Here is a 72089-nt window from a genome sequence, read left to right as displayed (position 1 = left end):
TCTTGTGGTACAGGTAGAGCCATCATCACAGGAGTAAGCTCAGCAGAGCAAGGAATCCTGTTGGAGGAGGAGAGGTCCAGATTCTGGTCCTTGTTCTGGCCCCTATATCACACTCCAGTAGCTCTCAACACTACACCTATTCCAGGCTGTGGAGCAGCCCAGATGCAGCTGTGGGGAGGCTGTCCTAAATGTAAAGCACCCCCAAAGCTACTGTAATTTAGGTTGGGGCCATACTAGATCCCAGAGCAGCCCAGATGAAAGCCACCTTTACCCCCCATGCTGCACCTTCTGAGAGGCACAGTGCAAACCTGAGCCCAGAGAATGCAACAGGCTTGTGGAGAAAAGAGCACCATCCCACTGCCTGAATACAGATGGGGATGAGAGCTGAGAGAGGAAGGATGGCCCATGGTTAGGGTGCTAGCTGCACACTTGGGTTCAAGGTCCTTCGCCACCAAAGACTGCCCGGGTGACCCGTGCCTCAGTTCCCCATCTGTACAATGGGATAATAGCACTGCCCTCCCTCACAGGGGTGCTGTGAGGATAAATACAGTAAAGATTACCAGAGGCTCACATACTACAGTGATGACCTGAGAGAGAGGCTTGCTTGTCATTTTATCGCTGCTCCCACATTTAAATCCCTAGGAACTCCATTGCATTCAGCTGTCAAACTCTGCCCAGGCACTTCTGGCAGGGAGAAGAGGAATATGACTCATTGAAGCTAGCAATGCATTTAGACTAGAACACTAGCTCTTCTTCATACACCACACAGCCACTTCAATGCAGCACCACACAAGCCAATGCATCACATCCCAAGATACATCACATCCCCTCAGGAAGCCCGTTTGAAAACAGACTTGGCTGCCGAGTGTTCAGTCCCTTTGTTTTTGAGAGGGCAAAGCTCAGAGGAGATGGAGTACTACAACTATATTTTTGGTGGGGGCAGGGAATGGACACATTGCATGTTGCACCTGGTCATGCAAACTGGTCAGCTAGACCAAAGCTGCTGGCACTTGAAATTTAGCTGAGTCACTGAGGATTTTCAGAGCCCAGTCAAACTCAGGAAAACTTCCCAGCCCTGGGCTTAAAGTGAAGGCCAATGTTTTCAAATGTGGCCATTGGCTTTGGGTGCCCAGTACATAACAGCAGTAGCCTCCTGTCCACTGAGCACAGTGCACTGGAGAATTCCTGAATTCACCACCCCTGGCTTGCCCTGCTGTTGAAAATCCCTGAGCCTACGGCATTGAGCTGGGGTCATTTTTTTTTCACCTCTTCCTCCACTCCCTGCAGAGGGGCTACACACTGAAGGCAGCGTTAAGATCCAAAAAAACCTAACAACAGAGGAAAGATGGGAAGTCCGAATGGCGACTGCCACCCGCAGTGGAGATTATGAGATAAAGTGCCTGGATAAATGTCTCTAGCAACTGGTGAGGTGGAATGAGACATCTAACAGGACTCTCCAAGATCAGAGAAAAGGGTGCAGGGTTGGGATCATCACGGATGTCCATTCATGAGGCAGTGTAAGGTAAATCTATGAAGCATTTTGAAGTGAGCCTCCCAGCCCAGGTCAACAGACTTGGGCTAATGGGGCTTGTGCTAGCGCTTTAAAAATAGCTGTATAGACAACATGGTGAAGTTGCATCTCAGACTCCAAAGACTAAGGAGCGGGGTGGGATTCAGAGCCGGAGCTCCTGCCCGAGCCACAACTATACAGCTGTTTTTAGAGCACTAGCATGAACCTGGCTAGCCCAAATCTGTTGACCCGGGCTGGGAGGCTTGTTCCAAAATGCTGTGTTGACATATCTGTGGTGGCCAATTCTGAAGCAAGAGCCTCAGTACTAGAGCTACCCCCATGTGAACCTCAGCAAACCCACCTCACGGCACTTTGTGGAAACACTTTCTTCAGTGGAATTGCTGGGGGGTGCTGAGAGGAAGGAAGTTCTTGTGTGAAAGTCAGTGGATTGGGAACTGGTTAAAAAAGGGTAAATATGTTCTGAGTTTTTCAAAAAACAAAACAAAAACTTGTTTTCTTTGAAAGCTTTTGTGGAAATTTCAAGTCTTTTTTAATTAAACAAAAATTGTCATTTTGATTTTTGAAAAACCAAAACAATGTTAGTTTCAAAGGGTGGGTTTTTCCTTACCCCCCTCTGTTCTCTTCCTCTTTTCTGTGGGGGAAGGGAGAGGAGAGAGAAGGGAGGGACCCTAATTAAAACCCTAGCAGGTTTTCATTTTTGATAAATGAGATGCCATTTTTCGGTACAAAGTTCAAAATGTTCATTTTGTTTCATCTCATTTAAATATTGGGAAAATTTTGACAGAAACACAAATTTTTCAGGAAAATTTGTTTCTTCGAAAAGCTGCTCCCCCCTCCTTTAAACTTTTTTTATTACAAAATTTTGACTGGCTCTGTTCAAGAGATCTGGGCTCAGATTCCTGTGTGGGCCACAAGCTTCCTCTATGTGAACTTTGCCAAGTCACTCAATCTCTCTGGGCCTCATTTTCCTGTCTGTACAGTGGGGTAATAATTCTTTGTCTATTTCAGCTGCATTTTTTTTGAGGCAAGGACTGCATCTCATTACCATTTCCACAACAACAGGTGGTGTAAATCGCCTTGGCTCAGTTGAAGTCAGTGGAGCTGGGTCCGTTCACGCCCTCCATGTCCCTGTGTATTTCTCAGTTACCTCTACACTGCAATCGCTGGGTGTGGTTACATACACTGGGTGGGGTAGACATACCTAAGCGAACTTTAATGTAGCTAGGTTAAATAGTTGTAGCAGTGTGGCAACACGGGCTTTCATGTTGGCTAGCTCTGCAAGTTATTACCAAGGTTCTGGGCGGACTTCAGTGTGGACATACCCTAAAGCCTGCAAGTCTCACCTGGTACCAAGTGTGATTCCCAGGCCTGCCTGACTGGAAATTCATTCACAGGCAAAGCACCTTTTGGAACAGATGCTGAGGTCGGAGGCGTGGGCAGAGGGGACCCATCCCTATGGCAGTGCACTGTGGGGCTGGTGTAGTAGAGGAGAACTGCTTGCCAGGCTGAAGCAGCTGTTTCCCAAGTAGCCAAATGCTGCATGGGCTGGCAGATTGAGCAGGCTGGCCACCTTCTGCTTCCAGGCCCCGCCAACTCCGCTGCTTAGCTGCTCATGCGACAGCCCTGCCTTCCCCGTGTACACATGCCACCTCCTCTAAAAATAGCCCAGCAGGAGACAGAGCACAAAGCCACCGCAGATGGCTCAGAGTTCCACGCGCAGCCGAGTGTGAGACTCAAGACAGAGACTGTCAGTTCCTTGCCTAAAGCCAGCCATGAAACCTCATTAAAAACAGTCTCCTCTTCCTCTCCCCCCACACCCGGCTTGCCTGTGCTCAAGCGCCCTGATTAAACATGCACTTTTAAGCAAGGAGCACTGACTTTCCCTTAATTGAGGCATAATAATTAGAGCATTAACACATTAGGAGGGTGAGACAGCATGTTTAGCTTTTGTGATTAATTATCTGAGGATTGTAATAAGTTGTTAAGACGTTAATTACTCTGGCATGTTTATTGCTCTAGATTGCAGAACAGACACTTTGTAGCGGCAAGTTGGTGCCTGTCAGAAAATGGGGCGGAGGGGGAGTGTGAGGGGCCATCTCTCCTCCTACAAAAGTTTTAGCTGATATTTAGTAAGGCCCCAGAGGTGCTGCGGTTCCTTTGTGCTGTATTTGAATGTGGCCTTTAATGACCACAGATTCCCATTTTCATTGTCTGGATTAAAAATCGCCTCGGAGGAAAGATACTGAGGAGCGGCTGGTGTTTGATTCCCTGGAGCAGGGCTGGTGGTGATACTTCGTACAGTGACTGGCAAGTTTGGCTTGTTCTTCATCCAGTCTCTTGTTCCCACAGTGCGAGAGTTGATGGCTCTCATTCTGGTTTCTACCAGGCAGGTGTCCACATCAGAAAGGCACCACCACATGAGGAAATGATGTCCCGCTAACCCTACCCCCTTCTTGGAAGTCTCAGCAGAGATCAAGGACTGACTGGGTATAGGAGCCTGTCCACCTCTGGAGGGGCATCACAGATGTCCAGGTCTTAGCTATGCCTTGGCGTTTAAATGCTGTCCTGGGAGTGATCCCTCTTGTCTGCCAGAGCCCAAGGTCCACACTTTTCCCAGGCTGGGTGTCACAACTCCGGCCCTGAGCTTTTCAGCTCCAGCAGTCCGTTTCTCACTGGCGCTCTCAGGAGCCAGTCCAGCTCAACTCAGACATAAGTGCTTTTCAAAACAAGGTTTTATTTATTAGTCAACTGGAATTCAGCTTCAGAAAGTCCTTAGGTTAATATGGCACAGCCAAGCATAAGTCAGAATCCATATTGTCAGGGTGCGTTCACTGTTAAGAACCAGGAGCCTCACAAATGAGTCGACTTGCATTGACTTATATTTCTACACCAGGATTACGCAGGACTCAGCACTCAGTTTGCTTCCGCTCTGTGGACAGTAGTGTGATTTGGCACAATGCAGGGGCCTGTTTCTGTGGTAGCCGGTGGTCCGATGGGGCTTAGCATGTAGTCCAAGTTTCCCTGCAATGACAGATGAAAGAATGGAAGACACTCAACATGGTTTTAAAAGAAGAAAGTGAGTATGTTGCTTGAGACATTTAAGTTAATGGGATAGTGTAACATGATGGCAGACTATTTAGTAACGCAGCCCTACTCTGTTTAGTCACCCTGGTTTAGGGGCTGAAACTCTGCATTGAGAATCAGTGCTGTTGCCAGTGGTGGATTTAGAGTTAGTGGGGCCCTGTGCTCAGCTTCATTTTTGGGGCCTCTCCTTGTGACCCAGCCAAGAAAAAGAACATTCTCCTATCTCCCACCCTCCACCCCCATTTTCATTCTTTTTTTCTTCATCCTCCTCCTATAAGTAATAGCAAGTAAATGGAAAATAAAGTGAGGTACCTTGATTGTTCTTGTAGTCTAACTTACTTTTCCACAGAGCACTTGAAAATCGCTGAGGGTCAAGGACACTTAATGATCTTTCCAAATATTGTTTGTACCATTAGCTAACTACAGTTAAGCGTATTGGATAAGAGCACTTTATAAAAAAATGTAAAAAAAAGTTGGGGTGCAGGGTCTGGCCAGACGTTAGGGTGCAGGAGGGGGCTCAGGGCTGGGGGTGCAGGGTCTGGGAGGGAGTCAGGGTGCAGGAGCAGGCTGGGGGTGGGGTGCAGGGTCTGGCCAGGAGGTGGGGTGTGGGAGGGGACTTAGGGCTGGGTCAGGGGGTTGGGGTGTGGAGCACTTATTTTGGGCAGCTCCCGTTTGGTGCAAGGGCTGCAGATGGGGATGTGGGGTGTGTGTGCAGGAGTCAGGGTGGGCAGAGGGCTGGGGAAAAACCCAAAATTTAAAATTTTGACAGAAACCCAGAAAATTTTGCTTTTTTGGGGGAAAAGGCAATTTTCATTCTTCCCCCCTTCCCCCACTTTCCTCTCCCACAAATGGTTTGAATGCAAAATGTCAGCCAGCAGTACCTAGGAGCCAGCCCCGAGAAGATCTTGTAGGGGAAACCTAAGAAGAGCCAAATGTAAGGCAGAAGCTTAGTTGTGTCATGTGGTGTGACTGTCTTTGATTGGTCAGGACAGATAGGTTTGTACACACACTCAGGGCCTATGTACTTTGTTGAGGCCTTGGCAGAGACTCACAACCAGTTGCCCTCTTGGATACATTACTGAGGGAAGAAAAGGAGAGCTAAAAAGAAGCCAAAACACCCACAAAAGCAGTGGAAGGGAAAAGTGGGGGCACATTCCCAACCCTTCCTCTTTGAATCTTGACTTATCTCTGCACAAGCATAGTGCACGGCCGGGCTGACTGCCACGAGTTTGGGGTAAAGCCAGGGAGAAACTTCTGTCTAGGTCACGCTCATCTCGAGCTGGGGCAGAGTTTCAAGTAGAAACATGGTGATTAGTGCTGCTAGACGGAGCAATAACTTTCCTCTCTAGCTCCTCTGAGCAGGAGGGGGGAGAGCTAGTAGCAGTCTCTTCCTGCGGGGAGAAGATGGGTGCTCTGGGACTTGTAGACTCAGGTTCCCCTCGTCCTCCTCCAACTCTGTCAGATTGATTTCTAGACTGCAGCCTCTCCTGGGAGCAGGCAGCCCCTCGCTCTGAGGGCAACCCGAGCCCAGACTCCACTAGATGCTTTTGTCCCCTGTCACAGCTCATTCTGTTGGAAGGAGGCAGTCGGGATTGTGTGAAGGGCACATTCAAAATGCTCAGTGCCCTCCCCTTTCCCATAATACAAAGGCACAGAGGTACTATGGGAAATAAATGGTAGGTAAATTAGAGTCAATCAAAGGAGGACATGTATCATCCAGCCTGCAGACAGCTGGTGAAGCTCACAGGGGAAGGTCACAGAATTGTTACTTGGTCTGGTGTTAAAAAGGGATAGACAATTGGGGTCAAATTTTTATAAAAGTAACACCCCCCGCACATCCCCTTTACAGGGGTGGTCACTTGGGGGTGCAGATCAGAGAGTGAGAAACACGAGCACTGAGATTTGCACCTGCAGGTCAGATTGCAGGCACGAAGATGTGTGCTCCAGTCTTGCAGAAGACAGTTACAACCCCAGAAAGGGAGGCTGGGTTTCTAAAAATGTACCCTTTCCTGATCAGTGTTTGTAATGAGGTGTGTGCCCAGATCGGGATAAGCTGACTGAGAAGGGATGGGGTCTGGTGGAGAGAGCTCTGCACCGGGGTCTAGTCCTGGCTCTGCAACTGAGCTGCTGAGTGACCTTGGGCAAGTCACCTTGCCTCAGTTTCCCCTTCTACTCTTTGCCTAGTAAGACTGCAAGTTTTTTGAGACAGGGACTGTCTTTCATGTACAGCACCAAGCACAATCTCAGTTGGGACCACTAAGGCCCTATTACGATGCAACTAATGATGAAAAGGTCTCATGCTTCAGGGCAACTACTGACAAATCCAGTGGACAGGAAGAAATGTTCTGCTTCAAGGAATGGCACTGCATCTTTAGCCATGTACATTATGCAGGAGCGGTCATCTTCCTCTGCAATATTGGTTATTGGCCACTGCAGGAAGCATGGTACTAGATCTGACACATCTGATCCACTATGCTAGTTCCTACGTACCTAATCCTTGTTCTTCATTACCCTGATTTCAAATGTAACCCATTTAAACTATTTTATGTATTGTTTAATTGTTCCAACAAACACAAGGTGGAAGGTGCTGTTATAAAATGAGGGTTAACTCTTCCACATGCATACTGAGGAATCTGATTGTGTCAGCGGAAAGGAATCTGCTTACATTAGCAAAACGGGGCCCACAGCTTGCATCTTACTAACCCAGATTTAATTCACCATTCACAATCATAGGTATGATTTGTGATTCTGAATATGGAAACTGTCAGCCTTGCATCCCTGCTAGACTCCTAAGAACTGAGGGGTCATGATTTGTGCGTTTTATCAATAAAAATATAATTTTCCCTAGATGTGCAATAAGGTTTTGGGTCTGACCTGTGCTCTCAGCATGATGCAGCATTAATGATCCTCCTGGCAGGTAATAAGCAGGCAAATATACACATTTTTTTTGATAGCTCTGTTAGATTTTTGAGGATTTCTGACTTTCTGGGCTACACTTAATTAGCAGAACTCATTTTCTCAAATTTAACGGACTTACATTGAACTAGTGCTGCACTATTCACACTGATGTGATTGTTCCATTAACATTTCATGCATTGCTAGGCATATTCTCAGGTGCAACCCTTTAGCTCAAGGTGATGCTGCAATAACCAGATTAGATTGGTAGTGACGGGACGCCTGGAAAATACCACTTTTTTTTTAAATCCTAGGCCTTAATTCACTCGTTCACCCAGATCTGTAAAGCAGGGACTTCAGCAGGTGCTTAAGAGCATCCCTGAATAAAGATTGACTTAAACACGTGCTTACATGTTTTGCTGACTTGAGGCCCTAATAGCAACATCAGATTGGCCATACTTGATCCATCTGGGTTACAGGAATGGCCACAAAGAAACAAAATAAAAGTGGCTTTGGGAATGTCTCTAGTTTAGTGGCAGGAGAGTCTATTGACGAAGACCACATTTTGCATGTTCTTTGTTAAAAATACTGTACATTGCTCATGGGGTGTGTGATGTGAGAACACCACTCCCAACCCAGTCTTCACATTCTATCAGAGCTGAGATGCTACATGAGATGCTACTAGATGTAGCCGTCTCCAACGTTTAAGCACTAGAAAGGATCAGTGCACACTCTTATCCACAACAATTGAACCAAACACTGGTGAGCAGCTTGAGGTATCCATATAGTAGGCATCCTTCAGTTTTGTGAGACCATGGGTGTGCGCCCCTGAGAGGTAACTGATTTACTCAGTTGGTTTTATGGCAGCCGTGGCTGTGGCTGAAGAGACCCACTCGAGAGAGACAATCTCTGCCACATCTGTCACATTTAAAGGTGGTGTCTCGACCCCTTTCTCCTCTGCTACGCTGGAGTGCTTCCCCTTGGAACTCCGGAGACCTTTGTTAAGATTTTGTTTCCAGAGGCTGCGGTCCTGAGTGTGATCTTCCCAGTAGCCCACATCCATGTCCATTTCTTTGAGGTCTTGCTTGCACACATCCTTGAAACACAATGTTGGGCATTCTTTGGGTCTTTTTCCAGATGCCAATTCACTGAGGAGGATGTCCTTTGGGATGTGCCCATCATTCACTCAGCACATATGCCCTAGCCAGCAGAGGGATCTCCGTTTGAGGAGTGTTTGTATGCTGGCCCGCTTGATCACTTCTGTGTTGGTGACTCTGTCTCTCCAGGAGATTTGATGAAGTCTACGCATATGAAAGCTGTTGAGCCTCTTTTCCTGATGAGAATATAAGGTATATGTCTCACTCCTGTACAAAAGTGTGCGGTATCCACAATAACACTGCAACCATCACCCCACCGATGCCTGTCTCCTCCTTGGTATTTTCACTTCCTCCTTTCTCTTTCCCTGCTGCAACCTGGCAACAATACAATTCACAGGGAGCAGACACTGTTGTCCATGCTCCTTGAGTGAAATGGATTGGGGTAGGAAGGTTCCCAGAACTCTTTACCCTTCAGCACTTCTCCTTCTTCTTAGGGTGTCTATGTGAAATTACCCAGAGAACAGAGATTGTAACAGAAACCAGGTGTATTAAAAAGAGGGAGAAAATGGAGTGAAAGCAAAACATGTAGCATGTTTAAAATCTCTAGATTTACCTTTCTCATGAGCCAAACTAGATGAGGTTGCAGGTAGGCAGAGGGGACAAACTGGGAAGTGAATAGTCTGTTCTTGGGAAATGTAATCTCCTCTCTGGTCCTTTTGGTCAAACTGGCACTGCTGCTTGCAGTTTAGGTACCAACCTCTCTACTGTGTCCAGAGATCTCACTTGTCAAGCCCCTGCAACAGGGTAAGCTTGCATGTCTAGATATGCCACTGCTGATCCAAGGCAGCTATTCCCACTTTCCAAAGCAGGTATCTCCAGTTACCTATAAACCCAGTTGGGTGTATCTAATTTGCCAGACCTCTTGTTTAAAATTCCCTGCACAGTTTTTCTTTGGCCAGGCAAAAAGAATTAGGGTCAGGTCCCCAGACCCACCATTACAATCACATTTAGAAAAAAATTGTTGAAAAAATGTGTTTTGGTGTTTCTTCCCCCAATTCTATGTTCTTCTTGCTGCCCCATTGCTGCAGACTAGCAAAAGAAGGACTTTGCCCTTGTGCACTGCCACTGTGACTCAGGAGATCTGCTTATACCTGTTTGTTCTCTTTCACCAGCCACCTTAAGTAGCGCTGCAGTGCCACGTGTTAGGAATATGGGATTGTACTCAGCTCAGTGGTCCATCCAATTCCGTCTCCTGACTCCAACAATGGCCCCACTGCCTAATGCCTCAGAGGATGGCAACAAGCTAGATAAGTGAGAAGGCCCAGAATGTAGGACTGGTGTGAAGAATTGACAGAAGGGACAACATATGCGACTACTGGAGACTGAATGTTTCTCTGATGCTATCCATCCCCTTTACAGCCCTGCTAACAAGTCTCCCTGTGACCTGCGAGAGACATTTCTTTAGCAGCAGTATCTATCACATCCACACTTATCTGTGGACACCACCATCTCTGTGATAGATGGTTGCTCCATATGAGAGCAGAGCCCATAACGCCACTGGCTGCCCATCTGAACTAAGGCCCCTACCACTCCTTGAGCAATTTGCACACAACCCTCTTTGACCTCAATAGCAATTGCACGTAAAGATCTTGTTTAGAGTATAAGCGTTTTGGTGCAGGGATCACATCCTCCTTCAGCTCCTGGATAGCACCAAGCAGACTATCAGAACTGTCAATGTGGTGTGTGTGTGTGTGTGTGTGTGTGCGGGTGTTGCCTTCCCACTTATTGTTTCCTGCTCCTTGAACTCAGTGTTGCTGTTTGTGTGTGTATACATAGCGTTGGGTGTATGCCAGTACTCAGGGCCTGTTGCTACATACCTGCCATTTGGACTGGTGTTATGTTTTGTTCAGACTGTTGCTGACTTAACTGGTTCATGGCTAATAGATGTTTTGATTAACCACCTACCTGCGTGCCTTGCCTCGATTTCCTTGTGTTTTGGAATTCCAGGTGCAACGGAGCAGAACAAGTGCTTGAGTTATTCTCACCCAACAGTTATAGTACAATAGTGCCCAGAGTTTCTGGTTAGGATCTGAGCCCCAAAAACCTGGTGCCTGCCCCAAAGAGCTTACAATCTCTATGGGTCATGTTGTGGGCCAATCTACAGAGCACAGAGGGGCATAAAGGGGAGTAAGACCCACCCTCCGTACCCTTATGTGGATACCCTACATCTCTACTTCAAGCTCTGGGGGACCATGAGGGCTATGCGCAGGTGGGTGGGGAGTGAATGCAGAGGGGCAAAAAATGGCAGGAACCTTGGTTCTGGTCCCCTAATGCACTGGCTAGCCCAAGGAATTCAGTGAACTGTTATTTGTCGGGGCCAGTGGCAGAGTGTTACTGTCTGGGAATAAGGGGAAGAAATTGCACTGTTCTGAGCCCCTTCTTGGCTGGTTTCCTGCTGGGACGGTGCAGCTGTGTGCTGCCCCTCCCCCGGGGCTAGCGGTAAAGCCCATGATGCAAGTCTCAAGTTTTTGCGAGGGAGGGGGGTGTGAAGCATGTTTCTGAAGGGGTGTGGGAAGCAGGGCCGGGTGAAGAGCAGTAAGCATGCAGCTGCCTGCGGTGCCATCGCCCCCGCATCAGCCAGCAAGGAGTTTGGTGAAGAACCCACATGATTGTGAAAAGGGCTCGTGCGACAGGCGTGAAAAGACACGTTCACCGCTAGACCAAACCCAGCTCCACCAGAGCATTCTAGGGGCTAGATCCAAGCCTCTTGAAATCAATGGGAGTCAATCGGGTTGTAGAGGAGGGCCAGAGAGGGCTTTATTTGTTGGCTCTGAATTACCCATGCTGTTTCCTTTTCTCTAGATTAACGCTTCCTAGTTACCAGACAGTGCATACTGCATAAACCCAGGTTGTTTAACTAGAAGGCTGTGGTGTCCCAGGGCTGCATTCTCTTCACCTACTGAAATGATTGCATTTGGACTGCCGTGCACAGTAGGTGAGCATTAATTAGCACTAATTGCCTGTAATTGGAAGGCTTTTTTTCCTCTGCCTCCTTAATTTCTCCCTCTCCACCAGGCTTAGGCTGGAAGATGCATTTCCATTGGCTCACAGTAATGCCCCCAAAGTCCAGTGTGAAAGGCAGACAAGGCTGTGAAATAGAAATAGTTACTAATTCAATGGGAGCAGGGGGAGAAAATGAAATAAGAGGCTCAGTTAAGGGAGGGTGACCTCTAGAAAGCACATGTTTAGGAAAAAAAGATGCAGAGCATCATGGGTAGACATGTCAATTACTCTGAAAGGCAATTAGGTTGATTTCCCTGCCATCCTCAAAAGTGCTAATAAGGGAAAGAGCAGAAACAGAACACGCAGTATGGTCCAGTGGGTAGAGCACTGGCCTGGGACTGAGATGTGGGTTTTAGTCCTGCCTCTGGCACTGACTGGCTGGGTGAGGTTTGGCAAGGTGTATCACTTTTCTGCCTCAGTTTCACCAGCTGTAGAATGGCAGTACTGATCCTGATGACCCTGTGGAATCTAGGGACGGGAAGTGCTATGTATGCGCTAGGAATTGTTCTTCTTCACTTGGACTGTCTCTTCCCCTTCCACCACCTTCCTCATCTGCCCACTTCAACCGCTGACTTCTTCCAAATGGAGAGGATGTGTAAAGAGACAATTTTACAGAAAACATCAGGAAAAGGAAATTAATGTTTCTTTCCATTTAGCAGTTCTTACCTAGCCAGCTACTTTTATAGTCTTCATCCTATTTCACCCCCTACAGCCCCCACTCTTCTATCTCCTTACACAGTAATGAACTACAAACCACCTGCGCTCCATCTCGAAGGAAGACCGGGTTTCACATCCCTTCCAGCAGGTGGTCTGAAGCAGTGTGCGCACATGCAGAGCTATTTGTTCTCTCTAATTGGTTACTAAGCAGATGGGAGTGTGGCGCGGTATGTGACCCATCCATATCCTTAAGCATCAACAGCCCAACGCAAGAGCAGCTTTGTGGGGGACCAGAAAGGGTCGAATTCTGGGAGATTGGTCTCTAGTTACAGACGGCATGAGTTTAAGTGGATTTTCAGGACACACATTTCAGCTTCATCTTTAGTTGCAAAAGACATTCATTTATAATCTGAAAACATCTGGAGGTGTCTTACCAGAGCCATTAAAGGACTGACTCTAGGGAAGGCTCCATACATCACCCTTGTCACGAGCGCCATTTCACCAAGAGTTGGAAGGAGATTAGCCTTCAATCACACCTAGGCTGGGATTGAAGGAACGGGTCCTGGGGACACGCAGGAGAAATATTTTCATTTGCTGGAAGAACCTGACATAGATGAAGCACACTTGAGACCCATAGGGTCAGCAACAGCCTGGCCAGCTCCCAGTGACTGATGTGAGGGCATGTATGAAACAGCTAAGGAAGGAGTCACTGCCAGATACTGCTTCTTGAGTGCTTGGCACATCCAGATGCAAGAAACAGCTGCAGCTCAGCTAAGTAGCACGTTTATAGCCCAAAGCGATTGATTGGATTGGATTTTGTCTGCCAGCTAGCACTCATGCCTTCTTCACTGTTACATCGATCACTTGGGAGCTGGAGAAATGATGCCCTGGGAGTGCGTCATAGTCAGGAAGCTGTGTGGTCCGAAAGGGTTCCCCTGGGGCAGCAGGGAGAACGTAGCCAAGACACGTTTTTTACATAGGCGATTCTCAGGCCCTCTGATTCTCACTGTTCTGTCAATGGGTTCAACACATGGATTTCCGGTGACAAGACATGGAGTTCCAGGATGAAACTTTCAGTCTCCTAGGGGATTCAGGGGCCCAAAACCCATTAACTTTAATCCATACCATGTTAGCAGCCACAGTAAACATGTCAAACCATCTCCCAAGCTTTCCAGCTCCTCCGACTCCTGCAGAATTGGGTAACACCCTTACTACTGCCAGCACACGCTGTCACTGGGAGGCAGACAATGGTGTAGGTCACAAGGGACGAGGTATAGAGAAATGTGTCCTGGGGAGGCTGCCCATAGTAATGACACTTTGTGCTCCTCTAGCACCTTCAAAACATTTGACAGGCTGTTATGAATTATGCCACGCATCACCCCTTTGAGGCAGGGACGTATTGTATCCATTGTACAGAGGGGGTAAACTGAGGCACAGGAAGGTTAGATAACCCACCCAAGGTCCCAGAGACAATCAGGAGCAGAGCTACACTCCTGATTCCTAGCACGCTGCCCCAATCTCTACGCTATCTGCCTATCACATGGCCGTAACGAGGCTCTGCTGTGAAGTCCTGTGTTCAATCCCAGAGAGAGGAGATGATGATGATTATTTATAGTATGGTAGCTCCTAGAGGCCTCCGCTGTGATCAGGGTCTTCTCAGGCAAGGCGGTGTACGATTATGCAGTGAGGAGGAGTCCTTGCTCACCGGAGCTTGCAATCTAGCAGGCAAGACAGACACAGGATGAGATGCAGAAAGAGAGGCCAGGTGACTTGCTCCAGCTCTCACAGCAGAGCTAGGTATATAACACAGGTCTCCTAGGTCCCTGCCCTACCCACCAGCCCAAAGAAGCACTGGCTTCCCCAGACACAGGAATGGGTATGGTAGCAGATGAGCTCTTTATACTGAGCTGCTGCAGTTAGCGTTCCCCCTTCACTGCTAGGACAGGAGGCAGTCTTCTCTATCTGGCCCAGCACGCAAGGAGATGGGGCCCAGGGATGGCTTCCCGTGGCAATGATGGACTTCTTAGGCAGGTTGACTTTGCTTCTGACACAGCATGGCCTTTCCCGGTTGCTGCTGTAAATGCTCTGATGTTCTGGGTTTCCCTGACTCCCTGGGGTTGGAGGATTGGGATGATGGCACAGTCTGGTCTCTGTCATTGGAGGTTGAAGGACGCCTTGTCCAATTCTGCCCAGGCAGAGGGCAAGCCTTTAATTTGCATGACACATTCCTTTGCAAAAGGCTAGCCCACCCTGGAGATTTTTAACTCCTTGCGAATGGCTATTAGCATCTCTGCCTTTCCCCCAGCCCTCTTCTGCTGGGGTGGCCTGCAGTACTGCACTCACACCAGCATGTTTCCCTGGTGAGGGGGGCTGTGAAGGTGGGCCTGTGCCCTTTCAAAGGCTGTGTCACTGTGACTCTTCTGTATCCCTCCTCTGTCCTTTCTCCCCTTTCCTTGTGATTCTCATTCTCCTTCTTACCTGCATATCGTTCCCATTACCTCCGCTCTGTCACATTTATACAGCAGCTTCCATCCAGGTGGATCCCTAAGCACTTGAGGGGCTAGGCTGTAGAGTAGCATACGGGGGTATAAGGGGCATAATGCACCCTTCCACCCAAGCACTATCACAGTTCTTGGGCCTCCTCGGCGCAACGACTGTGTGACCAAGATTCTCACAAGTGATTTTGGGTTCCTCCGTCTTTGGATGCCCAAGGGAGGCAGTGTGGCTGAGTGGATCTCGCATTGGATTGGCACTAAGGAAATAGGTTCCAGTTGGCCTGCTGGGTGATCTTGGGCCAATCATGTTGCAGCTCTGTGCCTCAGTTTCCCATTCTGTAGAATGGGAATAATGATACAGGATTCCTTTGTAAAACACTGTTGAGCTCCGTGGATGAAAGGTGCTAGATCAGAGCTGTATATTAATGTCATTAAAGGTAGAGAAGGTTTATTTTAAGAGTGGGGGTGCTCCGCATTGTCTGAAAAATCAGGCCCCTTTAAGGCATCTCAAGCTGGGTCTCCAAGAACTGAGCCAGCCAGAATCACTGGGAAATCTAGCCCACCCCACCCCCGAGTCCAGCACTGCAGGTGGCTTTTGCATGTCCCGCCAGCAGTACGTCTGTTTCTGCTCTATGATCTCAGGCAGCTGCGCTCAGAGGCGAGGAATTCACCATAAAGGAACTGTTGGGTTATTAAAGGAAAGGAAGCCAATAAAAGGACAGACGTAACGGGGGGAGCCAAGTTGGCTGCTGTGACAGTTTTATTATGGAGCAAAGATTCTCTTCCAGGCAGTTTTCTTGAAATGTTTCTTGTTGGGTGACATTTCTACGAGGTCCCAACGGTAACCTTAGTTGCGCTTTGCTGCTCGTTCCTGTGTCTGTTCCTTGAGGGAGGCTTATGTCAGAGGAAGCTTCAGACACCGCAATGCCCCTGGGTCCCTGCTACCTTCTCCCTGCATCTGATTCGGCATTTCTCTTCCCTTCAGGGAGCTGTATGGTGGGTAGTAACAGGGCCTGGGGGAAGGGTAGATGAGCATGTGTGGTTTGTTAGCATTGATGCATCTCGCAGTGAGGTCAAAGACAAATTGGTTTCCATAATAAATGGAGTAGCCCGCAGAAGGGAATAGAGGGAGGCATGAATTAGTGTGTGTGTGTGTGCATGCCTGGACTGTGACACCAGGAGCCATGCAGACAATACATAGCAGTAAGTAAGTTTCATGCACTTCTTATAGGTTAGTTGGAGTGGGACTGACCTCTTCTTGAAAGGCTACTACTGAGAACTAAATATTCATAGCAAACAGCTGGCAGTCAAGCCACAGACTAAAATAAAACTCACAGAACAGACCAGTTGGAATTTGGAATAGTGAATACATTCAAGGAAAGAGGACTCCCAGGTCAGAAAAAGGATGAAATCCAGCCACTGAATTATTTGCTATGAATTATCCACTACACTTTGGGCCAGAAACTGACCGAGATCTCACTATGTATGCCCCATATTCACCAAGAGGATTGAGCAGAGTCTGTGGCTTTCTGTGCTTCTTCACAGTATCATTGTCAACTTGCGTTTTACACCATGATGAGGATACTAAGGCTGATGTCAACTGTGACTCTTGAAGGGGTGAGATCTGTGCCTCTCTTTAGTCAATAAGGGCTGCCCCTGCTTCTTTCTCTTTCTGGGATGACACATAGCTCTTGTGTTTGGTTGGATTATACCAGAAACCACAATGCCAGTAAAAGCCAAGAAAGCATCTATTATGAGCAAGGTTTATACTCATGCTAGCCCCAGGCCAAGGGAAACTACAGACTGTATTGGATTCAACACCCATTTCTCACCATGTCTGTTAGAAGCAGGTCTGCACTGTGCCATTGACTATTCCCACAAGCACGGCACAGATCCAGTAACCACCCCAAACACACCAACAAATCTGTTAGCTACAGCTAGCTACTACAGAATATGCTCTGAGGAGAAAGTCCGGGATGTAAACCTTAATTCACTTACAACTGCTTTCACCAAACAAGGACACTCAACCAGAGAAGAAGATCACATTATGGAACAGGGCATTAAAATCCCCCAAGAGAACCTGCTTCAATATGGAAATAAAACTCCCTTTGACTGCACATCCCTAGTTGTCACCTACCACCCTATGCTGGAACCCATACAAGGTCTCATCAAACAACTACAATCCATACCCAATGGGGACCCCATTCTGAAAGAAAGCTTTCCTGAATCCCCACTTCTGGCCTTCAAATAACCCTCCAACCAATCCAAACTTATCAGCAGAAGCAAGCTCCTCACAGACCATCTCAAAGCGGCACCAGACCCTGCCAGAACAACAGATGTAAAACCTGTAGGCATATCTCCACTGCAGAATTTTAAAATATTTTTGGTGCAGAATTTTAGATTTCCTCAGGAGTAAATGATCAACACTCTCCACAGCACACCTTTCAAGATCCATGGGTCCTACACATTCCTATCACAACATAAGGAAGAAAGGAGAGCAGCAGAATACGGACCCTGGACTTCAAAAAAGCAGACTTTGACTCCCTCAGGGAACTGATGGGCAGGATCCCGTGGGAGAATAACATGAGGGGGAAAGGAGTCCAGGAGACCTGAACTAGAAAGTGGATAGAAAGCTGGCTAGATTGTCAGGCTCAACGGGTAGCGATCAATGGCTCCATGTCTAGTTGGAAGCTGGTATCAAGTGGAGTGCCCCAGGGGTTGTCCTGGGGCGAGTTTTGTTCAATATCTTCATTAATGATCTGGAGGACGGCGTGGATTGCATCCTCAGCAAGTTTGCAGATGACACTAAACTGGGAGGAGTGGTAGATACACTGAAGGGTAGGGATAGGATACAGAGGTCCCTAGACAAATTAGAGGATTGGGCCAAAAGAAATCTGATGAGGTTCAACAAAGACAAGTACAGAGTCCTGCACTTACGATGGAAGAATCCCATGGATTGCTACAGACTAGGGACCAAATGGCTAGGCAGCAGTTCTGCAGAAAAGGATGTAGGGGTTACAGTGGACGAGAAGCTGGATATGAGTCAACAGTGTGCCCTTGTTGCCAAGAAGGTCAATGGCATTTGGGCTGTATAAGTAGGGGCATTGCCAGCAGATCGAGGGACGTGATCGTTCCTCTCTATTAGACATTGGTGAGGCCTCATCTGGAGTACTGTGTCCAGTTTTGGGCCCCACACTACAAGGCGATGTAAAAAAATTGGAAAGAGTCCAGCGGAGGGCAACAAAATGATTTAGGGGACTGGAACACATGACTTATGAGGAGAGGCTGAGGGAACTGGGATTGTTAGTCTGCGGAAAGAGAAGAATGGGGGGGGATTTGATAGCTGCTTTCAACTACCTGAAAGGGGGTTCCAAAGAGGATGGATCTAGACTGTTCTTAGTGGTAGCAGATGACAGAACGAGGAGTAATGGTCTCAAGTTGCAGTGGGGGAGGTTTACGGTTGGATATTAGGAAAAACTTTTTCACTAGGAGGGTGGTGAAGCACTGGAATGCGCATTACCTAGAGAGGTGGTGGAATCTCCTTCCTTTGAGGTTTTTAAGGTCAGGCTTGACAAAGCCCTGGCTGGATGATTTAGTTGGGGATTGGTCCTGCTTTGAGCAAGGGGTTGGACTAGATGACGTCCTGAGGTCCCTTCCAACCCTGATATTCTATGATTCTAAGAGGTGTACCTCATCTAGTGCACTAATTGCCCCAATAACAACTATGTGGGTGAAACCTGACAACCACTATGCTCTTGAATGAACTCACACAGGAAATGATAATGCGACAATGATAAAATGATAAAAGACAAAAACCCCATAGTCACCTGTGGGTGAACCCTTTTTACAAAGCGATCACTCTATACCAGGTCTCTCAGTCCTCATACTCAGCACCTTCAAAAGATGAGTCTGGGAACTTAAATTCATAACTTTGCCAGACACTAAAAATCATGGACTGAATAGAGATGCTGGATTTATGGCTTTTACAACAGCTTTTTTTTTCTCCTTTCCTCCTATGACTGAAGAGGTATAAACTGGCCACTTCACCTTGAATATATGTTAACTACTTTAAATATGTGTTCACTATTTATGCTAAATAATCTGTTCCACGTTGCATTTAGCTGTGACAGTCTGCGTACCTTTCCCAGACCTGAAGAAGAGCTCTGTGTAAGCTCAAAAGCTTGTCTCTCTTACCAACAGAAGTTGGTCCAGTACCAGATATTACCTCACCCACTTTGTGTCTCTAATAGACGTTAGAAGCAGATATGGCATGTCCTTCCAGCTTCCTCTCACTGTGGGTCTGTTTCCCACAGTCCATTATGTAAGAAGTGATGGGTCTTCCCATGTCGCTCTCCTGCCATACCCTCAGGTAAATACATTGCACCGCTCCTTGCTTTATCTCAGAGGCAAGATGGCTAGGGGCTAGGGCACTTATCTGGTATTTTGGAGTCCTGGCCTGGATTCCCTGCACTGCCACAGATATCCTGTGTAACCTTGGGCAAGTCACTTAGCCCTGTGGTTCTCAGCCGGGGTATGCATACCCCTGGTGGTACACAGGTCTTCCAGGGGGTACATTGACTCTAGTTTTACATAAAGAGCACTGTCCAAGTCAGTACAAACTAAAATTTCATACAGACAATGTCTTTTTATATTGCTCTATATACTATACACTGAAATGTAAGTACAATATTTATATTCCAAATGATTATTTTATAATTATGTGGTAAAAAGGAGAAAGTCAGTGATTTTTCAGTAACTGTGTGCTGTGACACTTCTGTATTTTTATGTCTGGTTTTTGTAAGCAAGTGGTGACCCTATGTGCCTACGGCAGCCCTCACTGGAAATGCCAAGGTCAGGACAAGCTGCAAAAGGGAGAGCAGATGCTCCCAAGACTGGTGAGTAACACTGAAGTTAAACTCCCCAACCAGTCGCAAACTGTGCTTCTGATCCCCACACTGGTTATCAAGAAGCAAAAAAGGAATCACACAGGCCCCCTTCATTGCATTCCAGTTCTCTGGCTCCCAGACAGCACCTAGGTCCAATGCAGTGAGAAGTTATTTAAAAAACTCTGCTCACATATACAAAATGTTCTTCTGACCCCAAAGGGTCAGCCATGTTACCAGGTCAGTATAGGTTTGGATCTTACCCAAAATACCATGATGCCACCCAATCCTTTAGTGTCTAAAACTAAAGGTTTATTATAAAGAAAAAGGAAAGAACAAGGAGAGAGTTGTTAAATGGTAAAGCAATACATACATACAGAGACTTCAAAGCCCATATGTCAGATCCTTAGCAGTACTGGTGAGTTTGCTGGCTTGAAAGTCCCTCTGGAACACATCCACAGATTGTATGAGTCATTCAGTCCTTTGTTCAGAGCTTTGTTTGTAGAAAAGTTACTCCAGAGGCAAGAAGCAGAACTGAAGACAGGAAGCAGGACTGAAGACAAGTCAAGAAGCAGGACTGAAGACAAAATGGAGATGATATAGTTACCCTTTATAGTCCTTTTGTCATGTCTGGTCTGGTACTTCCTTTGTTTCAAACACAAGCTACCCAGCACATGGCTTTGAAGGGCCTTAGAGTTCTCTCCATAGGCATGCCCCTGCATGCCTTGCTGAGTCGTAAGGTGTAGCCCTTGGCTTCTTCAATGAGTTCATTGTACAGCTGATGTCCCTTCATGGGCCATCAAGCAGCCTAGTGCTGATGCCATTCCCTCTGCCAGTGTCACCCAGAAACACAGCACAAGTTTGGAAATACAGTTATACCCTACACATCCATAACTCATAATACAAAGGTAATACAAACATATAAAGAAGACGATCATATTTGGCAAATTACAACATTTTCACAGATACCTTACGTGGCATATCTGGCACAACTCATTGCCATTTTACAATATTGGTATTCATAATATCCTAAAGTGTCCCCCAGATTCCATACAGCGTCACAAGTAGTTTTTAGGTGAGGTGAAACTTGGGGGTACACAAGACAAATCAGACTCCGGAAAGGGGTACAGAAGTCTGGAAAGGTTGAGAGCCATTAACAGTCTACGTCTGCACTACGAGCAAGGGGTGTGATGCCCAGCATGAGTATAAATAGCTGTGTAGCTGGGTAGCCTGGGCAATGGTGGAATGGCTTAGCCATACTGCAGTGATGGGGGGCCACCATAGATAGATAGACTATGGTTCTATCCTGATCCTGTTGCCCCCTACAGTCTGATTCATTGGCTGCTCCCCTTGCCCTCACCTACCAAGAAGCATCACGTGGCGTGGGGGCAGGATAGCTGAATGAATGTCCCTTTGCCCACACAGATGCAGCTGGAGCATAGCTGGAAGTTGGTGGAGGGGTGGGTCAATCGTTTAATGGTGGGGGAGAAGCTGCCAGGCAGAACTAGCTGGGCAGAGGTTTTGAGAAGCGTTTCAACAATCAGCAGAGACCAGGCTGAGACCCACCAAACTCGCGTCACTTCTGATCTGAACTGTGCACGAGGCCTCCAAATAACAGGTTGATCCTGAAGGATAAAGAGCCTGATCCTCAGCTGGCAATAACAATTGTCGCTCCACTGAAGTCCATGCTGAATTACACAAGCTGAAGACCTGGTTCAATATTTTATGACTGTATTACCACAGCCCATGAGTTCCAGCCCATTGTGCTGTACAAACCCAGAACAGCCAGCGCCTGCCCCAGACAGCTCGCCCACCATGCCCATCTGGGGAAGAGGCAGTCGCTGTTGTTTCTGCTGCACCTTGGCCTTGTCAAGCCTTGACGAGACCCCCAATGGCTGTGAGAGGGGCTACCTGATTCTTAGCCATCCAAGCACCATTGTGCTCTCAGCATGGGAACATCGGCCCGCTTTGCATGTTCTCAGTGCTCCCGCGGGTAGGGGCCACTGTCTGTATTTTCCCAAACAGATGCAACCTGGTGCATGGTGGACAGAGGGTGAGCTTGTGTGTGTGATGGGGGAGCAGAGGTGGGTATAAAACTCGCCGAGTAACCAGTATAACCTCAGCATGTCTAATGCTCTCCTGCTCTCTGCCCTGTACCACATGGGGGGAAATCACAGCCTATCACTTGCTGTGCTGGGAGCCTGATAGGCCAACATGTCATTAATAGCAAGCTATCATTTCGATGCTAATTTCCAGCTATTAGCTGGTGCAGGAGGAGGTGGCCCAGAGAGACATTAGCAATGGGAGAGAAGGGAGGTGGCAGGGGGCGGGGAGGACCCAGCATCCCTAGTGGGGATCCCCTGGGGATAGGAGAATTGGCCACCACCATTTAGAAAGGAGCATTGGCAGCAGCCGGTGTGTGTGTTTGTTTTCAAAGCCTTACTGCTTGTGATGGTTTGCATTTACTTTAACTGCTCTGGCTACAGTTTAATTTTCTTCGTTCACTATTTATTATTGTCCTTCCTGTGTGAGGAAGGCCCTGGAAGCTTGCCTAGCATCCCCTTCGCTTTTGTAACACAGAGGCCAAGATTTCCACAGTGATGATTTTGGGGGGGCGGGAGAGTTGGATTTTTGGATTTTTTTCCATTTTTGGCTCCCAATCTGAGATGCCTTAAAGGGGCCTGGTCTTTGGGAAATGCTGAGCACTCACCCAGTCTAAATCAGCAAGCCCCAAATAGGGCCCCACTCGCCAAATGGAAAATCTTGGCTGGAGTGACTAAAGCTAAATACTGAAATAATTACTTATTTTGTCCCAGGACTGCCTACAAAACCTGAGACTTTGCATTTATCCAGCACCCCCATATTCCAGGACCACATGGGTGCTTTGAAAATATTGATGAATTAAGCCCCAGGTGTATCCCCATTTCACAGCCTGGGAAAGTGAGGTACAGGGAAGCTGAAGCCAAATGGAAGGCCAATGGAGCTGAGGGTGCTTGGTGCATTTAGTAATCAGGCACCTAGTATAGGCGCCAAACTTGGGGCACTGATGTTTGAACTCAAGAGGCCCGATCCTCATCTGGTGTGAATCAGTGTCGCTCCATAGCAGGCAGTTTACCCCAGCTGAGGGTCTCAGCATGGTCAGAGTGAGAGGAGGTAGGGTTTGAACCCAGGAGTCCTTGGCGTCTGTGCCCATGCTCTATTCAGTTCTGCACTCTGCCTCGGTGTAGGTACATGAGGGGTCAGACATCTAAATACAAGGTGCCCACGCATGGGACGCAGGCCTTAGCGCTACATCCACTTGAGGGGTGCAGCCTGTTATGAGCCTGATTCTCCTCTCACTGACCCTGCTTTCACAGTGGTGTTAGCCATGGAGCTCAGTAGGATTAATCTTGATTTACACCAGTCTGTGAGGAGAATTGGTCCCATAACCATCAGTGGGTCACAACAGCTCCCCATTCCACAGCTTGGGCTTTCTGACCTCGGGGTGGTGATCCCAATGCAGCGCATGGGGGGGTCCCAACCAGAGTGCTCCACCATCCCCTGCCAGTTGCCCACGGGTGCATCTCTTGCTCTGCCTCCTCTTAAGCAGGATGAGCAGTAAACTAGCCCCAGGAGGAATCTGCTTGATCCCTGTGCAGTGAGGCAGAGCGGGACTGGATTGGGCAGTGCCTGAGAGGGGATGGTGCTGCCCCTGTGGGGAAGGGGGAGGAGAGAGAGACTCTCTGGGTAACTGTGGGGTAGAGTGGGGAGGTCCCTGCTTTTCTCAGCAGCCCCTAGACTCTTGCCCTGCTCCAGGGAGCCATGAGGGAGAGCTAAAGAGTGGAGCTGTCTAATTCTCCTAGCAGTCAGGAGAGGAGAAAAGGCCATGGAGATAAAGAGAAACGTCTCTCCTGCCCAGAGCCCTGCAAGTGCCATGGGAGCTGGTTCACACACTAGCAGGCCAGGGGGACAGGGGAGAAATCAGCAGGTGAATTTGGAGCTGAAGAGAGAGAGAGAGAGAGAAAGGATGAAAATCCCTGGTGTAGATGGATAGTTTCCCCTCTCTTTCCGTAGGTGGAAGCACACCAGTGTCACACAAGACAGAGCTTCTGTTGATACCTCATGGCCCCCTTCCAGAGCAATGGTTGCTCAGCAGGAGAAGCTCTCACTGCTCCATGGCTTGGCTGCGTAGTTTACTGGGAGTTCCAGGAGGAAGGGGCAGTGGCACTTGGGAGTGGGGAATGTGTGGGCTCTTATGGAGGCTGTCGGGGAGGGGAGTTCACAGTTTCTAGCCCTGCTCAGCATTCAGAGCCTTGACAATGGAAACCACGTCTCATGGTCCCACATTCCAGATCCCATCCCTGCCCTGCATTGCTCACATCCCAGCTCCTGGGCTGAACTGCAACACCCTGGATTGTGTGCACTTCCAAGGACTTTGGGTGTGTCCCTTTTCCTCCCCACCCCTCCGCTCCACCCCAGAGGAGGAATTCAGTGGTGGCAGCTAAGTCCTGCCTTAGAGTTCTCCAGCGTATTTACTTCCACTGCACAGGGTGTACTTCAAGGATGGCATCTCAGAAGTTTAGTTCAGGTGAGTACAAAAAAGCCTAGGGGCTAGATCCTCAGCTGTGTAAATTAGCATCACTGCCATGCACCAGCTGACAACCTGGCCCCCGTTGTGTATTCAGACTATTAGAGCCTCTGAGATGTGCAAAACTGAGCTAGAGACTGGGCACTCTTGTGCCATTTCTGGGACTCTCAGCTTCCAATGAGGCTAGACACTGCCTCTGTAATGGTAGGAAATGGGGTCTAGTGGTTAGAGCACAGCAGTAGAAGTCAAGAGACCCCAGGTTTTTCCCTGTCTCTGTCACAGGCTTCCTTGGGCCTGGCACCGCTCTTTTGGAACTGTATGTCAAGGGCTTGACACAGCTCATGCCTCTCCTTTAGCCTCAGATAACTTCTCCTGCACCCTAGTCACCAGTGCTTCCTTTGTCACTGGGGGTTCTTCACTCCCTTGGCGACACACCAGCTGCCTCTAGACCGTTTCCCACTTCTTGGACGTTCAAAAACTGCCAGTTGATTTTCAGAATGAGAGCTGCATGTCCAGTGGGCAGGGCCCCTGGCTGAGAGTTAAGGATCCGTTTCCAGCTCTGCGTGTGACCTTGGGCAAGTCCTTTTACAGCTCCATGCCTCAGTTTCCCCTCCTATCCTTTAGCTGTCTTGCCTAAGCTCTTTGATGTGGGGACTGCCTCGCTGTGTGTTTGTACACCATACCATGATGGGGCTCTCATCTCAGCTGGGGCCTCTAGGCTCTATGTAATACACATCATAATGATGAAGACTGGGAAACTTCTTTCATTTTGGCTTTACAGTGAGCAGTAGAAAAGTCAGGGCTGGATTAATCTTTTGTGGGCCCTGGTGCCCAGACTGTGTCCCCGCCCCCCACTCAGGCTCTTCTCCCCAAGGCCCTGCCTGTGCTCTGCCCCGAGGCCCCATCCCTGCTTGGCCTCTTCCCCCCAAGGCCCTGCCCTCTGTTTGCCTGGGGGGAAGAGAGGGGGAGAGGCCATGGTCTAGGCACCAGGGCCCATCTGAGTGTGGGCGTGGCGCCATTGGCACCATTGTAAACCCAATACCAAGAACGGTGAGGACAACAAGAGCATAGAGGGACTCTTCTACCAGAGCTACGTGTGCAGGGCAGGTGCCTGACTCGCTGGGAGTGATGCCTGTATGAGCCCAGTCATAGAGTTACCTGATTGGATGATGCACCATAGGTGGCCAGACACTCCAGGGGAAAAGGGATCACCACGGGCTCTGGGCTGAACAGTGGCAGTGAGGCGTAAGGGCCATCTGGGGATGCATTTCTGCTGACGGCTCTCCATTAATGATCCCCTCTGCTCCCCTCCGAACGGGAACGCTGACACTCACAGCGACTGTAACAAATGGGCCTGAAAGGGATACATGTGTAATTGCTAGCTCCGCGCCATAGATTTCCATTTCATCTGACTGAGCCAAGCAGCCCTGTGTGCTACACTGCGTTGTACGCTCATCTGTCTCCTTCCTTCCTTTCTTTTGCAAATGTCACATGTCTTCCAGCCTCTTTCGCAGCCAGAGACTGGCCTCGCTACACCTGGCTCACTCCACTGACTTCAGCTGGGGGAGCGAAGGACAGCAGATGGTGGGCCCACTTTGTGCTCTTGTCTTTCAGCTGGATAAATGCTCCAGAGTCCTAACTTCACCTGTTGGTTGTAAATGTCTAATATCTTCCCAGCCAGGGGATGTGTCTAATCTTATTTCCCCCCTCCTCTGTGTTCCTCTGCATTCTAACTTCTCCCTGATATCTGGGGAGAGCTGGACTAGGAGCAGTCAAAGGTCTTTGTAAAAGAAAAGGAGTACTTGTGGCACCTTAGAGACTAACAAATTTACGAAAGCTTATGCTCAAATAAATTTGTTAGTCTCTAAGGTGCCACAAGTACTCCTTTTCTTTTTGCGAATACAGACTAACACGGCTGCTACTCTGAAACCAAACAAATTTATTTGAGCGTAAGCTTTCATGAGCTACAGTTCACTTCATCGGATGCATTCAGTGGAAAATACAGTGGGGAGATTTATATACATAGAGAACATGAAACAATGAGTGTTACCATACACACTGTAACCAGAGTCATCACTTAAGGTGAGCTATTACCAGCAGGAGAGTGGTGGGGGGAGGGGGGAACCTTTTGTAGGGTGATAATCAAGGTGGGCCATTTCCAGCAGTTGACAAGAACGTCTGAGGAACAGTGTGTGTGTGGGGGGGGGGGGCGCGAGCGGAATAAACATGGGGAAATAGTTTTACTTTGTGTAATGACCAATCCACTCCCAGTCTCTATTTAAGCCTAAATTAATTGTATCCAGTTTGCAAATTAATTCCAATTCAGCAGTCTCTTGTTTGAGTCTGTTTTTGAAGTTTTTTTGTAGCCAAATTGCAACTTTTAGGTCTGTAATCGAGTGACCAAAGAGATTGAAGTGTTCTCCAACTGGTTTTCGAATGTTATAATTCTTGACGTCTGATTTGTGTCCATTTATTCTTTTACATAGAGACTGTCCAGTTTGACCAATGTACATGGCAGAGGGGCATTGCTGGCACATGATGGCATATATCACATTGGTAGATGTGCAGGTGAACGAGCCTCTGATAGTGTGGCTGATGTGATTAGGCCCTATGATAGTGTCTCCTGAATAGATTTGTGGACACAGTTGGCAACAGGCTTTGTTACAAGGATATGTTCCTGGGTTAGTGGTTCTGTTGTGTGGTGTGTGGTTGCTGGTGAGTATTTGCTTCAGGTTGGGGGCTGTCTGTAAGCAAGAACTGGCCTGTCTCCCAAGATCTGTGAGAGTGATGGGTCCTTCTTCAGGATAGGTTGTAGATCCTTGATGATGCGTTGGAGAGGTTTTAGTTGGGGGCTGAAGGTGATGGCTAGTGGCGTTCTGTTATTTTCTTTGTTGGGCCTGTCCTGTAGTAGGTGACTTCTGGGTACTCTTCTGGCTCTGTCAGTCTGTTTCTTCACTTCAGCAGGTGGGTATTGTAGTTATAAGAACACTTGATAGAGATCCTGTAGGTGTTTGTCTCTGTCTGAGGGGTTGGAGCAAATGCAGTTGTATCGTAGAGCTTGGCTGTAGATAATGGATCATGTGGTGTGGTCTGGATGAAAGCTGGAGGCACGTAGGTAGGAATAGCGGTCAGTAGGTTTCCGGTATAGGGTGGTGTTTATGTGACCATCGCTTATTAGCACCATAGTGTCCAGGAAGTGGATCTCTTGTGTGGACTGGTCCAGGCTGAGGTTGATGGTGGGATAGAAATTGTTGAAATCACGGTGGAATTCCTCAAGGGCTTCTTTTCCATGGGTCCAGTTGATGAAGATGTCATCAGTGTAGCGCAAGTAGAGTAGGGGCATTAGGGGACGAGAGCTGAGGAAGTGTTGTTCTAAGTCAGCCATAAAAATGTTGGCATACTGTGGGGCCATGCGGGTACCCATCACAGTGCCACTGATTTGAAGGTATTCATTGTCCCCAAATGTGAAATAGTTATAGGTGAGGACAAAGTCACAAAGTTCACCAGGTTTGCCATGACATTATCGGGGATTCTGTTCCTGATGGCTTGTAGTCCATCTTTGTGTGGAATGTTGGTGTAGAGGGCTTCTACATCCATAGTGGCCAGGATGGTGTTTTCAGGAAGATCACCGATGGATTGTAGTTTCTTCAGGAAGTCAGTGGTGTCTCGAAGATAGCTGGGAGTGCTGGTAACGTAGAATAGAATAGAATAGAATAGAATAGAATAGAATAGAATACCATGGTTGGAAGGGACCTCAGGAGGTCATCTAGTCCAACCCAGGGCCTGAGGAGGGAGTCTACATAGCCAGACAATCCTGCTGTCAGGGTGCCAATGCCTGAGATGATGGGGTGTCCAGGATTTCCAGGTTTATGGATCTTAGGTAGCAGAGAATACCCCAGGTCGGGATTCCAGGGGTGTGTCTGTGCAGATTTGTTCTTCTGCTTTTTCAGGCAGTTTCTTGAGCAAATGGTGTAGTTTCTTTTGGTATCCCTCAGTGGGATCAGAGGATAATGGCTTGTAGAAAGTGGTGTTGGAGAGCTGCATAGCAGCCTCTTGTTCATATTCTGACCTATTCATGATTACGACAGCACCTCCTTTGTCAGCCTTTTTGATTATGATGTCAGAGTTGTTTCTGAGGCTGTGGATGGCACTGTGTTCTGCACGGCCGAGATTATGGGACAAGTGATGCTGCTTTTCCACAATTTCAGCCCAAGCACATCGGCGGAAGCACTCTATGTAGAAGTCCAGTCTGTTGTTTCGACCTTCAGGAGGAGTCCACCCAGAATCCTTCTTTTTGTAGTCTTGGTAGGAAAGTCTCTGTGGGTTAGTATGTTGTTCAGAGGTGTGTTGGAAATATTCCTTGAGTCGGAGACGTCGAAAATAGGATTCTAGGTCACCACGGAACTGTATCATGTTCCTGGGGGTGGAGGGGCAGAAGGAGAGGCCCCGAGATAGGACAGATTCTTCTGCTGGGCTAAGAGTATAGTTGGATAGATTAACAATATTGCTGGGTGGGTTAAGGGAACCAGTGTTGTGGCCCCTTGTGGCATGTAGTAGTTTAGATAGTTTAGTGTCCTTTTTCTTTTATAGAGAAGCAAAGTGTGTGTTGTAAATGGCTTATCTAGTTTTTGTAAAGTCCAGCCACGAGGAAGTTTGTGTGGAAGGTTGGCTTAGGCTTGAATAGAGACTGGGAGTGGATGGGTCATTACACTATTTCCCCTTGTTTCTCCCCCACACTGTTCCTCAAACATTCTTGTCAACTGCTGGAAATGGCCCACCTTGATTATCACTACAAAAGGTCCATTCCCCCCCCCCCCACTCGCCTGCTGGTAATAGCTCACCTTAAGTGATCACTCTCGTTACAGTGTGTATGGTAACACCCATTGTTTCATGTTCTCTATGTATATAAATCTCCCCACTGTATTTTCCATTGAATGCAGCCGATGAAGTGAACTGTAGCTCACGAAAGCTTATGCTCAGATAAATTTGTTAGTCTCTAAGGTGCCACAAGTACTCCTTTTCTTTTGTGAATACAGACTAACGTGGCTGTTACTCTGAAAGGTCTTTGTGTGTATGTTCGTGACCCGATGCCTCCTTGGTCCATGTTCCCTCCTTTCAAGTGCCTGGTTGGGGTCAGTTCTGGTGACTGAGGCGTTTTTGCTCCTGGAAATGATGTGCAAATTGTGCTTGGAGCACTTTCCTGTCCATCCTATATATGTTGGCCCAGATTTTTCAGCTCCAGCCCAGCTGAACTCATCGGCGGCAGGGGCATGGTTTGCATCCTGTTAGACTGCTCTGATGTATGCCTGACTGACACCAGCCCTAAAGGGGCATCCCATCAGCTGGAGGTTGCAAGGTGTAGGATGCCCTGGTCCGGCCTCTTGCTGGTGCCTGTAATATCTCTTTAAGCAGAAGCTATTTTTAAAAGTGCATATGTCACACATAATGCCGCACAGAGGATCCCAGCATATTGCGTGGTAATATCCGGGGTATACACCCAGTGACCTATTGATGGCGGCTGTAGGAGTGTTGGGGGGACAGACAGAGATCTCAAAGCTGCAGACCAAGCTTAATCCCTTCATGGTCTTTGCCCAGCGGTGTCCACATCCTTCCCCAGGGGATAACAGAAACCACAGGAATCTAAAGGAGAAGGGAAGGAGGATACAGTCCCTGCCTGGAAAGATATTGAGTGTTTAAAACTGAGGGGCCAAATTCAGACTGGATGTGAGCAGTTACAAATCTAATGGCCTGCCTGTGGCCCAAACAACAGCTGATGTAAAGAGTGGAGGGGAATGCCCATGAGTTTCTCCTCCAAATAAATCACTATTCATGATTCCTGCCCTTGCTCATTATCCAGTATATGACATGGCGGAGAGCACAGACAGGCCTAGTGCCGGAGGACAAGACAAGATTGGCTTTTCAGATCCAGAAGATGGGAAGGATCCAGAAAGCATCACTGACGGACGGAACTGTGTGAGAGCTAAACAGCTGCTAAAGCCAGGGACAAGGAAGGGTAATGGATGAGGGGACCGTGAGCCACACCCCGAAGGTGCTATGTATATTTAATCATCTTAGGAGCTGTCAAGGAATCTGCAGCAAGTTCAACTCATTTCCCGATGGGACTAGCATGAACCTGTGGAAAGTGTGGAATCAGGAGCTGTGGGTTCTAGTCCTCTTTTAGCCATTGACCCACCGTGTGACTTTGGGTAAGTCTCTGCACCTCAGTTTTCCTGGGTGTGAAATGGGAATGGTGATCCTTACCCTCCTGTGTAAAGTGCTTTTGAGATCCAGGGGTGAATCGCAGCACGTAAGGGCTGGGTGTGATTATTTCATTGGTTTCTTTTCCAAAATAATGGAACATTTCAAAACATCTTGAGTGTGTGACAGAAAAGTCCGGGATTGACAGAGCCAGAGATGGATGTAGGGAGGCAGAACGGGACAGACAGATCCAGTGGAGAAAGGGGCAGAAAGACCAGCTAGCTACCAGCAGAGAAAGAAAGAAAGACAGAGAGCCATAGGGGACAGATAGAATAAGGAAGGGAAAGTACAAAAGAGCTGAAACACACTGGCTGGAACAAATTCATCCTGAGTGTAACTCCATTATTAATTATCATTATTATTTGTTATTATTTGCATGATTTGTGCTCATGTCACCAATAGAGTTGCCCCAGGGTTGAGTTGGAGCCACTGGTTTTGATGAAGACTCTTGCAGACAAAATGATTCCTGTCGCTTCTGAACCCTAGGAAAAAACCCAACAAACCCCAGATAACTTTACCCAGCAGGAGAAATGAGTTTTCCCTCAAGTGGTTAAGTTAAGAAAGCCATGAGAAGCTGCTTACGCCTTTCACAAGACAAGCAGAAGAGCAAAGAAGAGAAGCGGTGGTGCTTTTCCCAGTTCAGCACTCTGAATAATGAGTCGACAAGCTAGAGGGGGGAGCTCCCCGGAGGCTCTGCTCGGTACCGGAGATGGACACAACAAGTCGCTCAGACGGACCAATATCTGAAGCGATCTCTCTCTAATTTTCTACATCAGTGAAAATACAGCACAGTGCTATCAATCATAGTCAAACTGGCTCAGAAAGCCCCCTCTCGCTCGCTCTTCTCTGCAACGACTCCCTCCTCGTGGCTACCCCTGGCTTAGGAAACCAGGTGCCTCGTGTACGGCTGTAATCCCGACCTGCTTCCTTGGGGAATGTCTTCTGCCACAGAGTTGCTGTTTCCCAGCACACTCCCCCCCACCCCCCCAGGCGCTGTCTCCCAGCTGCATGTTCTTCCTAGTCTGTGTTAAACTAGTGTTGTTTGGGGGGATGGGGGGCGGAGTGCAGGCTCTGAGACACCCCGGGGCTGAGTGCCTTCGAGTCACCTTGGGAGGAGCAGAACTGCAGTGTGGCTGTAGGCACAAAATGCCAAACACCGAATGCTGCGGTATGCCTGAAGGTGCTGGCTGATGGCATCAGGTGTAGGTGCCTGGTGACCATCAATCCCTTATGCTCAGTCACCCTTCTTCTCCCCCGGCCTGTCCCCAACAGTGCTTTAGGACCAGTCAGGGGTGAAAGTAACGTAAAGGATTTACCAATACGCCAGAGTCCTGAGTGGGGGCGTGGCCTCAACAGGAAGAGGCAATTTAAAGGCCCTGGGGCTCTGGCTGGGAGACCTGGGGCCTTTAAATCACCCTGCTGCACAGGCGGCTGGGAACCCCGGGGCTCAGAGGTGAATTAAAGGGCCCAGGGCTCCAGCGCCTGCAGAGCTCCAGGCATTTTAAATCTCTGCTGGAGCTCGGCTGCCAGAGCCCCGGGGCTCCGGCAGCCGGGCTCAGGCAGGGATTTAAAGGGCCTGATGCTCCAGCAACTGCGGGGAGCCCCCACCCGAGCCCCGCTGCCGGAGCTTCGGAGGTGATTGAAAGGACCTGGGGCTCCCCGCAGTGGCAGGAACCCTGGGCCCTTTAATGCACTGCCGGGGAAGCCGGTCCGGTCCAGTCTGGCACGGCACGGCGTACTGGTTCTTGTCAGTATGCCGGACTGGATCGGACCAGCTTACTTTCACCTCTGGGACCAGTCCAACAAAACATTTGAGCACTTGTTCAACTGAACCATGCTGTGTGGTCCCAATGAATCTGAATGTTCTGACTTATCCAGATCTCTTTGGTCTAGAAGCAGGGGCCAGATCGTGCACTATTATAAATAACCATAGCTCCCCTGACTCCAGTGAAGCTTTGCTGTTTTACCCCTGCTGAGGATTTGGATTTAGGGCAAAAAGTCTTCCTAGCACAGGTGCGCCTTGAAACATGACTCAGTTAATAGCACACTGATCTCTAGACCAGTAGGTTCAAGCCTAGGTCCACAGGCACTGCTTATGGTGCATTGCTGGAGGGAAGAGGATGCTGCTGCTGCACAGTCTGTTTGTCACTTCACTTGGGAAGGAAAAATCAAATGCACAGCTACGAAATGGGGAGTAAGTGGCTAGGCCGGAGAACTACTGGAAAGGACCTGGGGGTAATGGTGGATCACAAATTGCATGCGAGTCAACAGTGTGATGCAGCTGCGAAAAAGACTAATATCATTCCAAGGTGTATTCATAGGAGTGTTGTATGTAAGACATGGGAGGTAATTGTCCTGCTCTACTCGGCACTGGTGAGGCCTCAGCTAGAGTACTGCGTCCAGTTCTGGGGGACACACTGTAGGAAGGATGTGGGCAAATTGGAGAGAGTCCAGAGGAGAGCAACAAAAATGAGCAAAGGTTTAGAAACCCTGACCTGTGAGGAAAGGTTAAAAAAACCTGAGCATGTTTAGCTTTGAGAAAAGACGACTGAGGGGGGACCTGATAACAGTCTTCAACTGTGTAAAGGGCTGTTATAAAGAGGACAATGATGATTGTTCTCCATGTCCCCTGAAGGTAAGAGAAGAAGTAATGGGTTTAATATGCACCAAGGGAGATTTAGATTAGAGGTTAGGAAAAGATGTCTAATTATCCGGGTCATTAAGCTCTGAAGCAGGCCTCCAAGGGGCGGGGTTGTGTAGGTTTCCAAGAACAGGCTGGACAAACACTTGTCAGGGATGGTCTAGGTTTACTGGTCCAGCCTCAGCAGGAGGGTCTGGACTTGATGACTTCTCAAGGTCCCTTCCAGCCCTAGCCTTTGATGATTCTATGATATAAAACCCTAAAATCGCAACCTTCCTCTCAGCCTCCATAAGCAGTGGCTCAGATGGAAGTCAAAGAACCTAGGGTACTATTTGAACAGAGTAGAAGATAACCCTGGAGTCTTGGCCAACATCCCCCCCTTCTGTAAGCCCAGCCTCAGTATCATGAGCTACTGCCCTGAACATAATAGCTGCTTTGTTTACCTCCATAGTCACTTCACTCCCAGTAATGAGCTATCATTCATCACTGTTTTATACAGTGCTCTTCCCTTAAGCATGGAAGGTGTTGCATAAAAGTACCATCTCGGTTGCTCCATGGATCAAGGAATGATGAACTCCTAGAGACGTAAAACGATTGTACAAGGAGGAAGTGATTAAGGGGAAAATGCTGAGTTGGGGAGTAATTACTGAGAAAGGTGAAGGATGCAAGGTAACTGGGTAATTGACGGGTGAGGGTGTATAATAGGCTGTTCCTGCTACATGTTTACTACAGTCTAGGATCCTGGATGGGGGGATTTTTTTTAACATCTGCTTTCCTCTGTTCTTCTGTTTATCACCTGCTTTTATGAACGGTACTCAAGAAGCACGTTTTTATTAGTGGCTCAGGTGCCAAGAGTAATAAAGATTAATTTTTAAATAAGTCCTGGCATTAGCTTTAATTTCTGGTGGCAGGGCTTGACCTTTGAAATCTGTAAATTTAGTTAATTTAAGACTCCTCTGGTCTCGTGAGTTTTGAAGTGGCAATCCAAGGAGCTGGGGATGAGGTGGGCACAGCAATCAGGTCTGGGTTTTCATCTCCCAGGAATGCATTGAAAGTCCATTCCAGAGATGTATGAAAAATGCAGGGTAGGATTTCCTCCTACCAAGTGCCTGCCCTGGTTTCTGTCCCAGTTAAGTGCTGACATCCAGACCATGGTAGAGCAAATGGCACTGCCCAATCTTAAGTAAGAATATAAGAATGGCCCTACTGGGTCAGACCAAAGGTCCATCTAACCCAGTATCCTGTCTTCTGACAGTGGCCAGTGCCAGGTGCCCCAGAGGGAATGGACAGAACAGGTAATCATCAAGTTTCCATCCCCTGTCGCTCATTCCCAGCTTCTGGCAAACAGAGGCTAGGGACACCATTCCTGCCCATCCTGGCTAATAGCCATTGATGAACCTATCCTCCATGAATTTATCTAGTTCTTTTTTGAACCCTGTTATAGCCTTGGCCTTCACAACATCCTCTGGCAAGGAGTTCCACAGGTTGACTGTGTGTTGTGTGAAGAAATACTCCTTTTATTTGTTTTAACCCTGCTGCCTATTAATTTCACTTGACCTCTTGGTGCAGATCCTTCTTCCATTGAAGTCAGTAGCAAAGCTCCCATTGAAAGCAACAGAGAAGGACCCAGCCTTTGCTTTCCATGCCCTGGAGGGAGGAACAGGAGTGCCTTGAGCTGCTACCAGGGGTATCCCATCCTTGCTGTACTGGATGGGGATAGTGCTCTAAAGTGAGCTTGCTTTCAGGTCATGCTTTTCTGCACATCACAGTTCAGAATAGAGGAGTCCGTTAGCTGGATTAGGCACGTCTACATGGGGCTCCCAATGGGGTTTAAAGCTCATGCAGTTGAAAGTCAATTGTGGCCAGGTTATAACACAGTTTGGCTGGCCCCTCTGCATGGAAGTAAAGCATGTGCTAACTGGGTGGAACAAAACATGGTGTCGCCTGAGTGTCTATGGCTGTGAAAAATGTCTGCCCATTGCTAACCTCAGTGCCATCCCAGCAGGTGTAGTGCCGGTGGGAGTGTTAGTGCAGAGTGCATGTGCACGCAATCTCTTGCCCTTATAAAGTAAGTAGCAGTGGTGGAGGTTACATATTATGGAGAACACAACACTAGTGTAGACGAGAGTGCTTTTTATTTCAAGGCAGTATAAAAAGCAGCTCCAGACTGCTGAGACATTCAGGGAACTGCTGAGGAAAAGAAGAACAGAGCACAATACAGTGTGACCTCATAAAGAAAGGGCTGTTAAATTTACTGCGGCACTGAGAGATTGGAGCCTGGACCCAAGCCAGCACTTTGGAAATGCGAGGGCAATGTGTGTGTGTGTGTGTGTGTGTACACACTGCGTGGATCTGTCTCTTTTTTCACACATTGGCGTAGCTAGTCCTGCTCTAACAAAGTGTCATTGAATTATCTGTGTGTCTTGTCAGGGGAAGGGGGTGAAGCTTTGTTATCTTCCTTTTAGAGCATCATGCAAGTTTCTTGCAGCCTTGCCTTTGAAAGAACAGTTCCCCTGGGGGCTGCTATTGTTCCAGCTGAGGAAGGGGTAGCACCGCTGGGACTTTCTTCTGAAATTATCTCATGGAGACCCATCTGCCAAGGCCTCATTCAGGCATGGGGGAACACCTGCCATACTTCACCCTGTGGGGAAACCTGAGGGCCCAGAAAGGGGCTCAACATCTCACTGTTCATTCTAGCCGCTCCCCATGGGCTGGAGGGGGCTATTGCAGTTGGCCCCGTGGGAGAGGGATGGGAACATTGCTGCACTGCCCCAGGAATGCCCCCATCAAAGAACTAGTCCTGAGAGATGCCAGCTCCTGGCAGTGGGGAATAGCAAGCCCAGTACCAGGACCCACACCGCCAACTCATTTGTGCTACCTGGGGCATTGCAGGGCAGAGCTGAGGCTCCCCACCCCCCCATCTCTGCCCACCCACTCACCCAAGTTCAGGGGAGGCTGTGCAGGGGAGTTCACTCCTCCGAGAGCCCTGGGCAACCACCTGGCCCTAGGTATCCATTCACAGCAATGCTCTTTGCTTGGGGTAGCCCCGCTAACAGTATGGGCTCGGAGGGCAATCTCCTGCCTTCCACCAGCACAGTTACGGCTCACGGGGGAGGGCACTTGAAACCTGCCCCTCTGCAGTGGCTGGACACAATTCCAGTCCTTGTACTCAGTGAACCACATGGGCTTTGCCCAGCTAGTGGCCTGCCAGCCTCTCCACTGCCCAGTAGAGCAGTCCCCCCCTCGACTTCCCCGCCCATTCTGGAACACATGCTGCACCCTCTGACAGGGTAGCATAGCAGCTCTGCTCCCCCTATGCTGTCTGGAGCTGAGAGGCACCATCCTGCCCTGAGCTCCGCTCTAACATGCCCCCGGTCAGGTGTCTATGTGTGTTAGTCCTACATCCGAGATGCCTCCGAGTATAAAATGTACAGTGCAGGAGGAGGGGGGGGTGTCTTCAGAGAACACCTGAGGTCCCATCTGCCCTGTGGGCATGTTAGAGATCCCCCAACACTCCCCATAGAGTCTGAGCTTGGCCCACTTCCTTGGTCAATCTGTGCAGCATTGTACAGTGAGATGTTCCCCTTGGCTGCCGCCCTCCACCCTGGAGGGGTCTGTTTCTAGGCCCAGACCCCTGCTAATGTGGACCCTGCAGCTTTGCTTTCAGCGAGGCTCTGCTCATGTTTCACTAGCCCCACGGGATGTGGCTGGGTTGTAGGAAAGGGCTCGTTATGAAGCATGCAAGGAGGCCAGCCTTCCGTGCTTAGAGCTCCAGTCCACTCACCACGCTCCAGCGTGGCACAGGGCTCCGCGCTGGCAAAGCAGGTTGCAGGGGCAGAGCCATAGCCTGGGAAGCCCTTGGGGATGGTTCTGGGTGAAAGATGTTCCCAGTGTGAAAACAGAATCATTGTTATTATTAACCCCCAGCTGATGTACAGAACCCTGCCTGGCTTTGAGCGTAGGTTTCATGCAGGAGCTTTGATTGCAGCACAAACCCGCCTCTCCCTGCAGACTGACCCTAAAGAGCACTGGTCTCTCTCGAATCCTCCCCTCTCTTCCCCTCCTGCTGTGCCGCACATCGCAGTTAACTGATGAGCACTGCTGCCGGGGGATCCTCTCTTTATTTGGATCAGCCGGCCAGGAAAGCTAAGAGCACTGCCCTGGAAAATGCCTGGGGCTGAGAATCAGTTCTAGGCTTGGGAATGATGTCCCTAAAAAATTATTAAACCCTTGGTAACCTCCTGGTTAATTTATTCTTCCTATCTCAGAGCACAGAGGCCCAGACAGAAGGCCAAGCACCTGTGATGTATACAATGTTTAGGGATGCTTCCCTCTCCCATCAGTTTTACATCAGGGTAACCCAATTGACTTCATAGAATCATAGACTATCAGAGTTGGAAGGGACCTCAGGAGGTCATCTAGTCCAACCCCCTGCTCAAAGCAGGGCCAATCCCCAATTTTTGCCCCAGCTCCCTAAATGGCCCCCTCAAGGATTGAACTCACAACCCTGGGTTTAGTAGGCCAATGATCAAATCACTGAGCTATCCTTCAAAGACATTATTTCTGATTTACACCAGTGTCAGTAAGAGGAGCGTCAGGACCTTTGGCTCCAAATACTTGTCTAACTCCTTTAAAAATATGTCACACTAGTTGAGTCACTCCAGTTGTGCCCATGCACGCTTTACTACTGGTTTATTATCATAATGAGTAATAGCAGCCAGAAGCCCCAACCAACCTCAGAGCCCAATGGTGCTAGGCACAGTACAGAAAGAAATAGGAGAGAATCCCTGCTCTGAAAAGCTTACTACTTAAATAGACAAGACAGACAAACAAAGGACTTTTATCCCCATTTTACAGGTGGGAAACTGAGGCATGGAGAGATTATGAAGTAACTCACTCAAGGTAACACAGGGAGTTTGAAGCAGAGGCAAGATATGAACTGGCAGTTCCTGAGGCCTAGACCAATACTTCAACCACAGGGCAGGCTTTATCTCTTATGCCTTTTGGTGCTACTGTAATACAAGTAATAAAGAAGTAGCTTTAGCAATCACAAGTGGCCAGATCTGGCTTTTACAATTCCTCTAAAAAGATGCCTGCAAAGCAGCTCAGGAAGAATTGATTGGTAAAGTTGCCAGCTGTCAGGAAAACGAAGGGTGCCTGCAAACCCCTCCCCATTCTAAACCTCTGTCCTCAATCCCCATCCCCCCTCCCCGCAAGACACACAAAATTGGAAAGAGAGAGAGAGAGCTGTTACAGAGCTTAAAGCTGTCACAGAGCATGGGGTAGTTTATGTGCAGTGAAGTATATATACAATTTTGCAGCATGTGGGTAGGAGGAGAATTTTTTTTGTGATAACTATATTTTATGGGTCTTTTATGGGATTTTTTTTAAATGGCTTCCCCAATAAATTATTTGCCAGGGCAGCGGGAAATTGTTCCGACTACATCACTCAGCATCTAAAGCCCAGCGTTTCCTGGGGTATAAGCAGCTCCCAAGTTCCCATGCTCTTTTAAACCTTTGTCCAATTGCTCTGTTGTGCCGTCTTTCCTGAGAAAGGGGCCCAGCTGGTGTTACGATCTGTAGCTCCTCCATTGGCTTCAGTGGAGCTATGCTGATTTACATCAGTTGAGGATCTGGCCCCAAAGCTTAACTTGAGCGTGGTGGTCTCTTTTCACTGCTTACTCTCCCCATTAAAAACCTTTTTTCAGATCCTCTCTACCTCTTCTTTCTTTCCAAAAGACTTCAAAACAGATATTCCCCCTCTGATGTAAAAGCAGCATTAAGGAGATGGAAACATGGTTTTAAGGTACAGGAGCATTCTCTCCCCTGCAGTGTGGGCAGTGGAGGGGCCATAGGGTGTGGTCACTGTGATAGACTGACAATATCCCATAATATCCTGACCAAACTTTATGGAATTAAGTTAAACCTTATTGAATTCAGATTAATACCTTGGGAATACATTGTATTAAAAATGCAGTTGTGTCTGTGTTACTGCTGCACTGAATGTATCTTCTCTAATACACAGGAGAATGCTAATGAACTTCCTCCATTATCAGCCTTGGAAGCCACCCACTGGAGAGAGATGCATACACTAGTTCAAACTGGATTCTCCAGAGACCAACAGACAAAGAAAAGATTTTGGGATAAATAGCCTCAGTTTAAACTGACTTGGGACCGCCTTCCTGAGCTAGCCACCACACAGGACCTCTGGTCCACAGAGGGCACCAATCCTTGAGGAAGGACTTGGCCAACTCAGGCCCCATAAGACTGAGTGCTCATTCTGAGCTGAAGCTGTGATGACCTCGTAACCACAAGGAAACCCTAGGTTGGAGAGTTGAAACGCTGCTCCTGCCCGAGCCCACGTTAGAGTTGGGATGAACTCTGGTAACTTTATTAGTATGCACGTGGGTTCTTTTACTGTTTTAGCTTGATTTTTATTGTTTTTATATAAAATATAAGTATATAAGCACACAAAACATACATCAAGACATACACAAGAAGGAAATTGCATGTAAAAAAGTCCAGCATTCAATATTTGAAAAACCTGGAAAAAAAAAACCCCAAAAGCTGAACCGGTAAAGGTCCATGCAGAGCATTCATTATTAAGGTGTCTAAATAAATAAATAAGTGAGAACACAGTCTACGAGTCCCAAGGACTAATATATACTAAGCTGCAAAGGCATGCAATAGTTTCACGTATGACCAGACATTCCTGTAGTTTTTCCAAGCATTTCTATTCGACAGAGTCGTTTTTCCCCATTAATGTGGTAGTAGAGAGCTCACTCAGGCAGTCTGTATACAAGGGAGGAACGCCACTAGACTAGTTAATTTAATCCATTTCTTAACATTAACTGGTAATGCCAACTCATCCAGCATCCCAGAAACACAAACGCTTGGAGAAATGATACTGAAAGTTTTTGAGATAGCAGTGAATCCAGTGTCCCAGAACACATGCATTTTCTGACAGGCACAGAGCATGGGTGAAAGGTTAGCATGTGGCTGTCTGCATCTCCAGCACACATCTCCAACTCTGCACATTGCCAATCTGGCTTTAAACAAATGCTCTGGAGTCCAGTCATGCTCGTTTAATATCTGGTTTTGGAAGAATCACAAGAATCCAAAATGTGAAGTATCCTTCATATTAGGCCAGATGTCTTCCCAGGTTTCTGTTGTGGTACTAAGGGTAAGTTCTTTTCCCCATTTTCCTCTGAGATGGAGATTGAGAGGGTACTGCAAAACATTAAGTCATGTGTAAGTAATTCCTACAAAGGGATTTTTATTTTGATATTTCTTAATATGTTCTTCTAGAGGAGAGAGAGTTAAAACAGACCAATTGTCCCCCCATCTATGTATGAATTCTTGAGCTGTGAAAAGGAAATGTGTGTGATGGGGTGTGCTCCCCACACTCACCCAGAAGGGGTTAACATAGGCCAATTATTCCTATTAAGCTGCAAGATGGGGATATTTAGGCAGAGAGGAGAGCCCTAATTAAGGGAAGCTATGCCGGAACAGGGGGGTTGTTATAAAGCTAGGGAGCTGCATTCATGCTCCTTGGGACAAGGGAAAAAATGGGATTTGAACCCAAGAGGAAGGGTTTGTCTAGTAGGCCCAGGTGATAGGGGTTTAACCAGAAGGGTGGTGAATGTGAGCCTGGGATAGGTAATGTAGGAAGCACTCCAGGAAAGTGGCAGGAGTGTTTGTGCCAGTACAGATCTTTGCGGCTGGAGATAGGACCCTTGGACTGGAGCCCTGAGTAGAGGCAGGGCTGTGCTGGCTGCTGAATGAGTGATACTCTCTGGGCATGAACTTGATGACTGCTGAGGCCTGTTTGCTCTAGGCACTGGGGGAATAGCTCAGCCAGGGCAGTGGAGTTAAGGACTGCCTGGAATGGTGTGGAAGTTGGTGATAGTACCCTGGAAGGAGATGCCTGTTGTGATGTGGCCAGAGGGCTAAGCTACAAAGATGAGGTGTAGTAGCTTGTGAGGCATGAGAGAGGGGCTACAGAGCAGAAGAGTGAGACAACAGGCCAGGGAACCGTAAGAAGGGTGTGTTGGGCTGGCTGAGCTAATCCCCAGAGGTGACCAGAAGGAGGTGCTCCAGTGGTGAGTAGAGGCTGCTATGACCCCGTGGTAGCTGGTATTTGTTCCTTATGAAATCAAAGGAGGCCAGTCTATCATCTTGTATTATATCTTTATTTTTTGTCAATACTTTGTCTATCCAAACTGTCTGAAGCATGGAGTTGGCTTTGACCCTGAGGCTTGCTTGGAAAGAACCATGTGGTAACTTTTATATCTGCAATAACTCTGTTATCAGTAGCTGAAGAGAAAGTGAGCTGGTCTGTGTGGGCAGGCTCTCTTTACTAGGAAATGCACAGTGAAGGCAGGGCACAACGCAGCCTGAGAATACCCCAGTCAGAATGGAGGGAGATGCAGGTCTCCACCAAGAAAGGCAACAGCTGAGGAGCTGGAAGCCTGAGATCATGTGTCTTTGCTGAACCACTGAGGGGGAAATACAGGTGCAGTGGCCCTGAAGTAGGACAGTCCCATCAAGAAGTTATGCCCTGAGAGCCATGCTATTATGGACAAGGTTCTGTAGGGCTCCATGGCTCAATGTGGCAGGTTTTCCTCTTACTATGATCCTACTTTTTTCAGAGTAGCAGCCGTGTTAGTCTGTATTCGCAAAAAGAAAAGGAGTACTTGTGGCACCTTAGAGACTAACAAATTTATTAGAGCATAAGCTTTCGTGAGCTACAGCTCACTTCATCGGATGCATTTGGTGGAAAAAACAGAGGAGAGATTTATATACACACACACAGAGAACATGAAACAATGGGTTTATCATACACACTGTAAGGAGAGTGATCACTTAAGATAAGCCATCACCAACAGTAGGGGGGGGAAGGAGGAAAACCTTTCATGGTGACAAGCAGGTAGGCTAATTCCAGCAGTTAACAAGAATATCAGAGGAACAGTGGGGGGTGGGGTTGGAGGGAGAAATACCATGGGGAAATAGTTTTACTTTGTGTAATGACTCATCCATTCCCAGTCTCTATTCAAGCCTAAGTTAATTGTATCCAGTTTGCAAATTAATTCCAATTCAGCAGTCTCTCGTTGGAGTCTGTTTTTGAAGCTTTTTTGTTGAAGTATAGCCACTCTTAGGTCTGTGATCGAGTGACCAGAGAGATTGAAGTGTTCTCCAACTGGTTTTTGAATGTTATAATTCTTGACGTCTGATTTGTGTCCATTCATTCTTTTACGTAGAGACTGTCCAGTTTGGCCAATGTACATGGCAGAGGGGCATTGCTGGCACATGATGGCATATATCACATTGGTAGATGCGCAGGTGAACGAGCCTCTGATAGTGTGGCTGATGTGATTAGGCCCTATGATGGTATCCCCTGAATAGATATGTGGACAGAGTTGGCAACGGGCTTTGTTGCAAGGATAGGTTCCTGGGTTAGTGGTTCTGTTGTGTGGTGTGTGGTTGCTGGTGAGTATTTGCTTCAGATTGGGGGGCTGTCTGTAAGCAAGGACTGGTCTGTCTCCCAAGATCTGAGAGAGCGATGGCTCGTCCTTCAGGATAGGTTGTAGATCCTTGATGATGCGTTGGAGGGGTTTTAGTTGGGGGCTGAAGGTGATGGCTAGTGGCGTTCTGTTGTTTTCTTTGTTGGGCCTGTCCTGTAGTAGGTGACTTCTGGTACTCTTCTGGCTCTGTCAATCTGTTTCTTCACTTCAGCAGGTGGGTACTGTAGTTGTAGGAATGCATGATAGAGATCTTGTAGGTGTTTGTCTCTGTCTGAGGGGTTGGAGCAAATGCGGTTATATCGTAGCGCTTGGCTGTAGACAATGGATCGAGTGGTATGATCTGGATGAAAGCTAGAGGCATGTAGGTAGGAATAGCGGTCAGTAGGTTTCCGATATAGGGTGGTGTTTATGTGACCATCGCTTATTAGCACCGTAGTGTCCAGGAAGTGGATCTCTTGTGTGGACTGGTCCAGGCTGAGGTTGATGGTGGGATGGAAATTGTTGAAATCATGGTGGAATTCCTCAAGAACTTCTTTTCCATGGGTCCAGATGATGAAGATGTCATCAATGTAGCGCAAGTAGAGTAGGGGCATTAGGGAACGAGAGCTGAGGAAGCGTTGTTCTAAGTCAGCCATAAAAATGTTGGCATACTGTGGGGCCATGCGGGTACCCATCGCAGTGCCGCTGATTTGAAGGTATACATTGTCACCAAATGTGAAATAGTTATGGGTCAGGACAAAGTCACAAAGTTCTGCCACCAGGTTAGCCGTGACAGTATCGGGGATACTGTTCCTGACGGCTTGTAGTCCATCTTTGTGTGGAATGTTGGTGTAGAGGGCTTCTACATCCATAGTGGCTAGGATGGTGTTTTTAGGAAGATCACCAATGGACTGTAGTTTCCTCAGGAAATCGGTGGTGTCTCGAAGATAGCTGGGAGTGCTGGTAACGAAGGGCCTGAGGAGGGAGTCTACATAGCCAGACAATCCTGCTGTCAGGGTGCCAATGCCTGAGATGATGGGGCGTCCAGGATTTCCAGGTTTATGGATCTTGGGTAGCAGATAGAATACCCCAGGTCCTGGCTCCGGGGGTGTGTCTGTGCGGATTTGTTCTTGTGCTTTTTCAGGGAGTTTCTTGAGCAATGCTGTAGTTTCTTTTGGTAACTCTCAGTGGGATCAGAGGGTAATGGCTTGTAGAAAGTGGTGTTGGAGAGCTGCCTAGTAGCCTCTTGTTCATACTCTGACCTATTCATGATGACGACAGCACCTCCTTTGTCATGATCCTACTGCCCCTGTTCATAGCTAAGCTTAAGGCCAGAGTCTGCTCTAAATTATGCCGCTGCAGTAACACCACTGAAACTAATTCCAGATTTCAGAGTAGCAGCCGTGTTAGTCTGTATTTGCAAAAAGAAAAGGAGTACTTGTGGCACCTTAGAGACTAACACATTTATTTGAGCATAAGCTTTCGTGAGCTACAGCTCCCTTCATCGGATGCATTTGGTGGAAATGCACCAAATGCATCCGATGAAGGGAACTGTAGCTCACGAAAGCTTATGTTCAAATAAATGTGTTAGTCTCTAAGGTGCCACAAGAATTCCTTCTCTAATTCCAGATTTACACTGGTGTCATTGACAGCTGAATTTGGCACCATTACTCTGATCTAATGGCCACCAAGTCCATGGAAAAGTCTCTCTCCTGTGTACCCTCCCCATGCCTGTGATTTGCTGTGGTGCTCTGGGTGTGTGGTGGAGAGGTGTTCCATTGAGGGTTTTCAGCTCTGGAATTGACTTCCTTTGTTGGGCTTGCTAGAGAGAGCTGGATTTGTGGTTCTGCCACTGGACTGGCATGTGGGTAAACAGGGTTCAAACCCTGGCTATGCCATTGACTGCCTGTGCAACCTTGGGTGTATCATTTATTGGGGCTCTGCTATCTGTAAGTTGCAATGCAATGAAGGGATGGGAGGGGTTATATAAAGACCTCAATAGATCTGTGATACATGAAGGAGGTGTGGGTGGAGTAGTCCCCTTTGATTGACACCCAGCCAGTTAGAGAACAGACCAAGAGGGATTTTACAGCTGCTTGCTTTACCTGTAAAGGGTTAACTAGCCCACAGGTAAAAGAAAAGGAGTGGGCACCTGACCAAAAGAGTCAATGGGAAGGTATAACTTCTTGACAAAGGGAAAGTTTCTTTCCCAATTTTGGTTGTCCTCTGGGCTTCAGGGACACAGAGCAGCAATGCTGTAAGCAGCTTTAAGCCAGGTATGATTATAGATTATTGATTCATACCTCGAACCTCCTTATCTGGAACCTCAGATAAGTAAGATGTGATTAGGGTTATTTCTTATCGGCTTGTGGACTCTTCTGTGCTAACCCCAGATGTTTTTGTTGCTTGTAACCTTTAAGCTGAACCCCCCAAGAAAGCTATTTTCTTGGGTGCTTGATTTATGGAATTGCTCTTTTAAAATCTAGCAAGTGCCTAAGTTCCAGATGTATTTTTTCTTTTTGTTTTTAATAAATTTTATCTTTTTAAACAGGATTGGATTTTCAGTGTCCTAAGAGGTTTGTGCACATGTTTGATTAGCTGGTAGCCACAGCTAATTTCATTTTTTTCCCCCCTCAGCTCTTCCAGGGGGGCTTGAGGATACCCCACAGGGAGGAATTCCCAAGTGCTCCTTCCTGGGTTCAAAGGGGTTTTTATTGCATTTGGGTGGTGGCAGCGTTTACCAAGCCAAGGTCAGAGAAAAGCTGTAACCTTGGGAGTGTAATACAAGCCTGGAGTGGCAAATATTTTTTAAAATCATTGCAGGGCTCCTGCTTCTGCACTCGAGTGACAGAGTGGGGATTCAGCCTTGACAACATCCCTGGGTTGGACAGAGCTGTGCTAAGCACAGGGCTGGGTGAGAAAGGTAGTTCTAAGACCTCTTTCCACTCACCAGATCAATGCGCTGGTTTGTCCCCTGGCATAACATAGAGCAGCCTTGGGGATCATTCTGCTAGCTGGTAATTATGGGAGTGCAAGCTGATCTGGCCATGCCTGCCTACACCAGGGATGGGGGCAGGGCAGGGGATAAGGCAGAGCTGGCTATGTTGGTTTTACGTCACATGGGAATCCTCAGTTGCTCCCTGAAGGCTTGGCCTGTAGATTTTGAGTGTGCCAGTGTTCAGTGTAGGGGTCAAGGCCCAATGGTGTGTTCAGGTCTCTGCTTGGCAAAGGTTAAATACAAAGAATGCTTGTTTGAAGGAGGACTCCAGACAGTTGCACAGGAAAGCTGCTGTGAGTTTGCGTTTCTATGAAAGCAGCGGGGAAGAGATCTTAGAGAGGCTTTTTGGTTGCTGCTACTGCTAGTTGCTGGCAAAATGTTACAAAATTGGTTGTGTTGTGTTCTTTCTAATTAATTGCCAAAGCCTCTGGGTGAATTTACAATGAACATGGTTGGGCTGTCTGGAGTGGTGTAACAGTGTGGGTGCCAACCTCAAGGAAGACTGTCAGGAAATGGGGCACAAAACCTGAAACTGGTTCTATGTTCTAGAATTAGATTTCAACAACCAAGTAGCAAGGGTGAACACTCCAAGCACTGTAACAGCCTTGGCATGGAGTCAGACAGTCCCCTTGGACACTCTGATTTGTCTTGCAACCCAGGCACTCCTGCCTTTGTAATAGATGGTCCCTTACACCAAAAATCCCAACAATATTTAGGTTGCTCCCAGACCCAAAGGACCCATTGCTTACTCCAGGTCAATTGTTGTCTTTGAGAGATCTAAGGTAAATTTGTAGCCAATCCTATAATTAACTAAAGGTTTATTACATAAGAAAGAAATGTTGTTTGCAAGGTTAAAGCAGGTAAATATAGACACACAAATGAGCTAGTCTTAGGTTTGAAATGGTGGTAAAATCTGCTGCTATATGCAAGCTTTTTATCCTTTAGAACTCAGCAGCTTGGGGATCTCTTGCTTATGCTTAGAAATATTCCCCTTTCTGAATTCCAAGCAGCATAGTGATACAAATCCTTCTGGTCAGGACTGCAGACTGTGATGGGACAAGAACTTGTGCATGTTCCCACTTCATGGGTGAGCGGGAAGCAATTGACAAAGTATTTTGTCCATTGATGTTCCATAACAGTTTGTCTGGTATCTGTAGTCCTTCTCTTGTTGGGGAGGAGATGACACCTCTTGTGATAAACTAAACTAATATTTCACACATGATATTTCTCTCCAGACTGGGGGGTTTACAGTTTTAGTATCTTGACCAATAACAAGATCTCAAGGAATATGTACTGTCCAGGACCTGAGTACTAGACTCCATGCCAGTGATCAAGGTACAATGGCACAAGCCACAGGGAACGGAGCCTAAAGAAGCCACACTTCAAATGGCATTATTGTCATATCAAACATGACTCCCAACCTGGGTGTCATTAAGGCAAAAAAAGACTGATGTTTAAAGCAGATTTTGAAAGGAAACTGAAACAGCTTGTCATCTGTTGGTTTGCATGTGTGTATGCTTTCCATGTGCTGTTCTAGTTCTGTGCAGATAGCTGGTTTGGCAGACCTTGATAGTGCTACCCAGTATGGTTAAGTACTAAAGGTTGGAATGTCATTGCATCAGTGCTTCTGTCCTTGGAGCTTCGATGTTGTTAGTAAATAGAGCAACATGTTAATTCAGCAGACCTTGATGGTACTCAGAAGGAAGACCACAGGCATGGTTCGGTGGCAAAGGTGCTCAGCCAGGCTTATTAATGAAGCACAGTACCAGTTCCCTGGATCAATGTCTACAGTTACATTAACACATGTATGCTCGTTGCAAGAGACTCGGCTTGGTGTGACTTTCTGCTGTCCCCTAGGCTGGACAAAAGATTGTGGTGAGGTTCCCTGATATTTATAGATAAACAACCTATGTACCACCTTACATGTTTCATGACATCTTTGTTCCCTCCCCTTGTTCCTAATACCTTGGACAAAACATTCCTATTCATTGTTTTGTCAAACCATCTTATCTTGTACTAGTTTGGGGTGTATCTGTACTAGTTGGAATATATTAATGTAAATATTTAGTGCCTAGTACATTAGCAACAACTTTGCCAAGTTCATAAATTGAACCATACACTTGTAAGCATCTGCTTTAATACATGGCCTGACAGCCTCTAGTTCAGGCCTCAGACCATGTCCAGTGCTCTAGACTCTCTTCTACAGCTTAGATCCCCATGCTTCACTCCCTTTAGAAAGGGGTTTGACAACATCAAGCAACATGTTTAAAATTTCCCTAGAATATTCAGAAAGAAATTAAGGAGCGGATCATGAGGTGGTGGAAATTGGCATCGCTCCCTCTACTTCAACAGAGCCAGGACAAAGGTGGCAATTCCCTGCAATATCAAGGTACACAATTCAATGAATGTTTGTCCAGAAGAGCTCATTTTATTGAAAATGCAAATGTTTGTGGTGTTGTATGTAACTTCTCTAGGAGATGTGACTAATGTCAGCTTTGAAGTACTGTGAGCTACAATATGCTAGATGGACAAAGTTGAGTAAGATTCCTAGGAAATAGTTGAGGCATCCTTTTGAAGCTCTGCCCTGCAGAGACAACAGGTGACCAGCAGATGAAGGGTAAGTGAGGACCAGACCAGAGGCCTGACTGGATAAAAGTGTGGCTGTCAGATTCAGGGAAGTGCTTGTTCTGAGCCATGGGGGTTGTGAACAGAAAACCTCCCTGGGTGGAGTTTGAAGGACTGGGCAGCAGCCAGAGCCCCTGGGGGAGTTGGGGTGATCTCTAATGAGCTTAGTAGCATGCACGTAGAGTGTTCTATTTTCTCTGTAATGCTTTCACCTTAAGAATAAATATACTTGCTCAGAAAGAGCTGTGTGACAACTTACAACTTTGGCAGTTACACTGTTCATAGCCTTCAGAGTAAGCAAAGTTCAGATGCAGGCCTGGTTAGATGGTCTGCCTTGCTGGGGAACAACACAGCATAGGCAGGGAACTGTGCAACCTGGAAAAACCCCAGTCAGAAGGAAGAGGGACTAGGGTCTCCACCCAAGACAGGGATGGCTGGAGCCAGAAGCTGGGGTGCCCCTGCTGGACTCTGGAGGGGGAATACAGGTGCAGTTGCCCTGAACTGTGTCAAGAGTGACAGTAATTTACATCAGCTATGGGTCTTGCCTTTTTTCTTCTAAGCTTATATAGGTCCCTGCAGTGTTTGGAACCTGTAGGCTTATCACTAGCACTGCAATAGCATCTAGAGCCACTGAGACTGAGGCTTCATTGTGCTAGGCAATGTACAAACACATAGGACTTGGCTACACTTGCAAGTTAGAGCGCATTAAAGCCGCCCCAGGTGCCCTAACTCCCAACCCATCCACGCTGGCAAGGCACTTAGAGCGCCTGGACTCTGCAGCTGGAGCACTCCTGGTAACCCACCTCAACGAGAAGCATAACGCTTGTTGCGTCTTGGCTGAAATGCACCAGCGTCAGTGTGAATGACGTGTTGCATTACTGCGCTTTGATCAGCCTCCAAATGTCCCATAATCCCCTTAAGTCAAGTGGCCACTCTGGTCATTGTTTTGGAATCAGCTGCAGGCATGCGGATATCCCCTTTCAGAGTTCTGTTTCTGACAGCTGGCTGCTTATTCTGCTCTGGGACAAAGCAAACCATTAGTGTGGAATGTTGCTTGCTGTGAGTGTGTGAGAGGCAGGGGGAGGGGGATCTGAACTTGTAAGACAGCATGCTGATACATGCTCAGTACCCCAAAAACCCACTCTCTCCCCCACATGCACACAACACACTCCCTGTCACACTCCAGCCCACCACCTACATTTGAAAAGCATCTTGCAGCCACTTGAACGCTGGGATAGCTTCCATAATGCACCACTCTTTGTGGCATTGCAAGAGCTGTTAATGAGGCCATGCCGGTGCACTTCCAACCGCGTGTAAACACTCAGCAGCTTTTCCCTGCTGCGGTCTCCGAAGGCTGGTTTAACTCCCAGCGCTCTCAGTCTGCAGGTGTAGCCATGCCCGTAGTGAGTGACAGGTTTTCAATCCAACTAGCTACAGCAGACAATGGGTGGGGTTTTCTCAGGCTGATTGTGTGCAGAGACTTTGAACTTCAAGGTTGGGGTCTCTGAACCAGGATCCCTAGGTAAGGGCTGTTGTAAACTGTTACAGCTGCTCCTTCTCTGAGACTTTACAGAAGGAAGCAGACAGATCCTGCTAATTTGTGTTTTTGGCTTTTCCCCTGCTTGGGCCCTTTACAGTGGGTTTGCTGTTGGAGGGTGTGACCTGGCATTCTTGTCAGTGTGAGCAGAGTCCTGCAGCTGTGAGGGGGCCCTGTTTGATTTCAGGCAGACGCTACACAAATGTAAGAGTGGGATTGGGGCCACCATTGGAAACTTTGCAGTGTCAAAGCTCAGACTATTTTTAAATGAAGTGTAAGTAACTTGACCTCTGCAGACAGGTGCTTAGATTAGGAATCTAAATAAAGTAGACCATGACAACTGGAGAGTGAAATTGTCTAGGAACAGAAAATGACTGTGTAGATTAGTGCCTTACTTAGACAAAAAAATTTCCTTATGTGTGTAACCAATAACACTGTGGATCACTGAGGGCTTGATCTGGCCAAAGCACCTAAGCAGACCTGTTGCTTTGAGGGCATGAGTAACTCCTTGGAAATCAAGGAATGAAATCTTGTGCAGGGGAGGGAGGGGGAAGGAAGCATATCAACAGGAGTTTTGTCTCTGACTTCAAAGGAGTTGGGATTTCTTGTGCTCAAAGTTTTATGCTTATGATTAAATGCTTTGCTGGCTAAGTCTGCAGGAATTTTAAAACACTCGTATCTTTCACTATCTGTAACTTCTTCTGCAATTCCAGCTTCTATTTTCTGTTCTCTGTACTTGCTGCACTAATTTCTAATTTCTCCACTTGTGAGGTAACTCCCTTCTCTTCATGTGTCAATATATTTGTCTGCATCTGTAACTTTCACTCCATGCATCTGAAGAAGTAAGCTTTTTACTCACAAAAGCTTATGCTCAAATCTGTTAGCCTTTAAGGTGCCACCTGACTCCTTGTTTTTGTGGATACAGACTAACGCAGCTACCCGAATACTTAATTTTGATGTCTCTTAATGAATAAGACACAAAGCTATAGTGCACACCACCCAGATGTGTCTGCATGCATAATTGTATCTAAAGCAGCACCATTTAAACAGCATTCAGTTATTCTCGGAGTACAAATTTTTGTCCGAAGCAAATAGCATGGACTTCCATTTCTGTGCTGAGCTCTGTTTCCTGAGGAGGAAGCCAACAGTAACTGAAAGTGCTCAGCACATCACAGGTTTCGGGACTATTCTAAGTACCCACCCAATGCTGCAAAACAGCATCTTGGCTCCTTACCTCAAGCTGGGCTGCCAGACATGTAGAGCACCAGATAATCTGCATATAACTGTACATTTACTGCTTTCCAAACCATAGCCACATAACTAATGAATGAAGCAAATAAAAAGGACTCCAAATGAGTCCCTGAGGGATTCTCTGTAGCAATTAGGTTTACACTTGAAGCCGTATTTCTGAACTTTACAGTCTGTTTTTTGTATTTGAAACTTTCTACCCAATAAACGTTAGTAATCCCCCAACCTTCAGCACTATTAATTAACATCACCCTTCTGGTTATAAAGCTACAGTAAAATCAATGTGTGGTTAGTAGCCATAGCACTATTTCAAAGACTCTCCCCGTTGTAGTGTATGGGTACCAGTTACTTTTATTGGAACATGGGAGTTGCGAGGCTGCATCAGAGCAGGGACCATCTAGCCTCCAACACAGGCCAATACCAGCTGCTTCAGAGGAAGAACCCTGCATTTGGCAGCAGGGGTGCTTGAACAGTTTTTATAGTGGGGGTGCTGAGAGCCATTGAGCCAACTGTAAACCCTGCATATAATGAAAACCACTTCAAGCCAGGGGTGTAGCAGCCCCTTAGTTCCAGTACCTATGGCAGTTATGGGATATGCTGCCCCTGGGCAAGTTTCTTCTGCCCCCCCATCAGTTAGAAATCATTTATTGTCCTAAACCTCAGCCTGGTCTCCAGCATTTTGTAAATTCCCAGTTGGGGAGCCTCTGCAAGAAGTTCTCATTCACGTGTCCAAATGAGTTGGATCCTAGAGTCCATCAGCCACCCTTCCATCCCCTGCTGTGACTGATTGAGGATGCAGACAGGGGCAGTTTGTCAGGTAGCTTGGGCCGGGCCTGTATACCAGTACTGAACAGGCAGCCAGTGCAGAATACTGAGCATGGGTCTGCTTCACTTCATGAGGCAGCTACTGGATAGGGACCCAGCTGTTTGTGGAGGGTGGTCAGGATCTCTGCAAATAGGCCAGCTCTCAGGCTTCCAAACCCTGGATCACACAGATCCTTATGTGGGAGATAAGGACATAATCTGCCACTTAACGCAAGATGGGAGGTAGTATTTCTGCTTATGGCTGCTATCTGCGCATTCCCATATCTTTGGCTCATACACCTCTATCCACTGCATGTAAAATATCCCATGTATAGCTAAGCCAAGCTGTAAGGCTACTGTCATCCTTTCTAAAGCTGTGCTGCCCCTCAAAGAGACTGTTGTATTAGATGATGTGCTCATTAAACTGACTCCTCAGATGTTTTGTTTTTTAGATTTCAGCTACAGTTTGGTGACAACATTGTCCTCGATCCAGATTTCACTGTGGGAATTGCATGGTCCTGCTTCCAGTAGGCTCAAATTATACCCAGAGTAAAGCAATGCAATATAAGTACTGGCATGTATCCTGCTGGTAGAAAAGATGCTAAATAAAAAACCAAACCTAATGCAAAAGCAGAGGCAGTGTGGCGTAGTAGAGAACACTAGACTGGGACTTTCCAGAGTCATGACTCTGCCACTAGAATGCTGTGACTCTGGACATACCCCTTTCTCTGTGCCTTGGTTTTCCCAGCTGTAAAATACAGATAATCTTAGAATATTAAGAGACCTCAGGAGGTCATCTAATCCAATCCCCTGCTCAAAGTGCTTTGAGATCTACTCATGAGAAGTATTGTAGAAGCATCATTATACAGAGATTGTTGACCCTTGGCCAAGAAAGACTTGTTCAGTATATACATTTATTACTTGTGCATGAACATCAAGTTTTCCTGTTTCTACAAATACAGATGATAAGCCAGATCCATGGCTGGTGGGAATTGTTGAAGATCCAAGGACTTTAGTATGGCTATGCCAACTGACACCAGCTAAGGATCTGGCCTACTCCACTTAAATTCACAACTGTCAATTTTAGATAAGTGTCTTGAGACCAAAATTCTAAAAGGCACTTGTAATTACATGGCTATATTTGCACCTGCAATTGCTTGTATGCATGACTTCTTGGGTATACAAAGATGTTCATTTGCAAATGCAAACAAGTCTCCTTGTTTTAAACATTGGAGGTGGAATTCACCCCCTAAGCAGAGAAGCAGCATAAGGCTTAAGTCCCACTTAAGCCCTGTTTATGGGGAATAAATTTAATCTTTGGATCTTAAGCACCATCTTGGTGTTCTGTGTTAGTACAGCACCTATCACACCGGAGTCTGGTCCATGACTGGGACTTTTAGTCCCTACTATGATACAATAGGATTGCCAATTTCTGCTCCTAAAGGGTGTTACTGTAATCTATTCTCCCTGAGGGTGAGTCGCAACACAAGGCAATTACTGCAGAGAAATGCAGTACATGAAAGCACAACCACAAAGGCATGGTTGTCAATCTTCATGATTCCTTTTCCAGCAGTAACAAAGTTATTGTTTAGAGTAGAGCAAATGTAGACTGCAGTGATGTGATAGGCTTGGATTTATAGCTTCTAAATTAAGATAGTTCCTTTCATCTGACAGGACCCATAGGAGTCTCTTAGCCTGCATTTCGGGGCAGGTATCTTACAGATGAGGGCTGGTGCTGTGACTGCACATGGCAGAGCTACCAGTGTGGGACAGGAGCTCTTCAGGGCTGGCACCATATTTCTGTCCATGCTTGTACAGCCCCTAGCACCTGGGGAGCCTGCAAGGACTACTGAAATGCCAATTTTAAGGTCACTAGCCCTTTGAGGCCATGCAAGAGATTAAGGCAGGGGGGTGGAGAGGAGGAAATAAGGCAGGCTCCTACATGGGTTACCTGTGCCACGGGTTAAAACAGAGAAGGGGAAGCAGGCTCTGCAGAGATGCTACTTCCCACCACTGAATAGATGGGGCAAGGAGGGGATGGAACCTAGGCTCTGCTCCCTCCCCCGCAGTGCCAGCCAGCACAGCTTGTTGGGTGATGTACCTGGTGCCGTTTTCTTCCTCTCCAAGGCAGGGTGGAGACCAGGAGGCAGTTACACTGCCCCAGGAGGAGTCAATCTATGCACAGGCTCCTTGCCCAAGGCAGATGGTAAAGGAATGATCTAGCCCTAAATAACAATCGGAACAGGGGAAGGTCTATGTCCCACTGACAATTCAGGGAGGCAGGAGTGGTAGGCAGAATGGAATCACCCCAACTGTAACTTGGGCAGGACGTTTCCTCCCTCTTGGAACACATGAGCCATATGTTCCCATTACTTGCCCCTATTTCATATACCCCTGTACACAAGCTACTCCAGCCCATGTTTTGTAATCCAGCCAGTCCTGCTTTTGATGCACAGTCTGATCCAAGCGTTGATGCACTTTGCTATTAAATGGAAGATCCTCTTCATTCCAGGAGCATGTACCAATGTATCACCAACTTCCATAAATGTTTTGTATAAGGAAATGTAAAGTGGAATTAACTCTGGTCAGGTTATAAAGGTCACTCTGACTCAATGACAAATCTTGCAAAAAATTGCAATTGTATAGTTAGTGAAACTGCAACCAGTGATGGTTTTTATGAGGCAAATGAAATCTATTTACTCTCTAGTCACATGTAAACTGAGCAGCGAATAGTGTGCACTCATATTGGGGTCTACTAAAACCTCCTTGAGGCTCTTGTCTGTTTCTAAAGCCCTGCAAGTCTAGAAAAGTTCTAATTTGATCTGGCAGAGCTAATAACTCCACTCACACCAATGGAGTAATTCCTGATTCACACTGATGTGAAGTGAGGACTATCTGGCTTAGTATTCTGATACTGGCCCAAAAGTTTGTTTTAATGAAGAACACCTGTTGGTCTTTAGTGAAAACTCTGGCTCGGATAGGGCTCCCATGACCTACTTTCTCAGTGTTTCTAGCCCAACTGGAAACCGGAGGAATTGAAAATCCTAGAGAGACCCTGTTATGCGAGTCCCAGTCTGATGGTGAAAAGAGATCTGGATGAATGTACAAGTGCACTGGGTGTATATCAGGCACTACACACACACATGGAGCTCAGGTCTCCACTCAATAACACAGGTGTGTTTATGGATCCTCATGTGACAAGAGAAGTCCAGCTGGATGCTGAATTCCATGCTAGGCTTTTCTCCTCAAAGGGCAGGTGCTAACAGAGGGCACAGTATGCTCATCTGGACTTTTGTTCGGCTTACAATAACTGCCTAATGCAGCTCCCACAGAGATCAAGCCTTGTCACTGATCCAGTAGGAGCTGGATTGGGTCCTAAGATCTGATACAAAGCTCATTGAAGTCATGGCAACTTTTCATTGCTCCCAGTGGGAGTTAGATCAGGCCATAAGTCAACACAAGGGGTTAGTGTGCTTACATGTGCATGTATCTATACTCAAATTTGTTTCCAGCCAATGTAGGCACTTCATTATAACAATGTAGTAAAAGCACCTACCCAAACAGAACAGGACTGGACCATGGTCAACCTACTTGACACAGCAAGTATAGACACTTCATGATCTGTGACCCTAACAGTCCTCCAGTAGCTGTCCCAGAATGCCCTGTTCCCTGTGACAGCTCAGGGCACAGCTTAAAACTCCACTCCCTGTGGGGGACAGACTGGAAGCCATTCCTCTTAAACTCCTACAGGCATTTTTTTAAAATGCCTTTTCCTGGTTTCCCACCTTGGTGATCACAAGTAGCAGCTCTCCTTTCTTGTGTGCAACTGCCCAGCCAGCCATGCCCATTCCACACACTAGGCGTGCTCCTGCCTGGCATAGACAGGAGACATTGGATCTCCTGGGCACGTGGGGAGAAGAGGCTGTGCAAACACAGCTATGGACCACCTATGGAAATCTATGAGCAGACTGCACAGGGGATGCAGGCAAAGGGGTATGACCGGATAAGCAGCAGAAAGTGAAGGAACTATGGTAGGTGTCCCACAAGGCCAGGGAGGCCAACAGGTAATCTGGTGCTGCCTTGCAAACCTGCTGCTTTACAACTAACAGTGCCCCATATTGGCAGAGACCCCAACAGCCTCCTACAAACCACCATAGATACCTCCAAGAAGCCTGAGACAGGGACCTCTGCTCAGAACAGCAAGTGGGGTGAGGGGGAGACATGGCAGAGGACTCCAGCCCTGCTGAAAATCAGGACCTGTTTGAGGCTCTAGCCAGTCCCATTAGGCAAGTGCAGATGAGCTTGATGGAGTGCAAGAGAAGTTGCGTAAATGTGTGCATGCATTTTTTTTCTTGCAATTTTGACATTTAAAGATGGTGCCTGGTCCATCCCAAGTGAACAAGACACAGGTCTCATACAAGTAGGACAATGAAGAGTCAATAAGAGGTAGAAGTACAACAGAGGTGATGTTGGCATCTGCTTTTCAATTCGCTGTTGGGTTAGGTTGTGGTGGGTGGGTTATGTGCAGAGGGATTTCCCTTTTATCCTCCTGGATGATTCTGCTGAAACTTTCATCAGGAGTCTGCAACCCTCTCCTAAAGGTTGGAGACTCCCGAGGTGTACACACTGCCAAGCCACTAAGTATGCAGAACTGCACAGGTGCAGCACTCTATTTAAAAAAACAACCATCTTGAGGAGAGGTGTACAGTTTTCTGCACCATGGCTACAGTGCCAGTGTCAACACCATGGTGATTACAGTGCTGTGATTGGCCTCCCGGAGATGTCCCACAATGCCTGTTCTCACCTCTCTGGCCATTGGTTTGAACTCTACTGACTTGCCCTCAGGTGACCAACAGTCAGCCCCACGCCATACATTCCTTTGCAAATTTGAAAGTCCCCTTCCTGTTTGCTTGGTGATGTGTGTAGTGGTCTTGGCACATCTCTCCAGGTGGCCGTCCTGCTCCATGCACCAGACGATCCCCTGCTTGGAGCAAGGCCAAACTGCTGGACCTCATCGGTGTTTCGGGAGATGAGGCAGCGCAGTCACAGCTGCGCTCCAGCCATCAGAATTTTGATACCCACGGACAGATTTCTAGATGCATGATAGAAAAGGGCCACGACCAGGACACACTGAAGTGCAGGGTCAAAGTGAAGGAGCTGTGGAACACCTACCACAAGGCATGGGAGGCAAACCGGTGCTGCGCCCACGAGCTGCCAGCTCTACAAAGAGCCGCACGCGATACTCAGCGGTGACCCCACCTCCACTGCAAAGTCTCTTGTGGATATTTCATTGGCTTCTTTGCCAGGTGAGAGTGGACCGAGCCAGGAGGAGGCTCAGTTTTGGATGAAGAGGGGAAGGGGGAACCAGAGGCAGAAGACTGGGAGGCTAGAGATGCATGCAGTCAGGAGCTCTTTTTTACCCTGGAGGAATCTAGCCAATCACAGCAGTCTGATATTGGCAAAGCACAAACAGGAGAGGAGGCCCCTGATAAGTGGATCCAATTTTGGGAATTGCTGAAGCGAGTTGTTGGGGACAGGAGGGTTGCAGAAAGCAGGCTTGTCTCCCACCATATGCCTAGTCTGAGCGTCAGAACAGGCTGATACACTCCCTCGCTTCATGGGGAATCTTCCTCTGAGATCTCCCAGAAAATCTTGTGGAGATAGGGGGCAATCCACTCACAGGTTCCTCGGCAGAGCTGCTTTGTTTCTTGCCCCATTATAAGTAACTTTCCCGTGCCACTGTGTCAGTGGGGGACTATAGCTGCACACAGGCAAGCCGCATAAGGGCCAGGGCAGAAGCCCCAGGCTTGGAGAAGACCCTCTCTTCATTCCCTGCTTACCCTCAGCAGTGAGATCTTCCATAACTATCACCTCCTGTGGAAAGTGTGGGGACAAGAATGATTGATTATCAGCCCCCCTTACAGTGCTGGCTCTCCCCAAGAGCCACATGCCCAGTGTACAGCAAAGTCAGGGAACAGTGATTTACCCTGCCTCTGACTACTCATCATTTTGTGGCTTATGTGTGCTTGCCTGGGGTCAGCCAGTTAGTGTCAGATGTGTGAGTACTGGTTGTGGTTTTTAAAGCACTGAAACAGTGTCTGTTGCAAACAATACTGATTCTGTAAAATGTTTCATTTAAATGTCACAAAGGTGACCTTGGGAGGCCAGCCTCCCTTATCGGTGGCAGAACAGTTGCAAACAATTTGAAAGTGGACAAGAAGAACTAAGGAGGACTTTATGCGTGAGGTTATGATGCACTTGGCCTGTTGAGAGTGGACCGAGGAATTGAAGGAGTGGCAGGACAGTGAGAAGAGGGACCGAAAGGAGAATGCACCACACCAGAAAGAAGCCACAGAGCGGCTCTTAACAGTTAGGGAGCACCAAGCAGACACACACTCCAGGCGATACTAGCTCTTCAAACCGAGCAGCTCCATGCCCGCCCTCCCTCCCCTGCAGCTGCTGTCGCAAAACTTTCCCATACGTTCCCCCCCCGCACACACTGCCAACACATTCTTATCAACCTCCTGGCTCCACTCTCTACCCCAGCATTCCACTCCTCCCAGTCCAGCAGTGTGGACTCCCAATACCCACTGCACTCAACACCCCTCCCTCTGCAGTTTGGCCCTACTGAAGTACAGCACCCACTGCATCGTACACCAAAGGGGAACGTTGGGTATGATCCCTGGACATACACAAACCTATAGCCTGGGACTGCTGCTCCTCTTGAGACCACCTGTTCCCCCATCCCTGCTGATGAATTTTTTCATTTGACTCTCTCCTCTGGTTGTTGTCTTTCAATAAAAGAATGTTGTGCTTTCACTTAATAGAATAAAGATTACTTTCAGAGAGTACTGCAAAACAATATACATACAGCTATGTTAAGGCCCCTTCTTGCATCATGTCCACCAATCACCTTCTAGCATTACAAGAACTGTGGTCCCAAGCATAGCAACAAATATTAGTGGCTTTCAGCTTCAAATTGCTGCCTTAAACCATCCCTGATCCTTATGGCCCTACATTGTGCCCCTCTAATAGCCCTGGTCTCTGCTTGTTCAAACTCAGCCTCCAGGCACTGAGTCTCTGCAGTCCAGCCCTGAGTAAAGCTTTCACCCTTCCCTTCACAAATATTATGGAGCACACAGCTATAAGCATAGGAATATTGTCATCAGCCATGTCCAGCTTCCCATACAGGCATTGCCAGCGGGCTTTTAAACGGCCAACTGCACACTCCATAGTCATTCTGCACTTGCTCAGTCTGTTGAACCACTCCTTGCTGCTGTCAAGTTGCCTCATGTACAGCTCCATGAGCCACAGCATTAAGGCGTAGGTAGGATCTTCTAGGATCACAATGGGCATTTCCGCTTCCCCCATGGTGATCTTCTGGTCCAGGAAGAAAGTCCCTCTTGCAGCTTCTTGAACAGGCCAGCGTTCCGAAAGATGCATGCATCATGCACCTTTCTGGAACAGCCTGCGTTAATACCTGTGAAACGCCCATGGTGATCCACAAGCGCCTGGAGAAACATTGAGAAATACCCCTTGTGATTAATGTACTGAGTGGCTAGGTGATCTGGTGCCAGAATTGAAATGTGCATGCCATCTATCGACCCTCCACAGTTAGTGAAGCTCATTTGTGTAAAGCCATCCACAATCTCATGCCCAGAGTCACAGTCTTTCGGAGTAGGATGCAATTAATGGCCCTGCACGCTTGCATCAACAGGAGTCCAACGGTTGACTTTCCCACTCTGAACTGGTTAGGTACCGATCGGTAGCAGTCTGGAGTAGCCAGTTCCACAAGGCAATTGCCACGTGCTTCTCCAATGGCAGGGCAGCTTTCATTCTCATGTCCTTGCGCCGCAGTGCTAGTGCAAACTCATCACCAGTCCCATGAATGTGGCTTTCCTCATGCAAAGGTTCTGCAGCCGTTGCTCATCATTCCAGATGTGCATCATGATGTGATCCCATCACTCAGTGCTTGTTTCCCGAGCCCAAGAGTGGCATTCCACAGTGGTCAGTACCTCCACGAATGCCATAAGAAATCTCATGTTGTAGCTACTATGCATGGTGACATCAGTGTCACACTCCTCTTGCCTTTGTAGTTTAAGGAATAACTCCACTGCCACTTGTGACATATTGGTCAGTGCGAACAGCATTCTTATTAACAGCTCGGGATCCATTCCTGCAGCCAGAAAAGGGGGGGCATGGTGTGCAGTACACAGACCATTGAAAGATGGTGCCAAATGCGGATGGAAGCATAGGGATTGCTGGGATGCAAAGCAATGCATCACGGGGCATTGGGACAGGACCCAGGATGCACTGTGACCCCTTCCATCTTCCCACAAGTCTTAGTGGCAAATGAGAAAGAGGTGCTCTGTGGGATAGCTGCCCAGAGTGCACCGCTCCGAATTGCACCGCAAGTGTGAACACGCTATTGCGCAGGCAGCTGTCAGTGTGAACAAACAACAGTGGTTTTCCTTCTCTGAGCGGCGCTGTAAATTTGCCAGTGTAGAAGTGCCCTTAGTGTTGCTTGTCCCTTCACAAGGGACATGGGTGGCATGTTCTACAGGTTCTACCTCCTGTGGGTGGGTGTGATCAGCAGTGAATTCCTTGTATTCCATCTTTCATTGTTAGGAAGATCTCACATTTCCTCTTCACCCCACCTCAGGCTTCCATTGGCTGTAGGATGATATACTGGAAAGCTGAATTTACAGTTTTGTCAACATGCATGTCCCTCTACCACAACAGTGTTGGAGCAGGGATTTATCTGCTCCATGCATGTTGCCCTTTTCCATGTGCTGGATCTCTTGAAGAAATAGTCGCACTTCTTACAGGGGCTCCAGGTTGTATCTCTGTATCTTTGGCCTGCTTGTCATAGTGGGTTTTAGCTTTGTGCTTCTCCTCTAATTGATCTGTGACTTCTTTCACTATTTCAGGTTTTAATAGTTCATTGGCTGTAGATACCAATGTGCATCTGGACATTAGACATTGTACGGAGTTGTTGGTCACGCCATTCTCCAATTTAGGATGGCTTGCCACTTTTTTTCTTTGAGAGTTTTTGCAATTTTGATGACTGATTTAGCTCTTCCGTTGGGTGACTGTACAGGGAGGCTGTGATGTGGTTAAATTCCCAATCTTTGAAGTATATAAATTCCTTGCTGGTAAACTGTGATCCATCATCTGAGATGACCCAATCTGGTATGCCATGTCTGCTGAAGTGTTCCATTGTTTTGTGTATTAGCATTGCTACAGCAGTGTTTGACAGTTCATCTAATTTCCAAAAGTCAGAGTGGCGATCAGCTATGATGAGGCAGTCAGTGTTATTTACAGCAAAAAGGTCCATTCCCACCATGCTCCAGGGTCTGTTAGGAATGCTGTGGATTTGCAGAGTTTCCTTCTACTAACTTGCTTGGGATTCTGCACATGTATTACATTTTCTTATAAGGTCTTTAATTTCTTTGGTGATATTTGGCCAGTATACTCCATCCCGAGCTTTTTTGTGGACACACTTCTATCCCCAAGAGGCTGTGACATATTTGAAATAGGGCCTCCTCCTTAAGGCATTAGGTATAGTATTCAGTTGCCTTTGAACAGAGTGTCCTGCATACTAAGTTCATCACAATAGTTCCAGTATTCACAAGTGGCCTTCACCTGTGTCCAGCCACCTTGTTAAAATAACAGATGTCTGAATTTGTAGTGCTTTGTCCCTGAGCATATGCTACAGGATATTCTGTAGTACTTGCTGGGAATAGGAATGTAGCTGGCCTGATTGATACTTTCTATTTCTTTTCGTGTTTCTTAGGTTAGGGATTTTGTAGGCTTGTTTGTTTGTATCAGATTCTTGTTGCAGAGCTGCTCTGGGTAGGAGTCTGCTATACACACTTTAATTCCTTTTTTTACAGCGTCCATCTCAGTGGTAATATTGTAGTCTTAATAGCATACGTTGGAGGCATTTGAGAGCTGATAGTGGGTTCTAGAATACAATTTCAAGTAGCTTATGATCATTTTCATTATGTATGTATTTTTTACCTCGTATTTGCCTGTGACAAATTTGATCTGTACATACACTGAAAGAGTGTCTAGCAATTGTAAGTGTATATTGTTCTGTCAGATAAGGATCTTGATACAAAGACTATTGGCTGTTGTTTTTTGTTTTTGTTTTTTTTTGCCAGAGAGCTGCTCCAAGTCCAGTTTCACTGGCATCACACTGTATGGTAACTGTTTCTTTCACATGAAATATTTTAGCACAGGGTGTATGGTGAGCAAATGTGTAATGTGGCTGAGAGCTGTCATGCCGGGGTAGTCAAATCCTCATTGTGCCTGTATCAAGTAAGTGTCTAAGGTTCACATAAGTCCTAGAGATAGGGGAAGAATTTGGTTAGGTAACGTACAAATCTTAATAGTCATTGCTGAAACTTGGTGTTTGAAGACTTGGGCTTTTCCTTTATTGCTCCCACCTTTTTCTGGCTTTGGGCCCAAGCCTTCTGAAATCAGAAGGTGTCCCATGTGTGGCTGCTTAGTGAGTTGCAGTCTCATCGGCGTGTTGAGTCTTAAATTGACGCCTCTGGCTCTTTCTAGGAGATCAGTGAGATTACAATTGTGACCTTATATTGCCTTTTCCATTGTCTCCACACCTCTACCCTAAAATGTCATCAGCTGGAACGTTAATGCCCTTGAGACCTGGTACAGTAATACAGTTTGTTGGCAGTGTTGATAGTCTTCTGCAGCCAATTTGATTCCAACTGGCATTCTCCTCCATTTGGACACCAGCAGGCTGAGAAAGAAGGTGGTGAGAACTGCTCTCTTCTCCTAATAGGACTTGCCAGGATCCATCTTTTTGCATCCACCTCTGAAAATATCTTGGCTTTAACTAGGTCAGTTAAGATTTCTTCTGTTTATAGGTATCTGGATTATGAGCCCTCAATAGTGCCTTGTTTTAATTGCTTGGGTGTGTGTTTGTATTTTCCTGGCTTTTCTATGGCCATAGTGTTGCTTATCCATTTTGTAGGCTCGGTCACTTTGGCAATAAAGTCATCCTCTTCCATTTTTGTTGCTTTTGGTGTGTGTGTGTGTGTGTGTGTGTATATATATATATATATATATATATACATATATATATATAAAATGGTTTTTTTCCTTCTTCTTTTAAGACAGTGGGGACTCTGCATGGTAGGTGGTGTGCTGGCTGGCTGGTCATGGCTAAATGTAGTATGCTGGGGGGGCACCCTAGTTCTTCAAAAGCATCGTTATAGTCCCTCAGGATTCAAGGCCTGGAGATGCCAACTGGCTGTATTTGGGTGTGTGCATCACTCTTCTTCTGATTGAGTTTAAGCCTCTTGCCTACAATTCATACAATAATGTCCCAAGGTTCACGTGTTCACTTTTACTGGCTGATAGAAGTGTGTGTCTCTGGAGTTCACAACCTGAAATTCTAGCTGGTATACCTTCCCTTGGCATTCTGCCTATAACACACCTGACCCTAGAGGTGTAAGGAGGTGCATCATAGTCTTAATTTAGCATTGCTTGGCTACAGATTTGCTGCTCCATCTTACAAGATGAGGAAGTCCTTGTAGTCCATTACACTTACAGATGCTCCGCTATCTATTGGCCATTCTATTTCCTGCTCGTGCCAGGGTGCTTTTCAAGGTGCTAGCATGAGCTTACCAAACAACTCTGTTTTCTTAGCATGTGGTGGTCTGATAGCATCTTGCTATCTGGGTTGCTGTGCAACTTATCCTTGTTCACCTCTACTAGATGGTTTGTGGCTTTCCTTTGATTGTCCTACATAGTGATTCCTCTTTTGGCAGTTTCTGCACATAGTGACATGAACATTTGCCTGCTTCGTGTCCTGTATAGCCACAGCTTTCATTGTTAGGTGTGCTTGCCTTGTTACTATACTGTTTTGTGTTTTTTTACCTTAATGTATGCTGTCTCCTGTGTTTATCATCCTCATTTGTGTGAGAGCTTGTTTGCTCACTTCACACATTTCTATGGCCCCTGTTAGTGTTAACGTGTGGTTTCTCAGTATTTTTTAGCTGAGCTCCTTTTGTCTTTAATTCCTCTGACTAAATTCTCATCTCAATTCCTCTTTCAAAATCCTGTAAAGCTGCTATTTCATACAGATAGGCACTATCCTGGTTAATGCTTCTGCAGATGTTTGCATGCATGTTTGAGAGCATTCATATATAAATCTTGTACCCTCAAACTTATTTTTGGAGGAATCTCTTGGTCTGCTGGTGGCATGTCTGGGTGCTGCTGGAGCAGTCTTCTCCATCACTGGCAGCAGAGTTGCCACCTGTAATTCTTTTATGAAATTGCTGTAGGACTGAATGGAAAAAGCTTTCCCCATATGCTCTGAAGAACAGCTGGTTTGTAAAGACATCCCCTTCCATGTCCAAGGGCCTAGGAACTTGCTGCCGTGGCTGAGGTTTGTTTGTCTGATTATATAAAGTCCAACAATCAGTTCTGCAAGTTGCCCTGTCCTTACAGGGGCATGTTTACTTGTGTCAATAAGACTGAAATCCCGGGGGTCTTTCAGTAACAGGCCTTTATTCTCTAAATCTGAGACGTTGCAAATAGGGCTGGCGTATTGATTGCTTCCTTATTTTTTGTCATTGATCGTCCCTCTGACTATTCTACATCTTATTAGGATGTTGCTCCAGGCCTTTGGAGGTTCTAGTTGCAGCTCCCTCTTGTGGGTGGGAACTGTGTCTCATAATGGCAGTAAACGGGCTAGCAGCATACAAGCCAGGGCAGCTTTGGGATGCCAGCAGCAGCTATGTTTTCTGTGCCTGTTACCCTAAGGAGTGAGCGAGATCAGTCAAAATCACCACCACCTGTGGAAAATAGCATTCAGAAATCCTCATGTCCCCTGTTGTGGTACTTGCTGCTGGTCTGCAAATACAGGATAATCGTGTGTCCTGTATTTGCAACCTTCATAAGCATAGCAAAACTCTGTAGGCTCCATGCTTCTATCCGAGATGGCAGATGCTGGAAAGTATCTTTTTTTTTTTTTTTTTAGGCATGAAAATTATGGGATCTTGATGGCATTATGGGATGAAGAAAGTTTCATGCTGGTAATTTGACCCCTAGCTTCCAAAGATGCTAGGACAAGTTGTTTTATCCCACAACACACTGACAATTTCCCAAAAGGCACTGTGCTGGATGGATGCACATGGCACTCTGGGATACTTACCCATGGTGCACCACTCTTTGCATAAATACAAGCACTGCTGGTGAGTGTGCACAGCACTGACACAAACAGCTGAGGACACGAGTGATATGCCAACTTCACCAACAGTAAGCTGCTGTAACTTGTGTTGACCCTACTTTGTAGTTTAGATGTAACCCACACATCATGTGTGTGTGTGTGCTGCTCTACACCCTTAAATAAGGGCCATGTGGCTTTTAGCTCATGCAGTAGAGGCTCATGCATTAAGCTCCAGAGGTCCCAGGTTTGATCCCGATTACTGGGGTCTGTCGGCGTTACATAGACATGGCCTGAGTCTTGTTCTGATCTCATGATGATGTAAATCAGGATTAATAGTGAAGTTAGTGGAGTGAGACCATAATCAGGCCCTGGATTCACCAGGGCCGTCCAGTTCACCATACTGGACTCTAAAGCAACCCCCGCCCCCACTAGTTAGCAGGGTGATACGCTGTATGCCCTTTGTTTAGGGATCTGGGGCAAAAATTGGGGATTGGTCCTGCTTTGAGCAGGGGCTTGGACTAGATGATCTCCTGAGGTCCCTTCCAACCCTGATATTCTATGATTGCATGATCCTTTAACTATGGGTGCATAGCACATGGCTGTAGGGCTTCCCATTGCTCTTCAGTGGGATAGCACTGAATGCCCATTGTAACTTTAGCACCCTCATGACCAAGATGGAGTCTGCTCTGCAGGCAGCTCTGGCCAAGAGATGGCACGCGCAAGAATGCAGCAGGAAAAACTCCTTCCACCCCAGGGTCACCTGTTCCAAACCCCCGAGAGTGAACACACCCACCCACAGGAAAAGTACAATGGATATAACAAAGGGAGATATTTATTTACAGAGGGATGAGAGGAGAAAAACAACCAGGGGAAATGTAGGGGGAGCCGTAGAACAGGGTTGCATCCAAACCAAGGTCCCTCAGGCCCAGTGGTAGCACAGTCTGAAAGGGCAGACACCAAGCAATGTGTCTTCACACAGAGCTCAGGAGTCCTGAGCAGAGTTCCAGTTCAATGGTGAGTCTTGGGTGCTCCTGGTCGTCTCCAGCACCAGTGAACTTTCCCCAACAAACCCATCGAGTGCCCTCTTCTGCCGCTCTCTGCAAAGTCACACAGAGCGACAACTTCCCCACTTAACTAACTAGCAGCCTCCCTCCTTATTCCCAGTGCAGAGTCACAAGCACCAGTACTCACAGCCCCATTCAGCTCTGGGCAGCAGTGATACTGGGTCCAGCTCTGGCCTGTCCTTCTCAGGCAATTCCTCCCTGGCACAGTGCTCCTCCTGGCTCCTGTCCTGGGGTGTCCCCGATCGGCCGCCCTGTCCTTCCCAGGCTTCAGGCAGGTTCTCTCTCCTTCACTTTGCCCAGCGCCTCCCGGCTGCAGCCCTTCTCTTCCGGGGCTCCAGAGCCACACCCCCAAGTTTCCCTCCTTTCTCTCACTACTCCGTCCCCCATAGGAAAAAGATTTAAAAGGGCCCTGTCCAAGGGGTTACACCAATAAACCATCCTATCCCTCAACCCAATTGCAGGGATGCACTAATTATCATCTAGATCCAGTCCTGGCTGGCTGGCCATTTAAGGGGAATTGGGCTGAGCCTTGCTTGTGACCTAGCAGTTCACTCCCCAGATAATGCTGATCTGTACTCAATTACAATTAGTGACTCCAGCTGCAGAAGAACCAGGGTGAACTATATAGAAGGAAGAGTAGTCAGCAAGGGGAAGATCCAGGAGAGAGAAGCCAGGGCAGTTCCCTGCTCCCTGGGAAGGGCCTGGAGGCAGGCTGGAGAACCCTAGGGAACAGGTTGGGCTGCTGTGGGAGGTCCAGAGCTAAGGCTGTAAGAAGCAGGGAGGTTCCTAGGAAAAGCTGCCAGAGTCCCTGGAGGCAGGGGCAATGGGAAACCTTGCAAAGAAAAAGTCTTCAGGAAGAAGGCCCTGGGAGGCCATGTGCGGCCAAAGGAGCAAAGAAGGACTCTGCAGTCCCTGGGAGCAGGGGTGAAGAGTTGCGGGGACAGCAATGGTTTGTTCAGTTTACTTTGGTTGGTCAGTTGGACTCTTCTTGTTCGGAAAGAGACTGAGCTAACAGGTGAGCTGGCTGGATGGATAAGCAGTCAATTGGGGGCTCTAGAGGTGAAGATCCTTGCACTGCCATGACCTGAGGCTAGGGGGTGCTACGGTGGTGAGGAGAACAGTTTCAGACCCAAACTAGCACGCAAGCCAGGGGATCAGAGGCTGTGCTGTAAGAACCCTGCCTCTCCCTCCACACACCTCACTCAACTCTGTACCCAAGAGTGCTGCCAGCGGGGCGATGAGCAGTCCCAGGTACCTAGGGAATGACTGGGTTAGCAGAGTGCTGACCTGTATTGAAATCCCTGCCTCAGGCTTCCCACCAGCAGGGCTGAATTTCATTAGAAGGGGAACAGCTCTTTTAATGAAATGTGGCCCTCATTCTCTGGATATTTTGTAATCTCTGGGACTCTTTAGCCAAATGAAGCAGAAAGCACTTACAGCTGTATTTTCCATCATCTCAACCAAGGAATATCTTCATTTGCAGTAACATGACATTCAATGGAGTGGAAAATAAGCTCTGGAAATTGCCCTCACTCTGCAATTGTACCAAAAAAATGGAAAAGCCCATTTGGTTTCTACTGACCAGTCTCTGTGCTATGACACAAATGGAAGCAGCCAACATCTGGCAGACACAAAACAGGAGGCTGGCTCCCAGGGCTAGCAGTGATCAGGCAGAAGAGTAGGATTCAGGGCTGGCTCAAGGCCACTTGAAGGGAACCCTGCGCACGTAAAAACAGCAGCTTTATGAAAATACGCACACTAGAAGAGCCTGAGCTAAAGCCTGCTAGAGTCAGTGGGAGCTTTTCCATTGGCCTCAGTGAACTTTAGACCAGACTCTCCTGGCCTTCGAGGCTATAGACTCTCTTCTGCTCCTCCAGGATTCATAAACGTTGCAGGGTACAAATGGCATTCTAGGGAGTGAGGACGGAGCTGGATCCCCAAATGTCCCTCCCTACTATTGGGGCTTTAAAGGTAAAGCAACTTTGAGCTCAGCCTCTTCAGGCTAGTCTAATGGGCCCCTAAAGATGCCAGCTACCCTGGCTCACCAGGCAACAGGCTTCCTTCCACAAACAAGATTGGGAAGCAAGGGAAGAGGCTGTGATCGCTGGGAACTGTTGAAAATCCACTGGCACTCTGCAAGTGCCCACACGAGAGTGTGAGAGGGGAGGAGGTAATGTGTCCCCACACAGGTAACCTGTGATGCTGGTTGCAGCCCTTGTAGGAGAGCAGGGTCCAGCAAGGGGCAAGATCCAGGAGTGGGTGGAACTCTGACCAAGCCCCCACAACCCTCTCTGATGTGCTGGCCAGCACAAGTAAGCTGGCCTGGGGCTTGGTAAAGCATAACTACCTCTCCCCAGAGAAAGGAGGAACCAGGAATTCAATTAGGACTTTAAGCCACAATTCAGTCCTTGGCTGCCCTGAGCAGATGATGCCCTACCTCTTCATCAGACCTAGTGGTACTGTGTTCTCCTGTCCTACTTGCATTGTGCCTGAAGGTCCACTTGGATAAGGGATGTGACGCCCCTCCAAGGTTCTCCACCCAAAGGAATGCAGGCACTTGCCTGTAGTGCTGCTCAGAGCTGCTTTTCGGGGAGCCCTGCCATAGGTTACTCATTTCCGCCTCATTGGAAGGGGTGGAGAGGCCAACGGAAATGACCCTATTTACATTTCTTCAGCTCCTTGTCTTCCCCCCCACACACTTTGGTGACCTGAGGTGAATGTGAGCTGAACGTTAATAAGGGAGCAGCTAAATGTGAATGGAGGTTTCCCTAATAGGTTGTGATATCTAGTCCAACTAAATCTGAGCAAACAACATTTCCTAGTGGAAATACAATTAATAATTTAGGATCCAAGTCAGGCAGGCGTCAATAGGAAGCAAAGATGCTCAGCACCTCCCGGGAAACTCCGCATCTCACAGGACTGGGCCCTGGACTATGCTGCATACAGAGAACAGTCTGGGGAGCAAAACTGCAAAAGCAGGTTGTCCCATAAAGACAGGCTGGTAGTGGCATGTTTTGGAAGGGGGAGAGTAGGACCCGTTATAGTCGATAGGAAGTTTGACTGAAAGGTTCATGCCCAACTGTCCTAGAACATCCTATGCCTTCCTAAAACATCCTACACCTTGCTTTAGAGAAGTGACAGAGGGAGGGGATGGAAAACTAAGGTCATGACCTTGTGGCCATGATATCATTGGTGACCCTTCTCTGCTCGAGCCAGGGGTCTTATCCCCAGTGACCTGAACAAATTCCCATTCGCTTTCTGCTGACCTAAATTCCCCCCGCAGATGCCATTGCACTTGGATCCATTGTCTTAAATGATGGGATAGTGTCACTCCTGCATTGTTGGACAGTGTTAGCATTCAACCCTACAACTGTCTGCTTTCCAGTTGTGTCTGAGCTTTCCCTACACAGCCAGATGCTCAGTGGAGCTGTGCTACTGAAGTCAATGGGGTTTGGCTGATTTTTAAGCAGCTGAAGATCTGGCCCCCACTTGTAAAGTGATTTGAGGATGAGGCCCTACTATGCTACATGCGGCAGCCACTTGGAACTTTTCTCAGCATCAGGGCAGAGATCAGACCTTCTTCCTCCTAAAGGCTCCTACCACTTGGCATAATGGAGATTTGCTACTAGCTGTATAGGGCATATGACACACTAGTGATAGGTTCTAAATTGGACCAATATAGAAACTGCCCACCTAGGAAAGTAGGTAATGAGCACATGGGGGTCAGAAGGTCTTGGCTCTCCCAAGTGTAGCCAGTCTATGGCCACCTAAGGTGGCATTGTGCTACACATAGTGGCCATTCAGAATTTCACACTGGGACAGGGACTTCCTGTTCAGTTTGTACAACACCTGGTGCAGTGGGGTCCTGGTCCATGACTGATGTTCTACAGCAATACAAATAAAGTAGAGAGAGAACTTGGATCCTCCTGCCTCAAAATAACAGTCCCCTCTCCCTTGAGCTATAGGAGACTCTCCATCAGCAGGATCGGGACTATAACACGTAGCTGAGTAATTCCAGCTCCATCCAGATAAGGGCACATGGCTACTAGCAAGCTTTTTGCAATATTCTTTCTTTAAAAATCCCCCGGACCTTTCCTTGCCGATTATAACAATTTTGCAGCATTGCTTCTTAACCTCTCAGACACCATTTTTTCACTTGCAAACCTCTCTCCTGCTTGCTATGAGCTGAAGCTTGCTTTTTATTTGTAATTACATCTCTGCTGCTAAAAGCAGTGGTGGAGGTGGGCGGTTGTCTTGTTTTGTTTAGGCTTCTTTAGTGGTGGTGTCAGCTTTTAGGAAAAATGCAGAGCCTCATTCCTTGTTTCCATTCCAAATGACTGACTGCAATTCCCTTATTAAATTGCACTTGGAGGCAGTGACTGTCAAAAAGGAACTGGAGAGGTTCTCTGATAAGTTAGCTATTCATTATTAAATTAGCCTCATTTCCCTCAAACATCTCATTTTGACTGAATTAGGCGAAGAGTGCTTGAAGAGTGCTGCTGCTGCTTTGGATCTGACAGAAGTACCAGCACCCCATATGCAGAGATCCTTTACAAGTGAAGTATGAGGACTAGCACACCCAGCCATTGGGCTGGCCATGTGTGAGGCCAGATCCTCAGCTGGTGTAAATCAGCATTGCATTTGGTGACCTACTCCAGCTGACAAGCTGGCCCACTGAGCCTCATTCATCCCTGCACTACTGCAGCAGAAAGCCAGTGTAATTCAGGTGAAATTGGTTGTGTCACTTCCAGATCACTGGTTTCAGAGTAGCAGCCGTGTTAGTCTGCATTCGCAAAAAGAAAAGGAGTACTTGTGGCACCTTAGAGACTAACAAATTTATTTGAGCGTAAGCTTTCGTGAGCTACAGCTCACTTCATTGGATGCATGTAGATACAGGCTCCACAGCATGTACCATATCCTCTAGATCAGGGGTTCTCAAACTGGGGGTCGGGACCCCTCAGGGGGTTGCGAGGTTATGACATGGGGGGTTGTGAGCTGTTGGCCTCCACCCCAAACCCTGCTTTGCCTCCAGCATTTATAATGGTATTAAATATATAAAAAGATGTTTTTAATTTCTAAAGGGGTGTCGCACTCAGAGGCTTGCTACTTGAAAGGACAAAAGTTTGAGAACTACTGCTCTAGACAGCATAACAGAGTCTGTATGAAGTGTGTTTCTTCCAAGTGGAGCACATAGGTGGGTGGGGATACCCTGCTTTGCTTGTTGCCTATGTCACCCCTGCACTATGCTCATGATGCATGTGACATGCTGCGTGTTCCCACTAAGGCAGCTTGTAGGGATTTGTCATGCCCTGGCACTACCTGTGGCTCCCCGGTATGTTTCACAAGGGATTTTAATCACCTGTGCCCCAGTTACCATGGCCAAGCAGCTCCAGGGTGTGTCTTATTAGTCTCTGCAGGGGCCACATCTGTGTGTGGTTATCCAACCATTTTCTGCACTGCAGGGACCTTCTCCTCTGGAAAGCACCTTCTGTCTCTCCTCCATTACCTCTTCTCCAAATAAGACCTCTCTTTGCATTCATCATTTCCCCACTTCCCTCTTGTTTCTCTGCCCCCACCTCCCCCTTAAGCACTCTAGGGTTGTCTACACTAGCCCTTTTCAGGACATCTGCCACCATTGCAGCTCCACCAGTGGTAGGAGCACTATTGGGCTCTTCCTGCCATGTGATCCAGACCTGCTCTGAGCAGGCAGATAAGAACTTGCATGCTGTCTATCCTGACACCACCATCTCTGCTATTTCTGGTGGAGTGGCATTAGGCACAGGCAGGAGAGCTCCTGAAAAATGGTAGTGTAGCCCCAGTCTCTGTACCCTCAGGCTCCTTTCCCTTTGCTTTCACTCAGGCCTTTATGTTCACACCTGTTTTCTAAGGACTGATCCTCTTCTCTTGCCATTCCTTAGCATGTTGAGTGAACAGT

The sequence above is a fragment of the Dermochelys coriacea genome, chromosome 8 (assembly GCF_009764565.3).
Source record: "Dermochelys coriacea isolate rDerCor1 chromosome 8, rDerCor1.pri.v4, whole genome shotgun sequence".
In the NCBI taxonomy this organism is placed as follows: Eukaryota; Metazoa; Chordata; order Testudines; family Dermochelyidae; genus Dermochelys; species Dermochelys coriacea.
Note: the sequence above shows the minus strand (reverse complement) of the source record.